This window comes from Triticum urartu, chromosome 2 (genome assembly GCF_003073215.2).
Source record: "Triticum urartu cultivar G1812 chromosome 2, Tu2.1, whole genome shotgun sequence".
Lineage (NCBI taxonomy): Eukaryota > Viridiplantae > Streptophyta > Magnoliopsida > Poales > Poaceae > Triticum > Triticum urartu.
The window spans coordinates 394,500,236-394,572,324 of NC_053023.1; the positions used below are offsets into that span (position 1 = coordinate 394,500,236).

At 45.7% G+C, this 72,089-nt stretch overlaps 2 protein-coding genes across 5 annotated transcripts; both read left to right on the top strand.

Annotated features, from left to right (window-relative positions):
• The first annotated feature begins 3,544 nt into the window (after positions 1-3,544).
• Positions 3,545-16,649, top strand: LOC125537484 (F-box protein At5g03100-like). 4 transcript variants are annotated; one of them, XR_007295942.1, is made up of 5 exons: positions 3,546-4,667; positions 5,134-5,298; positions 15,092-15,755; positions 15,828-16,011; positions 16,151-16,647. XR_007295942.1 is itself a non-coding variant. In XM_048700801.1 (4 exons), exons 1-3 carry the CDS (start codon positions 3,693-3,695, stop codon positions 16,008-16,010), a joined length of 1,188 nt encoding a protein of 395 aa, XP_048556758.1. In that variant the 5' UTR covers positions 3,545-3,692; the 3' UTR covers position 16,011; positions 16,151-16,649. The 4 variants fall into 4 exon arrangements, 2 of the variants coding, with proteins under 2 accessions (XP_048556758.1, XP_048556756.1); XR_007295943.1 differs by having other exon boundaries at positions 15,963-16,011; positions 16,151-16,644; XM_048700801.1 differs by lacking the exon at positions 15,092-15,755 and having other exon boundaries at positions 3,545-4,667; positions 15,963-16,011; positions 16,151-16,649.
• A 767-nt stretch (positions 16,650-17,416) lies between these two features.
• Positions 17,417-22,655, top strand: LOC125537485 (protein NRT1/ PTR FAMILY 4.5-like). The gene is made up of 5 exons (XM_048700802.1): positions 17,417-17,644; positions 18,044-18,261; positions 20,863-21,300; positions 21,407-21,528; positions 21,615-22,655. Exons 1-5 carry the CDS (start codon positions 17,554-17,556, stop codon positions 22,483-22,485), a joined length of 1,740 nt encoding a protein of 579 aa, XP_048556759.1. The 5' UTR covers positions 17,417-17,553; the 3' UTR covers positions 22,486-22,655.
• Positions 22,656-72,089: the final 49,434 nt, after the last annotated feature.

The following is a 72,089-nucleotide window of genomic DNA, read 5'->3' on the forward strand; positions in this document are numbered from 1 at the left end:
CATGTCGGGTTGCGAGAAGTTGTTATTTGCGTGCAGGTGATGTTTACGTTGTGTTGCTTGGTTCTCCTACTGGTTCGATAACCTTGGTTTCATATCTGAGGGGAATACCTACCGGCGTTGTGCTGCATCATCCCTTCCTCTTTGGGGAAATATCGACGTAGCTTCAAGCGACATCAAAAGGAATTTCTGGCGCCGTTGCCAGGGAGGATCTTCAACATATACGAGGTTCCTAATCACAAATATCATCTCCTTGCAATTTACATATTTGTCATTTGCCTCTCATTTTCCTCTCCCCCACTTCACAAAATTTTTTCGTTTTATTCGCCTCTCTTTTTCGTTCGCCGTTTTCTTGCCGGTCGTGGAGCTGGTCGCGGGGAAAAGAGAGGCCGACGCAGGGGCTCCTCCGTGCGGGGTCGAGCGAGAGGAGGGAGGAGCTCGGGGAGAATAGTGGCGGCTCCTGGCTCAGGCGGAGGAGGAGAAGGGGCGCGCCGGGGAGGCTTGGTCGTCGCCGGTGGCGTTGGGGAAACGGGCGCGGGGGCTCCTCCCCTGGCTCGAGGTGGAAGAGAAGAGGAGTGGAGATCGAGGGGAAGGGAGATGCGCGAGGGGATCGAGCGGGGCTCGTGCTATCGTAGGTGGTGGCGGCGCACTGGAGGGAACGAGCGAGAGGATGTCGGGCTAGGGTTAACAGGGGCGCCGGCTGGGCTTAGCAGATGGGCCGGCGGAGAGGGAAAAGGCCATAGGCCCGGTCGGCTGGGCAGCAGGCTGCAGGCTCTCTCTCACTCTCTGCACTCAACCATTAAGAGAAAAGATAAAAAATAGATAGAAGAAGAAAATATAAAGAGAGGGTTAGTGAACGAATTTGAGCAAGAGTTAAATTCCTTGGACTCACACAAAAATGTGTTGATCCAAGAAATTAGGAAAGACCAAGATTGAAAGAATAAATTCAAATTTCTTTGAATTTAATTCAAAAGGTTTGAACCAGGACAGATTTTTCGAAGTGCCCAAAAATGTTGAGAATTTAGGTGGAGCTCCGGAAAAAGACGAAAGGATATATGGCAAAGTTAGAGGCCAAGACTTGTGATAACAAAGGCATTGGGATTTTTGCAAGTGTGTTAAGGTGGATTCCAAAATAGTGGAATATTTAATATAACTCCCTAATATTGGGGTATATGTTGTAAAGAGAATCACCACGTGAATTCCCTCGGTTTAAATGGATCGAAGATCCATGCAACTTATTTAGTTGAGTTTTAGAACGGGTGGCATGATGACATGATGCAATGATGAATGCAACGAACCAAACAAATCACACGATGAAACCCGGAAACCACAGAAGGCATCTGAAGCTCCGGTCTTGGGGCGTCACACGCCCCTCCCCCTCTAGTCCAAATTGGACTAGGGAAGGGGGGGCGCCCCCCTTTCCTTCTCCCTCTCCTCCTTCCTTTCCCCCTCCTAGTAGGAGTAAGAAAGGGGAGTCCTACTCCTACTAGGAGGAGGACTCCTCCTCCTGGCGCGCCCTACAAGGGCCGGTCGGCCTCCCCCTTGCTCCTTTATATACGGGGGTAGGGGGCACCCTAGGACACACAATTTGATTGTTCCAAGCAGTGTGCGGTGCCCCCCTCCACCATAATCCACCTCGATCATATCATAGCGGTGCTTAGGTGAAGCCCTGCGTCGGTAGCAACATCATCACCGTCATCACGCCGTGGTGCTGACGAAACTCTTCTTTGAAGCTCTGTTGGATCAGAGTTCGTGGGATGTCATCGAGCTGAACATGTGCTGAACTCAGAGGTGCCGTACATTTGGTACTTGAATCGGTCGGATCGTGAAGACGTATGACTACATCAACCGCGTTCTCATAACGCTTCCGTTTACGGTCTACGAGGGTACGTGGACGATACTCTCCTCTCTCGTTGCTATGCATCACCATGATCTTGCGTGTGTGTAGGAAAATTTTGAAATCACTATGTTCCCCAACACCCACGAGCTCAGGGGGCGCGCCTGGTGAGCTTGTGGCTTTCCCATAGGTCTTCTGGCCTCCTATCGAACCTTGTAAGGTCCCTTCTAGTCCAGAAAAAATCACTGTAAAATTTCATCGTGTTTGGATTTTGTTTGGTATTGATTTTCTGAAAAGCCAGAAACAAGCAAAAAACAACAACTGACACTGGGCACTGAATTAATAGGTCAATCCCAAGAAATGATATAAAATTGCATATTAAAGCTTATAAAGCATTCAAGATTGATAATATAATAGCATGAAACATTGCAACATCCGTCATGGCCACCGATGCTGCATCTTAGCTTCCGCCGGCGTCACCATCCGTTGCATCGCAACTTCTGCCATGGTCGCCTAGCCGCGTCGTAGCACCCGTCGCTGTCGTTGGAGCTTTGTAGGAAGGTCGTCGATGGTGCGATGAAGCTCCGTCGAGGCCGACCAAGTGCTGCAATGGAGCTCTGGCGGTGCTGCAATGAAGCGCGCCGGATCTGCAGTGAAGCACCATGGGGGTCGTTGAAGCTTCGTCGAGGCTGCAAGGGAGCGCCGCCGGGCGCCGTCGGTCCTTCGCGCGACACGTCGTGCTGCCATGGAAGCTGCTGTGTTGAACCTTTTTTTGTGTGCAAACGCCATGGGGTGCACGATGGAAGAACAAAGAAAGAAAATGACAGCTCCGTTTGCTGCCATCGAAGGGCCATCATACGTGCATCGTACGGCTAGCTAGGCGGATGATTTCGCCAAATCCCAAAGGCTTGGGTAGCCTAGCGTACACAATTATGATCATTCTTTGAAGTTGTTATCGCAGAGAACATGATGATAACGGGTTTTTACCATCACAGTGATTCAAACGATTTAAACACGCTATTTTGAACGTTGTATTTTAAATGCCGACTGACCAAAATGAAAGGGTTTTTTATCATTTATGCCACTAGTTGTATCCCATTACTCACTTTTGCCATTAGAAGTTACAGCTACTCAAAAATGTCATCGATTCGTGAGATGCTTGCTCAAAAATACCATTAGATATCTCAAAAATGCCATCATTCCGTTAAATGTTTGCTCAAAAATGCCATTAGACATTGTTTTTTTTGCGGGTAGACATTGTTATTTTCACGTCAAACCCGTTGACCATGTTATATGACAAAAATAAGTCTAGACCCATATGTCAGTTCTGTTTATCTCACAATGATAAGTGTCGCCCCACTTGTCAGGAGTAATCAAGCGAATAATTTTATAGAAAAAAACGCTGATGGGAACAAGTGGGTCGCATATTTTGTTGTAGTGAGATAGAGGAAGAGCTCGCATGTTGGTTCATAGGTATTTATGTCATTATAACATGGCAAAAGAGATTTGAGATTACAATAATGATGTTCAGTAGCATTTTTGAGCATGGTTCTAACGAAGTGATGCCATTTTTGAGCATTCCTCATGGCAAAATTGAGTAATGGGACACAAAATGATAAAAACCCAAAATGAAAAGAAAAACTTAACGATGAGCTGCTGGGCTGAAATTGTTCCAACTGAGCTTCCTGGGCCTGGGCGTTCGCTTGACGTCCGTCGCTCGGCCGCAGTGGCAACGGCGCCGCCCTTCTCCCGCAACTCGACGCCGACCCATCCCCATCCTCCGCCGCCGGCTCTTTCCCATCCCCATCCCCAACTAGTGAGCGTGAACCCGATGTGAGGCGCGCGAAATCCCTCCGCCATGGAGCATAGTGACGGCGAGACCGCCGCCAAGCGAGCCAAGCTCTCCGCCAGCGGCAGCGAGGACCTCCTCAGCGCGCTATCCGACGACGTTCTCATTCACATCCTTCTCAAGCTCCGCAACACCGCCGTCGCCGCTCGGACCAGCGTCCTCTCCAGCCGCTGGCGCCGCCTCTGGGCCCTCCTCCCGGGCCTGGACTTTCTCCCCGACATCAACCCATACAGCGTACCCGCCGTCCTCGCCGCCCATCAAGCGCCGGCCCTCCGCTCTCTCCGCATCCTCGCCACGGACGCCTCTGCCGACTTCATGGCCGCGTGGCTCCCCATCGCCGCCCGCCGCCTCTCCGGCGATCTATTCTTCATCAACACCGTGTCGCCGGACGACGAGGCCGGGGACAGAGGCGCCTTTGAACTGCCATGCTTCGAGAACGCCACCTCGATCACGCTCCACTTAGGGTTTCTTGGCATTGCAGTGCCAGCCTCCGCCATATCCTCTCGGCTCACCGATCTTGGCCTGAATAGCTTCCAGGTACAGGGTCCGTGCTTGCTCGGTGACGTTGTATCCTCGGCGTGGTCCCCATGCTTGCAAAGGCTCACCATCAACGATGCCCGAGGCATCGACAAATTCACCATCCGCTCAGAGTCTCTCCTGCAATTGAAGCTCAAGGATCTAGATGGCCTGCAGCAGCTCACTGTCGTGGCGCCGAAGCTCAAAGAGCTAAGTGTGATCCTTTGCTTTGCTCCGAATCAACCTATTGCTAGCATCTCAGCTCCTGAGCTGGTGTCGCTCCACTGGAATGATGCCTATGATCCATGCTCTGTCCAACTTGGCGAGATGGCACATCTACAATGTCTGCACGTTGGCATTTTTCTCGTATATGGACCACTTGATTTTACACCCAATCGCGATTGCCTGAGGATCTTGCGGGACTTCAAGGTCATGCACAGTCTAACCCTCCTACTGCTCTATAATCCGGTGAGTTCAATTTTATATGTGAAGTTATGTCGTCATCGCAAGTTTGTGTCAAGCAGATAAGCCAATAGATAATGAGACAAACATGTAGTCTAACTGAAGGAATGTGTCATTGGGACAACGTGATCAATTGATAATGAGACAAACATGTAGTTTAACTGAAGGAATGTGTCAATGGGACAATATCACATTCTAAAATAGCCATACAAATTTCTCGCTTGTTCTATGCTTCTATTTGCTCAAATCTCTGTAATAGACATGTGTTGAGCCTGAGCGCGGCTGATGTTCATCTCTTATATTGTATTGTTTTTTTCTGGCTAGAATATTCGTTATCCAAGAGGATAATGAACTTTTCAACTGTGATACATTACTCTCCTTTGTGATTTACATACAAACCTTGATGGATGACATGCCAAGGCTCCCGGACATTACATATAATCCTTTTTTGTGACGTCATCTGAACCTGCAGGATATAGGTAACTATCGATACTTGATGCATGACATGACAAGGCTCCCTGACGTCACATGCTTGTCCCTGACTGTGATGTCAAACGGACATTGCTTTGGTGCCAGCTCATTCCACATTCTCGGACTGTGTACTGGTGTAAGAAAGTTGGCACTTAACTACTTTGAGGTAAAACTATCCTTAATTTCTTTATAACTTTTTAAAACATGTATAATACTCGAGTTATTAGGTTAGTCACATAAAACAATATGCATTTGCACTTTCGGGCATACCTAGACTCGATTGCCAGTTGGCCTACTCTAGGTGTTGGTTTGATACTAATACCTTGTCTCCAGACTTTAACTGTGGATTTTTTTTTGAGGAATCATGTTGGAAATATTAGCACTTTTCCGATTAGACTTATCCACGAGTTAACAGTAAGCATGGCATAAAAGGTATGCATCTCATAGCGATACCTAAGCATACTAGCACGTATAGAACATAGAATCGAACCTTCTATGAGCAGCACATATACGGCTAGCATAAGTACGAGTAAACGAGGGATGAACAGATCATACCCTCCGGTTGGCCAGGCCAACGCGGCGGCGGCAGCAGCAGCCTCGGCGTCGTCCGTGGCCTTCTTCTTAGCGGCGGCGTCGTCGGCCATGGTGTCGATGCAGAGGAAGTAGTGGAAGCAAAGGCGAACGGAGCTGGGGACGGATCGGGAGCAGTCGCGTCGAGACGCTCCCCAAAAACCTTATTGTCGTTCTCCCGGGCAGGATCTCGAACGACAGGATTCTGGAGGCACCTGCTCTCCCGACCAGCCGTGCACGCGGTCGTCGGGATGGGATCGCCGAAGGCAGCACAGAGTGAGGAACAGTAGATGACGGTTAGGTCACGCGAGAGGTGTGAGTGAACCGAGCTGGGTTACTTCACTGGCCAGAGCCTTCTTATATAGTCCGTAAGGAAGAAAGTCGTGGGCCTTGCCGAGGCCCACGACCGAGTCGGCCCACTCCCGACAAGGGAGTCGTTGTTCCCGGCAAGGGAGTCGACGAATACGCGGGTCCCGACAAGGGTCGCACCCCCGGCAAGGGAGCCCACAGTCCAACGTCTTGGACAGTGGCCCACATGTTAGCGACTCGTTAATTAATCCCTGATTAATTAATTCATTCCTGAGCGGCAAAAATAAGCTTCGGCTCAGCTCATTCCCGCAACCCGCGGCGCGTCCGCGCGCGCGCGTCGTGACGAGGCGAGGCGTGGTGAGGCGGGCGGCGGCGGAGGAGGAGCGCGCTTTTACCACTCCTCTTCCCAAGCTCCCAATGGCAAGTGGTAGAGCAGCCCTTATAGGGGTCTCAACTCTCCTCAACTAGCAAGGTGGGACTAAACTTCCCACCACCTGCCATCTCATACATGGGCCTCAAGATTAACCAGTGATTAGTGTCTTATATGGGCCTAAGCCCATCCATAATCCAACAATCCCCCACCAGATCTCGAGGCACATAAGTTTGTCAACTGTTCCAAACAATGTTTGATATACCAGAATTTTCAGTGAAGACTGTTAAGTTGAACTTCCACCTAGAGCAACAGGATTAGACTTCTTCACAACTAAACAATGGACTATGCCTTAAATTGTTAGTTTGGCATGCAGAAGTTTCGCCTATTGTCAGCTGATACATGGCTGCCGAAGGCTAAACCCCACGGGTGGAGCTTATTAGTCGTACTCCGTACCTTCTCATGAGCTTAATAGAGATTACCCAATCTCATAGACTATGACCAGCAGTCGGGCTCACATAGGTGTGTTCCTTCAAAGAATGCTTTGTAGGTTAGCATCTTGCTTACACAAGCTTTGGAACACATTAAGACAAAAGTCAGTCTGCCTTACAGAATTGAGAGTATTGTGCATCTCCAACGGAGTGGATTAATTAAGGATACTCTCCTCAGTTGACCGCTGGATTGTTTTCCCAGGTCCTAATTCACGGGATCTCCGATCACATAGGTTGGGTTACCCCCATGGCAACTTACGTGGGTCTCATACCCTCTCCCTCGATGCATTTTCTATCACAATCCGTGATAGCCCTTTCGTAAAAGGGTCTGCCAGATTCTTAGCCGTCTGTATATAATCCAATGCTATTACTCCGGAGTTTCTTGATTTTCTGACAGATTTCAATTTCCTTCTTATGTGCTTTGTGGATTTCATGTTGTTCTTTGAACTCTTAGCCTTGGCAATCACTGTTTGATTGTCACAGTTCATAAGGACAGCCGGCACTGGTTTATCAACCACCGGCAAATCCATCAAAAGCTCTCGAAGCCATTCTACTTCGACGCATGATGTGTCTAATGCTGTGAGTTCTGCTTCCATAGTCGATCTGGTTAAGATCGTCTGCTTGCAAGACTTCCAGGAAACAGCACCACCACTAAGTGTGAAGACATGTCCACTTGTGGCTTTCATCTCATCAGCATCACATATCCAATTCGAATCACTATACCCCTCAAGTACCGTCGGGTACCCAGAATAGTGAATTCCATAGTTCGCAGTACCTTGCAAATAACGCATCACTCGCTCAACAACATGCCAATGCACATCTCCCGGATTGAAAACAAACCGGCTCAGTTTGCACACAACAAATGAAATGTCAGGACGAGTAGCACATGCTAGGCACATCAGTGAACCAACCACTTGAGAATATCTCAATTGATCTATAGCCGTGCCTTCGAACTTTCGAATCCGCACGCTAGAATCATATGGTGTTGCAGAAGGTTTGCAGTCCGAATATCCAAAACGACTCAAAATCTTATCAACATAGTGGGATTGCAAAAGTGTAATTCCACCCTCAGAATTTCTCCGTAGCTTGATGTTCAGGATAACATCAGCCACACCCAGGTCCTTCATCTCAAAGTTGTGAGATAGAAAAGACTTGACCTCCTCAATGACCTTGAGGTGGGTCCCAAATATCAGTATGTCATCGACATACAGACACAGTATAACTCCTTCACCCCCACCATAGCGATAGTATACACATTTGTCAGCTTTGTTCACAACAAAGCCAGCAGATGTCAGAGTAGTGTTGAACTTCTCATGCCATTGCTTAGGCGCTTGTTTCAGGCCATACAGAGATTTCACTAGCTTACACATCTTCCTTTCCTGACCATTTACTACAAAGCCAACCGGCTGTTGCATGTAAATTTCCTCGTCTAGCTCTCCGTTAAGGAAAGCCGTCTTAACGTCCATCTGATAAACGAGAAGACCATTCGAGGCAGCCGAAGCGAGTAACACTCGAATGGTTGTCAGTCTAGCCATAGGTGAATAAGTGTCAAAGAAATCCTCTTCTTCTTTCTGGGTATAACCCTTGGCCACAAGCCTAGCCTTGTACTTCTCAACAGTACCATCGGGCCTAAGCTTCCTTTTGAACACCCACTTACATCCTAATGGTCGACAACCATAAGGACGATCAGTGATCTCCCATGTTCCGTTAGCCAAGATGGAATCCATCTCACTACGGACCGCATCCTTCCAGTAGTCAGCATCCGGAGATGCATAAGCTTCTGAAATGGAGCTGGGAGTATCATCATCCACGAGGTACACGAGGAAATCATCATCAAAGGACTTTGCAGTCCTCTGTCTCTTGCTCCTAACAGGAGCTTCCTCGTCATCCTCCGTGGAACTCTTATCACTTTTATGTTCATAATATTCCATCGGAATAGCAGGTTCAGGAGTCTCATCAGATTCCAGTCTAGAATTGCTTTGCATATCTCTCATGGGGAAAATATCCTCAAAGAATGTAGCATCCCTAAACTCTATAATTGTACCGACCTTCTGGTCAGGTACCTCAGATTTCACCACTAGAAATCTATAGCCAACGCTATGCTTGGCATAGCCAAGAAAAACACAGTCCACGGTCTTTGGTCCCAACTTGCGCTTTTTGATTATTGGCACATTGACTTTAGCCAAACAGCCCCAAGTGCGCAAGTAAGAGAGTGTAGTTCTTTTCTTTTCCCATTGCTCATAGGAAGTAGTCTCATTATCCTTTGTGGGAACTTTATTCAGGACATGACAAGATGTCAATAAAGCCTCCCCCCACCATGCCTTGGATAAACCCGATGTATCTAACATGGCGTTAACCAAATCAGTTAGAGTACGGTTTTTCCGTTTGGCAACCCCGTTTGACTGGGGTGAGTAGGGAGGCGTCCTCTCATGAATAATACCATGTTTCGCACAGAATAAATCAAACTCATTAGAAAAGTACTCTCCACCACGATCAGACCGGACTTGTTTTATTTTCTTCTCAAGTTGGTTCTCAACTTCAGCCTTATAGACTTTAAAGTAGTGTAGAGCCTCATCCTTAGTATTTAACAAGTATACATAGCAGAATCTAGTGGAATCATCAATCAGAGTCATGAAGTATTTCTTTCCACCTTTAGTCAACACACCATTCATCTCACAGAGATCTGAATGTATGAGCTCTAGAGGTGCCAGGTGTCTCTCCTTCGCAGGCTTGTGAGTCTTACGAGGTTGCTTAGCTTGCACACACGCATGGCACTTAGAGCCTTTGGCTAAAGTGAAACTCGGGATTAAATCCATCTTAGCTAGTCGCGTCATACAACCGAAATTTATGTGACAAAGACGTGACTGCCAAACCTCAGATTCGTTCACATTAGAATGAATTTGGTTCACGACTTTATTACAGAAATCCTCCAGGGAAAGGCGGAACAAACCACCACAATCATATCCTTTTCCAACAAATAGTCCATATCGAGATACGACTACTTTGTTAGACTCAAATACTAACTTAAACCCTTGTTTACATAGAAGGGAGCCACTAACGAGATTCTTCTTTATGGCGGGGACATGCTGCACGTTCTTCAGTTGCACGATCTTTCCCGAAGTAAACTTCAGATCTATCGTGCCAACACCATGAACAGAAGCATGCGAGCCATTCCCCATTAGGACGGAACAATCTTGTGCGACCTGGTAGGAAGAAAACAAAGACACATCAACACACACATGAATATTGGCCCCAGTGTCAATCCACCAATCGGTGGACTGACAGACTGAAAGTATGGTAAACAGATTACCATACCCAGATGCTGCATCATTGTTGCTCAGAGTGACATTCACAGACTTGGAGTCCTGTGCTGGCTTCTTGTACTTGTTTGGGCACTTGTTTGCCCAATGTTCATCTGAACCACAAGTAAAGCAGCCATCTCTCCTTTTGTCTTTCTTCTTACCCTTCTTCTTAAAGGTAGTATTCTGCTGGACAGAGTTCTTTCCCTTGAACTTGTGGAAGTTCTTCTGCACCACATTGGCGCTAGAAGAACCCTCTGCCCCTTTCACGTGTGAGTCCTTTGCTCTCGAGTTCTGCTCAACACTGAGATGACCAATGACATCCTCAACAGAGAATTCACGTCTCAAGTGCTTGAGGGAAGTAGCAAAGTTCCTCCAACTAGGAGGGAGTTTTGCAATAATGCAACCCGTGACAAACTTGTTCGGTAACTCACACTTCAGGAGCTCCAGCTCTTTAGCAATGCACTGTATCTCATGAGCCTGGTCCAATACAGAACGGTTATCAACCATCCTGCAACCATGGAACTGCTCCATGGCATACAGCTCACTGCCAGCATCAGTTGCGCCGAATTTGACTTCGAGCGCATCCCACAAGTTTTTGGCAACGCCCATATGAATATAGGCGTCAACCAACTTGTCTCCAATCACACTCAGAACTGCTCCTAGAAAGATTGTGGTTGCCTCCCTAAACGCCTTCTCCTGTTCGGGAGCAATCGTTTCTGTGAGGGACACACCACCAACCCAGAACACGTTCATCGCTGTGAGCCACAAGGTGGTCCTAGCCTGCCAACGCTTAAAATGCGTCCTGGTAAACTTTTTCGGTTTCAGAGTAGCATCAAAGCCTTGAATCGAAAAGTGCCTAGAATAAGGTTTTTGGATTGTTGGAAATATTAGCACTTTTCTGATTAGACTTATCCACGAGTTAGCATGGCATAAAAGGTATGCATCTCATAGCGATACCTAAGCATACTAGCACGTACAGAACATAGAATCGAACCTTCTATGAGCAGCACATATACGGCTAGCATAAGTATGAGTAAACGAGGGATGAACAGATCATACCCTCCGGTTGGCCAGGCCAACGCGGCGGCGGCAGCAGCAGCCTCGGCGTCGTCCGTGGCCTTCTTCTTAGCAGCGGTGTCGTCGGCCATGGTGTCGATGCAGAGGAAGTAGTGGAAGCAGAGGCGAACGGAGTTGGGGACGGATCGGGAGCAGTCGCGTCGAGACGCTCCCCAAAAACCTTATTGCCGTTCTCATTCCCTGATTAATTAATTCATTCATGAGCGGCAAAAATAAGCTTCGGCTCATTCCCGCAACCAGCGGCGCGCGCGTCGTGACGAGGCGTGGCGAGGCGGGCGGCGGAGGAGGAGGAGCGCGCGTGTACCACTCCTCTTCCCAAGCTCCCAATGGCAAGTGGTAGAGCAGCCCTTATAAAAGGGTCTCAACTCTCCTCAACTAGCAAGGTGGGACTAAACTTCCCACCACCTGCCATCTCATTCATGGGCCTCAAGATTAACCAGGGATTAGTGTCTTATATGGGCCTAAGCCCATCCATGATCCAACAAATCACCGGGGGGACACCTGTATATATTTCTCAATCGGCCAAAAGGGGCCCAGCAGTGACAGGTTACAGATTACAGACGCACGGCAAGCCGTGTGGTAAGATAGCTAAGCCAAGACCTGGCAGCTACCTTGTCAGCAGGATCTGTCAGGCGATGCAAAAAAAGCTCAAAGTCAGTTACAATGTTCTGAGCGGTAAAACGAGAAGAGTGATCTTCAGAACGGAAGACAGCAGCATTGCGGGGGTCCCAAATTCTCCATAGCACTACCAGGAGCACTTCCGGCCACACCCTGCAATCAAGCTCATGCGGGGGCTGAACCAGCCAGAGGTCCTGGAACCTGGGCGTCGTAGGGAGGCCTAGTTGTGCCCAAATCTGCACAGCTCGCGGGCAGTCGATGAACAGGTGAGAAGTATCTTCAGAGAGAGCAGCACATCGCGGGCAGTTGGCGGAATCAGACATGTGTTTGTAGGACAAATTTGCTCTAGTGTTTAGTCTGCCACGAAACAGGAGCCATGCAAACAGCTTAAGCTTGTGCGGCGCTCTTGATCTCCAGATTAGATCAACATGATCATCCTCCAAGTCTTCATGCGTCAGGATCTTATATGCGGCTTTGGAGGAGTAGCTTTGCCCATGCAGCAAGAACCGTTCTTCCTGGCCAACCGTCAACTGTACATCCTGCAACAACAAGCAAAGAGCATCTAGCTCGCGCGAGGCGGCCGAGGTTATCCTGTTCGAGAGGTTTGCCTGTAACCCGTCTCACATGTATGTACCACTGGGATGAAGAAATTTGTAGAGTGGGAATACAGGCTCGGGAAAGCAGTGGCTAGAGAGGTTGGCAGTAACCAGGTGTCAAGCCAGAAGAAAGTCTTCTGACCATTATTGGTGAGGACGAAGGTGATCGGGAGAAGTGTTTGTAGCTGAGCTTGGATAATTTTTGTTAGGAACGTGGGGTTTTGGCATGATGCCAAGTGGGAGAGGCTGCATAGGTGTTGCTTATCTACCCAGTCAATCCAAGGTAGGTGGGAGGTGTTTTCATAGGTGAGGTATTTGTGAGCAAACTTCATAAGGAGACAGTCATTCTGAACAGCTAGGTTCTTAATGCCTAGACCACCAAAAATTTTCGGTTTACAAACGTTTTTCCAAGCAAGCAAACATTTGGAACCCGTGCACGTCTCCTCAGCAGCCCAAAAGAAGGCTCGTCTAATGGCATCCAGCTCTTTTAGCGTTTTCTTTGGGATTTTGAAAACCGACATGAAATACGTAGCGAGAGAGTCTAAGACAGAAGAAATGAGCACAAGCCTTGCAGCACGATTAAGCAATTTTGCGCACCAGCCCGGGAGGAAAGATTGGTAGGAGGAGAGGAGGGGCTGGAAGGCCGAGGGGGGAAGCTTAGTGGGGGATAAGGGTAGGCCGAGGTAGGTCTGGGGGAAGCTAGAGATCGCACAGCCAAAGATCTGGGCAATTGTGGAGGCGGTTGTGTCGTCAACATTCATGGGGACAAAAGTAGTCTTTGCAAAATTTATACGGAGACCAGTTGCCAAGGCAAAATCGTCGAGCAGCTGCTTGAGTTTACGGGCAGCAGCAGTGGAGGCATGGGCAATGATAAGAGTGTCGTCGGCATATTGCAGAATGGAGGGCGGAAGATCATTGTAGACCGGGTGGTGAAGCTCGTTGGTTTGATCAGAGGCAGCAGACAAGATGGGCTGTTGGAGAACATCGGCAACGATGATGAACAGATACGATGAGATGGGATCGCCTTGCCGGAGACCGTTTTTGCACTGAATCCAGCTTCCAGGAACCCCGTTAAGAATGACAGCAGTTTTACCGGAAGAGAGCAAATCCTCAATCCAAGAGCAAAACCGATCTGGAAAGCCCCGATGGCGAAGAATTTTGAGCAGAGAAGGCCACAAAATGGAGTCGAACGCCTTCCTGAAGTCAAGCTTGAGGACCATTGAAGCAGCTTTGTGTTTATGACAACAGTTGAGAGAATCAGCAGCATAGATGAAATTCTCAGCAATACACCGTCCAGATGTAAATCCAGTTTGGTCACCGTGAACGAGTAGTGGGATGTAGGTTTTGAGGCGATTGGTGAGGAGCTTGGCGATGCCTTTGATTGGGCAGTTTTGCAGAGAGATCGGGCGAAAAGCATCCGCAGTGTTAGCACCATCTTTCTTTGGGACTGTGGAAATTATATGGCTCGTGTAATTGCTAATACTTTCATCTTCAAGTTTAGCAAAGCGGCGTACTATTTTCTAATGTATGCGACGATGTATTGGGAAATGCATTGGAGCTCCCAGGTGCCACACACCCCTATATGAATATAGTACTGATTTTTTCAGGAAATTTCAAAAAATTCTGAAATTTTTGGATATCAAACCTGGGTGCCCATTGTCCACCCGTGTTCAATTTCGTTTGGAATGGGTGCCCATGGTATCCGTGGCGAAGGAAATACGGTCCGATGGACGATCCATCCAAATAGTTTTTCTATACATAGGATTTTTTTTGACTCTTTTACCGAGATTACCATGGGTACCCTTGCCCCACGAAACCGAACACGGGTATACAATGGGCACCCAGGTTTGATATCCCAAAATTTCAGAATTTTTTGAAATTTCCTGGTATTTTTTTAATGCTATATTCATATAGGGGTGTGCGGCACCCGAGAGCCACAAATCCTCATCCACGATATATTGCACTTTATTGCCTGGCAGGCTCAGTCGCACGCTCAATCTTGATAACACACTTAGGCTGGTCGTAGTGGGGAGTATCGTACAGTAGTATCATTCATATGATACTAGTGTATGATAGTACCTCCATAGTGCATAGTATCATAGACTAGTATCTTAGGTGGTCTTATTTTTTGTCATGCATGACAACATTGAATTTATTATGATATGGTATCATAATATGATACTCAATTCTCCCTTTCCTCATTTAATTCTATGCCACCTCATCAAAATTGCCTAGTTGGCATGTATTATAGTAACTATGATACTCCCATTACAGCCAGCCTTAAAGCAAGTACTTGGAGATGATTTTATTTTCTTACGATATGCTTTTCTAAGATATTTCATTGACAATGAAGTTCAAAGGTCAAACTGAACATCATCATGCTTAAGAATTTGTGTAACTTCTATAATAGTGTTTGTCGTACCAGATTCTCTTTGTACACAGTAACACAGAACAAACACATTTTCTGCAGTATGCTGGCTTCAAACTATTTCCTGGTGTTGTTCATTTGTAAATGTGCTTATGCATCTCGAAGTACTCGGACAGTCTGATAAATTATAATTTCATCTCTTTTTCGTCATGAAACGTATCGGTTAATCTTACGAAGTTGATATGCTCCTCACTTCAGGCGCAGACTCCATGCCCATCGAGTTGCATTTGTGATCAGCCAACACACTGGAAAAGTGAGAAACTTGTGCTCGATCGCCTCCAAGAAGTAGAAATTAGTGAACTATCAGGAACTGAACATGAATGTAATTTTGTGCAACGGTTATTCAGTTGGGCAACGGCCTTAAAAAAGATGACAGTATCTTTTCATCACTCAATTACGGAAAGCAAGGCCAAGGGGTTGTGCCAGATGTTACGAAGCTTCTCCACATCGGAACTATATATGGAATTTTATGTGCACCGCTGTTTGGTGGGGAAAGTTCTGTATGTTCCTGAAGATTAACACACTGATTTGCCAATTCTCACAAGCTTCTGGTTTGCTTGGTCCTAATGTTGGCATGCTGACGAATTCATGTTGCCAGAATGTCAATGCTGTTGGGATTGTCTTTCTGGGATGTGTGTTTATCTTTGTAATATGTATGCAACTATGGATGCTAATTAATTTGCTAGGATATCAGCAGCTTACCCTGACTTCTATTCTATCGATGCTGAGAGCATTTGTTAAGTGGGGTGCTCTGCTATTTAGTAGTCTCATGGTGATTTCTGCTATGAATTTCTGTTATTGTAATGGTACCCGGGACTGGAAGGTCACCCTTTTGATATCTTTTGCTGGAATTTGTGTAAAGGTATGGTTCTTTCATGAATTATGAGACTGAAATTAAGTAACTTGGTCTCATATATGGATTCATGTCATGAAGCTACATGTCCAATGGTCTTTCATGTTGGGTGAATTACGATAAGCTGTTTAGATGGGAGATTAATATCCAGAGCATTAACTGCTAATGAAAGCTGGTGGTATTTATCATGTGACGTGCACTTATGATCTACTGCAGAGGGCAAGTGTTCCAAACAAGGTTGCCAGAACAGGACTCCTAGCCTGAGGTAATAGTCTTCCTGCTTATACCTTTATTCTTGTTGGTAGGTCACCCTTGGTTAATTATGTATGATTGATGGGTTGATGTTGTCAAGGCTGTGGATGAGTTTTGCTGAAATCTAACAAAAATGGGCGTCGACTCAATAGGTACGGTGGTTTGACACTTGAAGACTCCAGTGGACAGTAGTAAAATAAATATGGAAGCTGAAGATATCAGTAAAAGAAAGACCGTTATGTGGTATCTTCGCCGAGGAAGTTGTGCTGACAAAGGACAATCTTGCTCGCTGCAACTGGCAAGGAAGCAAAAGAAGCATTGTTTTTGTGCTCATGGCAAGACAATTAAACAACTCTTCTTTCAGTGCAAGTTTGCGCATTCTATGTAGTCAGTCATCTAAAATAATGTTCAATTTGTATCTGTCAACAAGTGTTGCCAATTTGTATGGTCATTGTTCGATGACATACCTAACAAGTTTTATATGCTAACAAGGGTGGATGCATCTGCCTTACTATGGGCGCTTAGACTATGTAGAAATGATATGATTTTCAATGTAAAAGTTCATCTCCGTTATCTACTGCTGGACGAATTGGCTTCATACGGGGTCTACATTACTCTGAATGAAGCACCAACCATTGTTGACAATGGTGTGTACGCAATTGGAGCATATTAAATTTTGTGTTAATAAAAGTGTCCTTCATCAATCAAAACGGACACACAGTATTCACGTGACGATGAATCCACAGCTAAAGTGGTAGTATCTTATTGGTAAACCAGCTGATATTGTTGATTGTGAAATGTATATAGTCTGGGTGGGGTGACTTGCTCCTGAAATAACAGGGCTCACTGGGAGGAATATGGACATGGTGGTTGATGTCACCGTGTCAAAAGTCTCCTTGTGGAGAGACAACATATGATTCCAGATTGTCTAGTTGTATCATCAAGGGAGTGATGCAGTATTTGTTTGGCTTGCACCATTGGTGGTGGTGGCGGCACGGCACCTCTGACATGACGTGAGAATATTTTGTTCCTAGACTGAGAATAGGTAAAGGAGCGTTAAGAAGGACATTGGTTTCTTCACCGAGTATCAGCGGTAGACATATTAGTCTCCTTTTGAAGTCTCAAACGTAGAAGAAAGAATATTTTTCTATTAAAAATTTGAACAAGTCGATGAAAAACCCGTGGAAGCGCACGCAACACCTTGAGCCTCACCACAAAGAAAACCATCCTTCCCAGCAATGGAAATGGGTCAGGGTAGCACTGGCGCAGCACGATGTGAAGCATTGGGAGCTGACCGCACTAGCACTGCAGCTGTTATTTGTAGCTGGTTGGTGGCGTTTCACTGTCCATTGGGACCTCCTTTCGCTGTGTCATTCATCCCGTTCCTTGGTGCTCACTTGGACAGTGCCACCACCAAGGCGTCTCGCTCCTTTATTAGCTACCATCATCAGAAAGACTGACACAAGTCGAGAGGCCCAGCAGCCATTCCACCGGCAGCAGCAACCTACAAGCAGTGCAGATCTGCTAGAGAGGGAAGGAGGGCGGGAGGGAGGGCATGGGCAGCTCATCAGGGCTCGTCGACTGGAGGGGAAGGCCGGTTAACCCCAAGAAGCATGGAGGAGTGAGAGCTTCCATCTTCATTCACGGTATGAAATTGGAATTGGAACAGAACGCCTGCATACATACTGCATCGTTCATGTCTTCCTAAGTTCCTTTGATTTGCTCGCTCCAGTAGTCTTGCCCATCCCATTTTTTGTCAACAATGATGACCTTCTTTTCTGGAGTTAGTATATCATATGTGTAAACAATCGATCCATTTGGATTTTTCTCCCTCTAGCTAGCAAGCAAGCAGGTTTCTTGCCCCCTGCCATGCTGCTGACTAGCTAGCAGTAGCAGGTCACTCTCGCTCCCACTTTTGCCATCGGTCGCGTGTTTCCACAAACCATACTCGGTAGTAGGAAGCTTAATCTTTTTGGCCAAGATTAGAGATGTTAATCGACGCTTCACATTTTTTCTTTCTAATCTGTTGTTGTGCATGCATGCAGCTCTGGTGCTGCTGAGCAACGCTGCCAACATCGCCAACATCATGAACCTGGTGACCTACCTTCGCGGCACCATGCACATGGGGGTGGCGGAGGCCTCAACGACGGCCAGCAACTTCTTCGCGGCGCTGCAGATGTTCTCCATCCCGGCGGCCTTCCTCGCCGACTCTTACATCAAGCGCTTCTACACCGTCCTCATCTTCGGCCCGATCGAGATTCTGGTATACTACTCGCTCTGTAAACAAATACGTATTAGTACTTCCATGGTTTAGATCACTATATATATACTTCCATGTCTTTAGGAGATGGATTTTGCTTTTGTTACTTTTTATCCATGGAAGTGGAATGAGCTTTTCTTTTATTTATCTACATCAAGCCTCTCATGCATGATTGCTCCATTATGCATTTCATTCAGTAACAGTCGGTAGTAGTATTTCCCAACTAAGGAATCTAGTCAACGACGTTTTAGCCTGATAATAGTACACCTTGAGTGATGCTACGTACGAATACGACTAGGTAGCTAGCAAAGGTGCTGGATTTTTCCATGAAGCGCTAGACAAAGGTGGCATGGGTGCCATCGGCGCGTCAACAGGAGCGGAAAAAGGAGGAGCGACGAGACGATCAAAGTGGCATACACAGCACAGATGGGGTCGACACAACGGGGGGGTAGTTGGTGCCTTGGTGGGACCGTGAGAGTTGGATGACCCGCTTTCTTTCTTGCGGGAACCAAAATAGAGTAATGCTACACATACAAACAAGTTACAAGGTTTCACAAAGAGGATTAATCTGATTGGTCAATAGATGGGGACGCGGTCCCTCCCCTCCCCTGAAAATCAAAGAGGGAAGAAGGAGTTTATGTTTGGTTAGTAGATGAAAAACGTCCTAGTCAATGTGTAATTACGTGTAACTCTTTATATGTTGAACATTATTAACCAAAATATCAATCAGCTTTCTAGAAGCCCTCGCTGGAGAAGGCAGTTTGGCAAAACGTCTCACCAAAGTGGGCCTTCTCGTGTGACATGGCAGCCGCCCTTTCAACACTTTCTTTTTTCAATTGGAGTTCGATTCACATCGTGAGCACCTTTTTTGCGCAGGTTAACAAAAAAGAATATTGGTAAATGGGCCGGGCCCGCGGAGGGTGTGTGTGCTGTGGTTTGCGGATATAACACAGCAAGGGGCGCAGAAGGCGTCAAATAGGATTGTCTCAAAAAAAAGTCAAATAGGAGTTGTGCAATTAATTATCGTGGTCCCAAAAATTGTCAACGCTTGTGTTATTTGATTTTTTGGAAGTTAGAGAAGTTAAAAAAATACAAAATTGAAATTCTTGTCTCGCATAAAAAATGCAGATATCCGCAGGAGCATGCAGGTGCGGAGCATACATGTATGCGACCAAACATCCGCTTTGAGTTTGACGAACTTGTTTGCACATAAACCCCTTAATTACTTCTTTTGTGTGTGTGTGTGGGTGGGGGGGGGGGGGTTGGGGGTTCCATGCATGCATGCTTCACCCATCCCACCCCCATGCATTTTCATTTGATCCACAAATTACAATCTATTATATATTTTGAACCGAAAGTCCAAATTGAGTTTCATTTGTATATGTGTGTTTGTTGCAACATTTGTTTTTGAACAAGACCATTCTTGAATACATTTTGAGAACTTTAAATTTTAAGAAGTGTCAAATATTTAAAACCTAATAGTCGTAACATTAGATTCTTACCAACTTTTACCAAGTTTCATTTGGTTTCGAATTTAGGGTTTAGGGTCTTGGGCTTAGGGTTTAAGTTTTAGTTTTGAAACTTGGTGAACTTATCATTCGTCCCTATCAAGTTTAGTTGTTGAAACTTGCTAGAGCTATTAAACTTGTCAAAACGTATTGACAAATGGTCTTGTTCCAAAGCCCTCGTCCCAACGAACACGAATATGCAAACCAAACATAAATTAAACTTTTGATTCAAAAAATATAATGGATTCAAATTTGAAAGTCAAAGAAAAAAATGGAAAGTGGGACGGGTGGAGCTGTCAAAAGTTGGATGTATGGACCCCACCTAAGGTAATTAATGACTAAAGCACATGTAAAGATCAAACCAATTTCCGAATCGCAAGACAATCGGGCGGCCAGGAGTCTGTGTGCTCCCACACCTACGCGCCACAAATCCTCTTCCATTAAAAATGTTCAAATAACATTAACATCAGCCAACAATGCTGACAACCATAAGGCAACAGGAGAGATCCTCTGACAATGGCGCTTCCAGAAAAGGAACAAAGCAGGAGCACCGTTGTCGTCGGATCCAAGCGCTGATGATAGATTATGGGTTTCAACCTAAATAGAAGCCTGAGCAAACTCCAAACAATGGTTTTAACAAGGGAATACCATTATTGTCAAGTTCAATGAAAGAAGGTCGGACCTAAATTTTCACCCTAGAACTCAAGATCTATGGCTCAAAGAGCACCACCTAACGAGAGTCGCCATATGCTGCCTTCACCTTTTTTGCTCTTCAGCTCTAAAAGTCTTAACAAATGCGATATTTGCGTGCCACATATACACTAGCCTATGCAACTTCACGTGTTTGTTACTAATTTAAATAGTTTGTGATTGTGTTAAAAATAGTTTTTGATGTTGCAGAAAAGCATGTGAATTCCATAAAACAGTAATGTGATGGGATTTTATGATCCCAAATAATCATTCACATTTAACTCTACATTGCTCTGGTCTCTTGACGCGCCAAACACATGCCACCAGGTCATTGCAATTTGTGAGTACCACTAATCTAGTCGCTGTGCAAGCCTAATCTCACATTCAGAGCACTTTGCATTTGCAGGGCTACATCCTACTAGCAGTGCAAGCGCACGTCCCGTCTCTGCACCCGCCGCCCTGCAGTCCCACTGGCGCGCAGACATGCGAGACGGTCCGTGGCTCCAACCTGAGCCTGCTCCTCCTGGGCCTCTACCTGATCCCCATCGGCGACGGCGCGGCGCGTGCGTGCCTGCCGGCGCTGGGAGGAGACCAGTTCGACACGGCCGACCCCGTGGAGCAGCGGCAGGAGACGAGCTTCTTCAACTGGTACACCTTCGCCGTGTCCTCCGGCGGCTTCGTCGGCCTGGTGCTCGTCGTGTGGGTGGAGAACAGGAGAGGATGGGACATCGGCTTCACCCTGTGCGCTCTCTGCGTGCTGCTGGGGATGCTCATATGGATGGCCGGCTTCCCTTTCTACAGGAACCAGCTGCCCGGTGGAAGCGCCATCACAAGAATCTTGCAGGTATATATTTATCCGCCGCGTGTTTGTTTTTTCAGATTCATTCAAGATTACAATCCGTTCCTAGTAGTAGTAATGGCAATTCGACCAAACACTTGGCATCAAACAGGTTCTTGTGGTGGCATTCAAGAAAAGAAATGTTCAGTTGCCTGACAACGCAAGTGAACTGAAGCAACTGAACCAAGATGATCACAATGTCCTTGAAGAGCTGCAGCGGACAGATGGCTTTCGGTAAGTACCAAGTACTCTAGCTCCTGCCAAATCTGAAGAACAGCCCTGAAATATACGTACTTGGCTGAAGCTAAAGCTTCCTACAGGTGCCTGGAGAAATCGGTGGTAGAGACCGGAGAGACAGGGCCATGGTCGCTGTGCACCGTGACCCAGGTGGAGGAGACCAAGATCGTCCTCCGGATGGTGCCCATCTTCCTCAGCTCCGTCCTCGGATACATCCCGGTGCCGCTCATCCTCAACTTCACCGTGCAGCAGGGGAACACCATGGACACCAAGCTCGGCGGCGTCCACATCTCCCCGGCCACGCTCTTCGTCATCCCCACCGTCTTCCAGATGGTGATCCTCGTCCTCTACGACCGGTTCATCGTCCCCTTCCTGCGCAGGATCACCGGATACGTGGGCGGCGTCACGCATCTGCAGCGCATCGGGATCGGGTTCCTCTCGGCCACCGTGGCCACCGGCGTCGCCGCCCTGGTGGAGGCCAAGAGGAAGAGGGTCGCGGAGGAGAACGGCCTCATGGAAGCCACCACCGGGATCCCCATGTCCGTCTTCTGGCTGACGGTGCAGTTCTTCCTCCTCGGGGTGGTGGACGTCACCTCCTTCGTGGGGCTCCTCGAGTTCTTCTACAGCGAGGCGTCCACGGGGATGAAGTCCGTCGGCAGCTCCATCTTCTACTGCATCCTCGGGGTGTCGGCTTGGCTGGGGAGCCTGCTCATCCAGGTGGCCAACCGGGTCACCAGGCGCGCCGACGGGACGGGAGGCTGGCTGGACGGCACCAACTTGAACATGGGCAAGCTCGACAACTTCTACTGGCTGCTTGCTGTGCTTGAGCTGGTGTCGCTCTTCGTCTACACCTTCTTCGCCAGGAGGTATGTGTATAGGAATGAGCAAAGGGTTGTGGATGTGGACACCAAGGTTCCAATGGAAGGTGCCACCTTTGGTGATGTGATGATCTAGACTAGACTAGATGATGATACACGACCAAACTAGACAATGCCAACTTCAATTGTGACGTACAACTACCAACTACCACTCAGTGTTTTGACTGGACCAATGTGGATGGGCCGGGATGTTATATGACTCTTTTTGAGCGTTTAACTACAGTGCAAAATTTCGGAAAGAAATAACATTCGATGTGCTCAAGGTGAAAGAAAAAGCAGACACACGAAAATGAATGCACCGGGATGTATATGAATTTTTTGAGTGTTTCACTACCGTGTAAATTATATGAAAAAAAGAAACATTTGGTGTGCTCAAGGTAAAAGAAAAAGCAGACATAAGAGAACAAAATTGGTACTCAAAGAAGGCAATTTTTGAAGCGTTTTGGGGTGCATGTTTGTTTCTTTACCCATATAAGTATCACGAATGTCGCCTGTTCACAAAAAAGTATACTTAGGGAGCACTCGATAATACTTGAAGGAAAAACTCATTGCTAGAAACTACCAACCAAGACATGATCCGGGGAATGATTATATGAGGCATGCCTTACGGCCTTACGGCCCTTACCTTTGTGTAGCGCAATGCAGAGAGGCCACGTATAATTCAGGCCTTTTGGCACAAGTGGAAAATACTTCACCAGCACGCCAGGCCTATTCTTCACACTCACCAATGTTTATCTCCAAAAAAATTGATTTTTTCTTGCAAATTTTCAGAATTTACTGTTCATCTAGCATAATGCACCTGGGAACAGAATGACACTTTCCAATGATGGGTTGTTTTGGGATGTTCGTTACAACTAGTTCGTGAATCTTAAAATAATATTCAAGAATCTAAAAAAATCTTCATTGTAGTTTTAAACACAGATTTAGAATAAACATTTGTCATTTTTAAACAAATGTTTCAAAATTTATTTAAAAAATTATGGATTTTTAAAATGTTCATGAATTTATAAAATACGCTTGAATTTAAAAAATAATGAATTTTCAAAAATTATCACGGATTTTAAAAGTGTTCATATAATATAAAATGAATAATAGAAGAAAGAAGAATTAAATGCCAAAAAAGAATAAAAAACAGTAGAAAAGCAACACATTTTCTTTTACAACAAGAATGAGAAAAAGAAAAAAAATAGATAGAAAACCAGTGCAAAAGCTAGCAGAACGGACGAGAAAAACGTCACAAAAAACTAGTGAACGGGAAAAAAAGCAACTGAAATGTGCCAGCCCAAGTTGCTCACTGGGTCCGTATTTTATACGCACTATTCCACGCAACGAGCATGGATAGGAAATTTCAATTTATTCATCAATCATGGTAGTACGGAGAACACAATAGATAATAAAAATTATAACCAGCTGCATGAATCATCTAGCGACGACTACAAGCACTGGAGTGAGCCGAAGACGCGCTGTCGTCATCGTCTCTCCCTCACCGGAACCGGACAAATCTTGTAGTAGACAGTCGGGACTACCTAGCAGGTTACTTTTCTTACAAACAGGAACAAGACGGGAACACTCTGGTGCTACCACTTGTCACACCTTAAGCGTACTGTCCAAAACTTTATTTATTTATTACATTTCTTTTGGATTTTTTATGTTTATTCCTCGCGGGAATTGTTCAATCCGCTTGGAGCACACGAATCTGAGACCACCTTAAACTCTAACATGGTTATGAGCTCATGTTGTATAAACAAGATTTCTTTTAAAAGGGATGAGTCCCCATTCCTTTGGCGTCGACGAATCGCCGAACGGGAGAGTGGAGCGGGACCAAGGACGTGGAGGAGACTTGGTGGCGATAGGGTTAGGAAAAGATTGTTGCAAGCACATGTTTCTGTCTTGGTGAAATTTTTTTGAAACATATTAAGTTGTATTGTATGCTGGTATGAGAGAATCTTGGTGTTCTTGTTCACGTTTAGTATGTACTCCCTCTGTTCACAAATATAGATCCCCTAACTTTTTTAGTGTATATATAAATATGTTTTAGTGTGTTTGTTCACTCATTTACGTCCGCATATACTTTATATTAAAATATCCAAAACATCTTATATTTGTGAACTGTGGAAGTACTAATTGAGATGGAGATACACTTGGTACTTTGGGAGGGTCCATTGGATGAATGTTGTTACATGCATTTTGAAGGCATATATGTGACAGATGTTGTGTGCGTGAATTCTTAAAGTCATATATGTGCGTGATTGTAAGGTCCATCTGACAGCAGGACATGGTTACATAAATCTAATGGCTATCTTTTATCCGATTAAGATGAGACCAGAAAAAGAAATGTTGGGTGTTTCTAATTTCTGTGGGAATTTTCAGGATATTTCTCTATTTTTAACATGTATTAGGCTTTTTCCTATATAATAAAATAGTCGGAGTCACAATTTGTTATGTAGGTTCTGAAAACAAGTTAACTAGATGTGACTCGTCTCACCTTATGGCGCTCTTTTTTACACTTATTGCATTGTTTTTACACTTCAATTCATATATTGTTGATAGCTATTTTATTCTTTGATCTTGGAACATTTGCTCAATTGCTATATTAATTGATACCTTGCACATACTCGAGGAAAAGGAGGTGTGTTTTTGCTGCAACCCTCCACTAACAGAGGTTTAGCTGTACTCTAATCCCAAATAAAATGGAATGGAAGTTTTCTCTAATCTCAAATAAAACGGGATGAAAGATTTGTTTGATTGTAGGTATGTAGACAAGTGCATTCACTACCTTATAAAATACATGAATTCCATCTACTATCATTGTAAAAGCACAAAGAGCGAAGAACCAAATCAATCTTACTTGTACATATCTCTAATCCTGCGGTGCTCACGTGGTTTTGATGTTTAGCACCAAATACATTTAGCACTAAACTCTCCATCTAAGTATGTTGATCCAAAGACCCAGACTGCCTTATTAACGTCTAACATGGAAATAGTTACTCTTAATAGGTGTCTATAATGAAAAGTGGCGTTTTGACTCTTGAGTAAACAGTAAAATTGCTTAAAATAGCAAAACAATTCAAAAAAAAATCTGATTTTTTTTGTGATGAGATACTCATGTGCGTGAAGTCCATGCCAAATTTCGTGGAGTTTGGACATTTCAGTAGCTCTCAGCAAAAAACACGAGCAAAAAACACAAATTTAGGGTCTGTGAGAAAGTTTACAGTTCACGCACTGTTTGAACCGATTTTTTTTCTTTTTGCCATGAGCTCTTCGGATGTCCGAACAAGCTAAAATTTGGCACGGACATCACGCGCTTGAACATCTTGTATGCAGAAAAAGAATCATTTTTTATTTTTTGTTTTTTGTTTAAATTTACTGTTTACCAGGAGCAGATAAGCCCTGACCTAGAAATGAATAGTCGTCGATAATTAGGCCCCATAATTCCCCCCCCCCCTCCCCAAGACTACACCAAAAATACTGAAAATATAGAACAATAATCACCTGGATCCTAGGAAAAGTTTTTATTGAATACTTTCTCTGTTTTAAAATAAATGTTTCAACTTTGTATTAACTTTAGTACAAAGTTGTACTAAATTTGAGACACTTATTTTGAGACAAAGGAAATATAAGTTGAATTCTCAAAAATTGACCTGAATCTTGTGATTTTAAACTAGGGTGTGTCTAGGGCACATTTACGTGTGCTCTAGTTATTGCACATCTAAATGAGTGAATCAAACATAAAGAGAAAAAGAAAAAAGAAAAAAAATATCTACAGGAATCTCGACGTAAGATCAATGACATAGATGTGCTTTAGCAAAACTGTTTAAACTAGGGTCCCTATAACTGCCACATGTGTGGTGTATCGGGTAGTTGTGCCACACGCCTCGTGTGGCATGGACAGCAACCAGCCCACACACCTATGTGTGGGCAAAACAACTAATGCCCACACACATCTTCTTTTCCCTCCTGAACCCTCTCACACGCGTGCGTGTGGGCGAAGTTGATAACGCCCACACGCCCGTATGTTAGGCCTCGTACCCTTCTGGTCCCGCACGTGACGCGTGACGCCCACCGCGCGCCCGCAGTTGCCATGGTCCAGACCCTCGTCCATATTCGTTTATCTGCAGTTGCCATGTCGCTGAATTACGGTTGCCATGTCGGACAACTGCAGTTGCCATGGTTGCTCAACTGCAGTTGCCATGTATGGTCTGATCTAATGTAGTTGCCATGATTTCATAACTTTAGGAGTTGCCACATACTAACACTAGGCAGTTGAGAGAGTTGGCATGTGCTCACAAGCATGCTAGGGCAGTTGCCATGTAAAAAGAAAGAGTTGCCATCTGCTTACGTGCACGTTAGGGCAGTTGCCATGTACGTGCACGTTGGGGCAGTTGTCATGTATCATGCAAAAACACATGGCAACTCGATAAAAGACAGTTGCCATCTACTTACGTGCACACTAGGCAGTTGCCGTGTACCCTGCAAAAACACATGACAACTCGGGTAAAAAAAAGAGTTGCCACCTGCTTATAAAGCACACTAGAGACAGTTACTATGTGCGCTGCAAAAATATATGGCAACTAGCAGTTTACGTGTGGGAGAGGAGACGGCGTGTGGGCGAGATGGCAAATACCCATACACCAGCCCTTGTGCATGATTGAAAACCGGTGTGTGGGTGAACTGCTAAACGCCCACACACCGACCCCTCCGTGTGATAAAACGGATGTGTGGACGAACTATATCACACACCACACACACGCCTTATCCTACGTGACACAAAAAATCAGCCGTAGACGCACACGGCCCCGCCGCCGGCCTGCTGCTTCGCGTCCATGTTTCTGTCGTCGAGCAAGAGGTCGATCGATTTACGATCAGGCCTCCTTCTCGGTCTGTTGGAGATTTCGTCCAGCAGCGAAGCCGGGATTGGCTCTTGGATTACAGGCAGGCGTGTATCTATCGGTGGCCTTTTATGCTACCGAGCGAGCCCATCGACGATGATGCTTGGGATCGGGCAGACCTTCTCACTCTCGTGTTCGCTGCCCGCGGAATCCGACGAGTGCGAGGAAGCTGTTACTAGACGACAGAGCCACCCAGGCAATCCGGTTTCACCACGGGCCGTGTTCTTTCTCAAGGCCAAGAAACACCGGCTGGTCCTTCCATGTTCTTTGTAATGCTATATGATGTTTGATGGATAGATATAAAATTCCTGCAAAAACAAAAATGCATGCGGCATTTTTAATGGAAACACCATGTTAGAGCAAGTACAATAGGATGAACGATACCTCTCTTTGTCCCTCCTCCAATGGAAGGCAGCAAGGGTTTTTTCTCCCGTCGGCGGCGCCGCCGATCTCTCACGTCTCCTGTGGCCTTAGGACCATGGGTGCCAATCTCTCACGTCTCCTGTGGCCTTAGGGCCATGGGTGCGTGGTGGATCCCGGTCCTCGTCGGCAGGAGGGCTTCGTTTTTAGATGCTTCTTCAAGTTTTGCTAGAATTTGTGTCCTGCTCAAGAAGATGAGACGGCGGCAGCTTCTTGAAGATGAAATAAGGTTCTCTCCACCTAGCCCCCGTCCTGATGTTGTGTCTAGCATCGTCAGAGGACGTGTGGAGGTGTGTCTCCGGCGGATCTCGCAGGATTCGGTCGGTGTTTGTCTTTGGTGGATCCGCTCGGATCTGGTCCTTGTTCGTCTTTGTTCATGTGTTTTCGGGTTGGATCCTTTCAATCTAAACTTCTCTTTATCGGCGGCGGTTGTTGTTCTGACACATTGGTCCTATGGGTCTTAGCACGACGACTTCCCGACCGTCTACTACAACAAGTTGTGCCCGGCTTCGGCGAGGGAGGGGCGATGACGGCGGCGCGCTTTCGGCTCGCTTCAGTGTGTGTAGTTGTCGCTAGATGGTTTACGAATCTAGATGTAATTTCATTATTTCTGGTGTTTCTTGTACTGCCATGATTGAAGATGAATAGATCGACAGTTTCCCGCAAAAAAATACAAAAGGATGACATAGGCTGGTTGTGAGACTTTAAATATTATATTTTGATGAGTTGGCGGAGAGAGAAGAGAAGGGAGAAGAAAAGTGGGCTACTAACTAACAGCCGGCTGTAGCACGCGCTCCTAGACATTTTGTGTGTGAGAGAGGTGGGCCCTGTATCAGTAAAGTAGTACATATTTCTATGCAACTATTGTACTTGCTGGCTATAAGATTAGCTATAAATGATGTGGCAAGATCATATAGCCAGCAGCTGGCTATATTGTTAACCATGCTCTTAATGTATCTTGCGGTGTCCGCGGACATAGACCGGCCACACCTTAAAATTCATGCCCCGTATTCAAGTACCTCAAGCTTGATACCTCAAGGCCATACAAATCATGCAGAATAAAAAGCAACGTAGTACGTAAATATCATATCTACCCAAACTACTCATCATCGGAAATGTTCATGATCTCCGTGTTGGGTTCCGGGTAGATGGGCGCCTGCGGAAACTCCGGCTCATCGTTGGACTCACTAGAGGCGAACATTTCGTCAATCTCCGGACTTTGCTAGCGGATGAAGCGCCAGTTGGCCTTCACCGCGGCCTTATCCAGGATGGACTTCAGAATGACGGTCTGCTCCGCCATCTCCTCTGTTTGGGTGACCTCAAACTCCGCCATGGCGTCCTCCATGGCGAAGCCCGCAGCCGGCTCTGCCTTCTCCTACAGACCAGCCCCCTCCATGGGCTGGGGGTCCTTGTCCGCCTCTAGTTGCTGCTCCCTGCCCTCCTCATCCGGCTCCGGCGAGTCCAAAGGCAGGTCATTTCGATCCGGGCGACGCGCCTAGCCCGAATCTCCTCGAGCAGCTGGAGGCGCCGCTCTAGTATCAGCACAGCCACTACACCACAACACTTAATTAGCGGCAATTAACTGTCAGGAGAAAAACGGGATTAAAGGCAAATCATCTGCTGGGGATGATTGAACTGGCGTTAGAAGTACTGAGTGGCCACCCTCTACCGGGCCATGGTTGTCGCGGCGGCGAGCAAAGAGAGAGGCCGGGAGGGAGAAAAGTGGATGCGGCTCGGGCTAGCGGCATGGGAAGGGAGGAAGCGAATGTGGCTAGGGCTGGCGGTCACTGCCCGACTTAAATAGCCGAATTTTGGCCTTTGGGAGGTGATGAAGCTATGTACCTAGGGTAGGGTCATAGGCCTGACCTAAACACCCTCCCCTAGGACACCATCCTAAAACCAGAAGCATTCGAGGGATATCATCATCCACTCGACTACGAGACATTCCACACGGAAGACTCAAATTCACTTGACCACTGTAAACACTCGACGGACAGAAGATCTCAAGTCACTCTGCACGACAACGGTCGGACGTTTACTTCATAGAGTTAATAAGCATTTATGTCACTTTATTGCTAGCGTTACCAGTAATGCCCCCCTCTTGATGTACCTTAAAACCCTTGTAACGTGGGCTGGCTGGGTTCTGGGCGCACTCTATATAAGCCACCCCCTCCACTGGCACAAGGGTTCGCATCCCCTGTAAACACACGCATACATAATCCAGTCGACCGCCTCCGGGCAATGAGACGTAGGGCTGTTACTTCCTCCGTGAAGGGTCTGAACTCGTAAAACTCGCGTGTACAACTTCGCCATAGCTAGGATCTTGCCTCCTCATACCTACCCCCATTCTACTGTCAGTCTTAAATCCACGACAGTTGGCGCCTGATACGTCTCCAACGTATCTATAATTTTTGATTGCTCCATGCTATATTATCTACTGTTTTGGACATTATTGTCTTTATTATCCACTTTTATATTATTTTTGGGACTAACCTATTAACCGGAAGCCCATCCCAGAACTGTTGTTTTTTTGCCTATTTTAGGGTTTCGAAGAAAAGGAATATCAAACAGAGTCCAAACGGAATGAAACCTTCGGGAACGTGATTTTCTCAACGAACAAGACCCAGGAGACTTGGACCCTACGTCAAGACACAAAAGAGGAAGCCACAAGGTAGGGGGGCGCGCCTACCCCCCAGGCGCGCCCTCCACCCTCGTGGGCCCCCTGTTGCTCCACCGATGTACTCCTTCCTCCTATATATACCTACGTACCCCCAAACGATCAGATACGGAGCCAAAACCCCAATTCCACCGCCGCAACTTTCTGTATCCATGAGATTCCATCTTGGGGCCTGTTCCGGAGCTCCGCCGGAGGGGGCATCGATCACGGAGGGCTTCTACATCAACACCATAGCCCCTCCGATGAAGTGTGAGTAGTTTACTTCAGACCTTCGGGTCCATAGTTAGTAGCTAGATGGCTTCTTCTCTCTTTTTGGATCTCAATACAATGTTCTCCCCCTCTCTTGTGGAGATCTATTCGATGTAATCTTCTTTTTGTGGTGTGTTTGTTGAGACCGATGAATTGTGGGTTTATGATCAAGTCTATCTATGAACAATATTTGAATCTTCTCTGAATTCTTTTATGTATGATTGGTTATCTTTGCAAGTCTCTTTGAATTATCAGTTTGGTTTGGCCTACTAGATTGATCTTTCTTGCAATGGGAGAAGTGCTTAGCTTTGGGTTCAATCTTGCGGTGTTCTTTCCCAATGACAGTAGGGGCAGCAAGGCACGTATTGTATTGTTGCCATCGAGGATAACAAGATGGGGTTTTCATCATATTGCATGAGTTTATCCCTCTACATCATGTCATCTTGCTTAAGGCATTACTCTGTTTTCATTAACTTAATACTCTAGATGCATGCTGGATAGCGGTCGATGAGTGGAGTAATAGTAGTAGATGCAGGAAGGAGTCGGTCTACTTGTCTCGGACGTGATGCCTATATACAAGATCATACCTAGATATTCTCATAACTATGCTCAATTCTGTCAATTGCTCAACAGTAATTTGTTCACCCACCGTAGAATAGTTATGCTCTCGAGAGAAGCCACTAGTGAAACCTATGGCCCCCGAGTGTATCTTCATCATATTAATCTATCAATACTTAGTTATTTCCTTTTGCTTTTACTTTGCTTTTATTTTACTTTGCATCTTTATCATAAAAATACCAAAAATATTATCTTATCATATCTATGAGATCTCACTCTGGTAAGTGGCCGTGTAGGGATTGACAACCCCTTATCACGTTGGTTGCGAGGATTTATTTGTTTTGTGCAGGTACGAGGGACTCGCGCGTAGCCTCCTACTGGATTGATACCCTGGTTCTCAAAAACTGAGGGAAATACTTACGCTACTTTGCTGCATCATCCCTTCCTCTTCGGGGAAAACCAACGCAGTGTTCAAGAGGTAGCAAGAAGGATTTCTGGCGCCGTTGCCGGGGAGGTCTACGCGAAAGTCAATATAACAAGTACCCATCACATACCCTTATCTCCCGCATTACATTATTTGCCATTTGCCTCTCGTTTTCCTCTCCCCCACTTCACCCTTGCCGTTTTATTCACCCTCTCTCTCTATCCTCCCTCTCTTTCTCTATTTGCCTCTTTTTGCCCGCTTGCTTTTTGTTTGCTTGTGTGTTGGATTGCTTGCTTGTCACGATGGCTCAAGATAACACTAAATTGTGTGGCTTTACCAATACCAACAACAATGATTTTATTAGCACTCTGATTGCTCCTCTTACCGATGCTGAATCTTGTGAAATTAATACTGCTTTGCTGAATCTTGTCATGAAAGATCCGTTTTCCGGCCTTCCTAGTGAAGATGCCGCTACCCATCTTAATAGCTTCGTTGATTTATGTGATATGCAAAAGAAGAAAGATGTGGACAATGATATTGTTAAATTGAACCTATTTCCTTTCTCGCTTAGAGATCGTGCTAAAGCTTGGTTTTCGTCTTTGCCTAAAAATAGTATTGATTCATGGAATAAGTGCAAAGATGCTTTTATCTCTAAGTATTTTCCTCCCGCTAAGATCATCTCTCTTAGAAACGATATTATGAATTTTAAGCAACTTGATCATGAACATGTTGCACAAGCTTGGGAGAGAATGAAATTAATGATACGTAATTGCCCTACTCATGGTTTGAATTTGTGGATGATTATTTAAAAAATTTATGCCGGATTGAATTTTGCTTCTAGAAATCTTTTAGATTCGGCCGCGGGAGGCACTTTTATGGAAATCACTTTAGGAGAAGCTACTAAACTCCTAGATAATATTATGGTTAATTATTCTCAATGGCATACTGAAAGATCTACTAATAAAAAGGTGCATGCGATAGAAGAAATTAATGTTTTGAGTGGAAAGATGGATGAACTTATGAAATTATTTGCTAGTAAAAGTGTTTCTTCTGATCCCAATGATATGCCCTTGTCTACTTTGATTGAGAATAATAATGAATCTATGGATGTGAATTTTGTTGGTAGGAACAATTTTGGTAACAACGCGTATAGAGGAAATTTCAATCCTAGGCCTTATCCTAGTAATCCCTCTAATAATTATGGTAATTCCTACAACAATTCTTTATGGAAATTATAATAAGATGCCCTCTGATTTTGAATCTAATATTAAAGAATTTATTACTTTGCAAAAGAATTTCAATGCTATGATTGAAGAAAAATTGCTTAAGATTGATGAGTTGGCTAGGGACGTTGATCGAATTTCTCTTGATGTTGATTCTTTGAAACTTAGGTCTATTTCACCTAAGCATGATATCAATGAGTCTCTCAAAGCCATGAGAATTTCCATTGATGAGTGTAAAGAAAGAACTGCTAGGATGCGCGCTAAGAAAGATGCCTTTGTAAGAGCGTGTTCTTCTAGTTCCTATGAAAATAAAGATGAAGATCTAAAAGTTATTGATGTGTCCCCTATTAAATCTTTGTTTTGCAATATGAATCTTGATAATGATGGGCCTGAATATGATCCACCTTTACCTAGAAGGCGTTCTAAGAATTCGGAGCATTTAGATCTTGATTCTAAAATTGATAAAAGTGGGATTGAAGAAATTAAAACCCTAGATGTTGCTAAACCCACTATTTTGGATTTCAAGGAATTTAATTATGAAAATTGCTCTTTGATTGATTTTATTTTCTTGTTGCAATCCGTGCTAAATTCTCCTCACGCTTATAGTCAAAATAAAGCGTTTACTAAACATATCGTTGATACCTTGATGCAATCTTATGAAGAAAAACTTGAATTGGAAGTTTCTATTCCTAGAAAACTTTATGATGAGTGGGAACCAACTATTAAAATTAAAACTAAAGATCATGAATGCTTTGCTTTATGTGATTTGGGTGCTAGTGTTTCCATGATTCCAAAGACTTTGTGTGATTTGTTAGGTTTCCGTGATTTTGATGATTGCTTTCTAAATTTGCACCTTGCGGATTTCACTATTAAGAAACATATGGGAAGAATTAATGATGTTCTTATTTTTGCAAATAGGAATTATGTTCCCGTAGATTTTATTGTTCTTAACGTAGATTGCAATCCTTCATGTCCTATTATTCTTGGTAGACCTTTCCTTAGAACGATTGGTGCAATTATTGATATGAAGGAAGGAAATATTAGATTCCAATTTCCGTTAAGGAAAGGCATGGAACACTTCCCTAGAAAGAAAATTAAACTACCTTATGAATCTATTATGAGAGCCACTTATGGATTGCCTACCAAAGATGGCAATACCTAGATCTATCCTTGCTTGTTACGCCTAGCTAGGGGCGTTAAAGGATAGCGCTTGTTGGGATGCAACCCAATTTTATTTTTATTCCTTGCTTTTTGCTCCTGTTTAGTAATAAATAATTTATCTAGCCTCTGTTTTGGTTGTGTTTTTTGTGTTTAATTAGTATTTGTGCCAAGTAGAACCGTTGGGAAGACTTGGGGAAAGTCTTGAACTTGCTGTAAAAAATAGAAACTTTAGCGCTCACGAGAACTGCTGTCATTTTTATTGGACGCTGATAACTGCCACACGTGTGGGCGTTAAGGAATCTGCCCACACGTTCTGTGTGGTGCCTAAGAGGACCAGCCCACACGTCTGTGTGTGGGCAAAACAATTAGCGCCCACACGCCTCTTTTTCTCCCTCCCGGTCCCTCTTACACGCGTGCGTGTGGGCGAAATAGATAACGCCCACACACCCGGTACGTCAGGTCTCGTACCTCGTGGTCCCGCACGCCCCACGTGACACTTTACCGCACGCCCCGCAGTTGCCATGGGCCGGACCCTCGTCCATGTTCGTTTAAGTGCAGTTGCCATGTCGCTGAACTACGGTTGCCATGTCGGACAACTACAGTTGCCATGTTTGCTCAGCTGCAGTTGCCATCTCAGGTCAAAGTTCCAGATTGCCATTTTTTGGACAACTACAACTGTTGCCATGTGTGGTCTGGTCTACTGCAGTTGCCATGATTTCAAAACTTTAGGAGTTGCCACCTACTAACACTAGGCAGTTGCCATGTAGCGCTACAAAAAAAGGCATGGCAAAAAACATGTTCGGGTAAAAGAGAGAGTTGCCATGTGCTCACAAGCACGCTAGGGCAGTTACCATTTAAAAAGAAAGAGTTGCCATCTGCTTACGTGCACGCTAGGGCAGTTTGCCATGTACCATGCAAAACATATGGCAACTGACATGTTCGGGTAAAAAAAAGAGAGTTGTCATCTGCTTGCAATCATACTAGGGCAGTTGCCATGTACACTGCAAAACGCATGGCAACTGGCAGCTTGGGTGTGGGAGAGGAGGCGGGTGTGTGGGTGAGATGGCAAACGCCCACACACCAGCCCTTGTGCGTGACTGAAAAACTGGTGTGTGGGCGAACTGCTAAACGCCCACACACCGGCCCCTCCGTGTGGTAAAATGGATGTGTGGACGACCTCTCTCACACACCACACACGCGAGTTGTCCTACGTGGCATACAAAATCAGCTAATTCGTGCCAAGATTCGTGCAGAAGTTACTGAACGGTGATGAAGGCGTGTGGACGAGTTGGCTAACGCCCACAGGTGTGGGCGTTAACATTTTCATTTTTATTTGGAAAATGCTATGTAGTTAATTCTTTTTGTCGATGTTTAATAGATAAATTCCTCACGTCCAACAATTTATTTTATAATTTTGGGGGTTCCAGATCTTGCGCTAGCTATAGATTACTACAGACTGTTCTGTTTTTGACAGATTCTGTTTTTCGTGTGTTGTTTGCTTATTTTGATGAATCTATGGCTAGTAAAATAATTTATGAACCATAGAGAAGTTGGAATACAGTAGGTTTAACACCAAGACAAATAAAAAATGAGTTCATTATAGTACCTTGAAGTGGTCTTTTGTTTTCTTTCGCTAACGGATCTCATGAGATTTTCTACTTTGAGTTTTGTGTTGTGAAGTTTTCAAGTTTTGGGTAAAGATTTGATGGATTATGAAACAAGGAGTGGCAAGAGCCTAAGCTTGGGGATGCCCATGGCACCCCCCCAGATAATCTAAGGACACCTAAAAGGCAAAGCTTGGGGATGCCCCGGAAGGCATCCCCTCTTTCGTCTACTTCTATCGGTAACTTTACTTGGAGCTATATTTTTATTCACCACATAATATGTGTTTTTCTTGGAGCGTCTTGTATGTTTTGAGTCTTTGCTTTTTAGTTTGCTACAATCATCCTTGCTGTACACACCTTTTGAGAGAGCCATACATGATTTGGAATTTGTTAGAATACTCTATGTGCTTCGCTTATATCTTTTGAGTTATATAGTTTTGCTCTAGTACTTCACTTATATCTTTTAGAGCATGGTGGTGGATTTGTTTTATAGAAACTATTGATCTCTCATGCTTCACTTAGATTTTTTTGAGAGTCTTAATAGCATGGTAATTTTCTTAAAATCCTAATATGCTAGGTATTCAAGATTAGTAAAATCTTCTTATGAGTGTTTTGAATACTAAGAGAAGTTTGATGCTTGATGATTGTTTTTGAGATATGGAGGTAATAATATCAAAGTCGTGCTAGTTGAATAGTTGTAAAATTGAGAAATACTTGTGTTGAAGTTTTCAAGTCCCGTAGCATGCATGTATGGTAAACGTTATGTAACAAATTTGAAACATGAGGTGTTATTTGATTGTCTTCCTTATGAGTGGCGGTCGGGGACGAGCGATGGTCTTTTCCTACCAATCTATCCCCCTAGGAGCATGCGCGTAGTGCCGAGGTTTTTGATGACTTGTAGATTTTTGCAATAAGTATGTGAGTTCTTTATGACTAATGTTGAGTCCATGGATTATACGCACTCTCACACTTCCATCCTTGCTAGCCTATTCGGTACCGTGCATTGCCCTTTCTCACATTGAGAGTTGGCGCAAGCTTTGCCGGTGCATCCAAACCCCATGATATGATACGCTCTTTCACACATAAACTTCCTTATATCTTCCTCAAAACAGCCACCATACCTACCTATTATGGCATTTCCATAGCCATTCCGAGATATAATGCCATGCAACTTTCCACCATTCCGTTTATCATGACACATTCATCATCGTCATATTGCTTAGCATGATCATGTAGTTGACATAGTATTTGTGGCAAAGCCACCGTTCATAATTCTTTCATACATGTCACTCTTGGTCCATTGCATATCCCGGTACACCGCCGGAGGCATTCATATAGAGTCATCTTTTGTTCTAGTATCGAGTTGTAATCATTGAGTTGTAAATAAATAGAAGTGTAATGATCATCATTTTCTAGAGCATTGTCCCAAGTGAGGAATTAAAAAAAAGAGAAAGTCCATAAAAAGAGAGAAAGGCCCAAACAAAAAAAATAAGAGAAAAAGAGAGAAGGGACAATGTTACTACCCTTTGACACACTTGTGCTTCAAAGTAGCACCGTAATCTTCATGATAGAGAGTCTCTTGTTTTGTCACTTTCATATACTAGTGGGAATTTTTCATTATAGAACTTGGCTTGTATATTCCAACAATGGGCCTCCTCAAGTGCCCTAGGTCTTCATGAGCAAGCAAGTTGGATACACACCCACTTAGTTTCTTTTGTTGAGCTTTCATACATTTATAGCTCTATTGCATCCGTTGCATGGCAATCCCTACTCCTTGCATTAACATCAATCGATGGGCATCTCCATAGCCCATTGATTAGCCTCGTTGATGTGAGACTTTCTCCTTTTTGTCTTCTCCACATAACCCCCTCATTATACTCTATTCCACCCATAGTGCTATGTCCATGGCTCGCACTCATATATTGCGTGAAAGTTTATAGGTTTGAGATTACTAGAGTATGAAACAATTGCTTGGCTTGTGATCGGGGTTGTGCATGATGAGAGCATTCTTGTGTGACGAAAATGGAGCATGACTAAACCATATGATTTTGTAGGGATGAACTTTCTTTAGCCATGTTATTTTGAGAAGACAGAATTGCTTAGTTAGTATGCTTGAAGTATTATTATTTTTATGTCAATATGAACTTTTGTCTTGAATCTTTCGGATCTGAATATTCATGCCACAATTAAGAAGAGTTACATTAAAATTATGCCAAGTAGCACTCCGCATCAAAATTTCTGTTTTTATCATTTAGCTACTCGAGGACGAGCAGGAATTAAGCTTGGGGATGCTTGATACGTCTCCAACGTATCTATAATTTTTGATTGCTCCATGCTATATTATCTACTGTTTTGGACATTATTGGGCTTTATTATCCACTTTTTTATTATTTTTGGGACTAACCTATTAACCGGAGGCCCAGCCCAGAATTGCTGTTTTTTTTGCCTATTTTAGGGTTTCGAAGAAAAGGAATATCAAACGGAATGAAACCTTCGGGAACGTGATTTTCTCAACGAACAAGACCCAGGAGACTTGGACCCTACGTCAAGACACAAAAGAGGAAGCCACGAGGTAGGGGGCGCGCCTACCCCCCAGGCGCGCCCTCCACCCTCGTGGGCCCCCTGTTGATCCACCGACGTACTCCTTCCTCCTATATATACCTACGTACCCCCAAACGATCAGATACGGGGCCAAAACCCTAATTCCACCGCCGCAACTTTCTGTATCCACGAGATCCCATCTTGGGGCCTGTTCTGGAGCTCCGCCGGAGGGGGCATTGATCACGGAGGGCTTCTACATCAACACCATTGCCCCTCCGATGAAGTGTGAGTAGTTTACTTCAGACCTTCGGGTTCATAGTTAGTAGCTTGATGGCTTCTTCTCTATTTTTGGATCTCAATACAATGTTCTCCCCTCTCTTGTGGAGATCTATTCGATGTAATCTTCTTTTTGCGGTGTGTTTGTTGAGACCGATGAATTGTGGGTTTATGATCAAGTCTATCTATGAACAATATTTGAATCTTCTCTGAATTCTTTTATGTATGATTGGTTATCTTTGCAAGTCTCTTTGAATTATCAGTTTGGTTTGGCCTACTAGATTGATCTTTCTTGCAATGGGAGAAGTGCTTAGCTTTGGGTTCAATCTTGCGGTGTCCTTTCCCAGTGACAGTAGGGGAAGCAAGGCACGTATTGTATTGTTGCCATCGAGGATAACAAGATGGGGTTTTCATCATATTGCATGAGTTTATCCCTCTACATCATGTCATCTTGCTTAAGGCATTACTCTGTTTTCATTAACTTAATACTCTAGATGCATGCTGGATAGCAGTCGATGAGTGGAGTAATAGTAGTAGATGCAGGAAGGAGTCGGTCTACTTGTCTCGGACGTGATGCCTATATACAAGATCATACCTAGATATTCTCATAACTATGCTCAATTCTGTCAATTGCTCAACAGTAATTTGTTCACCCACCGTAGAATAGTTATGCTCTCGAGAGAAGCCACTAGTGAATCCTATGGCCCCCGGGTGTATCTTCATCATATTAATCTATCAATACTTAGTTATTTCCTTTTGCTTTTACTTTGCTTTTATTTTACTTTGCATCTTTATCATAAAAATACCAAAAATATTATCTTATCATATCTATCAGATCTCACTCTCGTAAGTAGCCGTGTAGGGATTGACAATCCCTTATCGTGTTGGTTGCGAGGATTTATTTGTTTTGTGGAGGTACGAGGGACTCGCGCGTAGCCTCCTACTGGATTGATACCTTGGTTCTCAAAAACTGAGAGAAATACTTACGCTACTTTGCTGCGTCATCACTTCCTCTTCGGGGAAAACCAATGCAGTGCTCAAGAGGTAGCAGCGCCCACCTTGGGGCAGGTGTCTTAGCGACTTTTTTGGTGGAGTTGCGATTTTTCTAATTCTCATCATCATGGTTTCCGCCGGCGGACTGGTTGAGGGCCGCGAGATCCGTCTCGGCGCGCTCGTGTTCATCGCCGACGACTCCGCCTGGCTCCAGGAAGCTCCACTCGACGTCGATGCGCTCCCCGTCCATGGGGCGACGCACTTTCGCGCATGCGTCCACAGCGTCCTTCTCCAGCAACTGTCGACCCAGTATCGGTTGGTTCCTATGGTGTCCTCGTCCCCCTTGATACCTATCCAACGTATCTATAATTTTTGATTGCTCCATGCTATGTAATCTACTGTTTTGGGCAATATTGGGCTTTATTATCCACTTCTATATTATTTTTTGGGACTAACCTATTAACCGGAGGCCCATCCCAGAATTACTGTTTTTTTGCCTATTTCAGTGTTTCGAAGAAAAGGAATACCAAACGGAGTCGAAACAGAACGAAATCAACCGGAGAAGTTATTTTTGAAAGGAAAGCTACCGGATGGACTTGGACCCCACGTCAGGAGCCAAGGGAGGTGCTCACGAGGGTGGGGGCGCGCCCCCTGCCTCGTGGGGCCCCCGAAGCTCCACCGGCGTACTTCCTGCACCCATATATACTCACGTACCCTAAAACTTCCAGAAGAGACAATAGATCGGGAGTTCCACCGCCAGAAGCCTCTGTAGCCACCGAAAACCAATCTAGACCCGTTCCGGCACCCTGCCGGAGGGGGCAATCCCTCTCCGGTGGCCATCTTCATCATCCAGGTGCTCTCCATGACGAGGAGGGAGTAGTTCTCCCTCAGGGCTGAGGGTATGTACCAGTAGCTATGTGTTTGATCTCTCTCTCTCTCTCTCTCGTGTTCTTGATTTGGCACGATCTTGATGTATCGCGAGATTTGCTATTATATTTGGATCCTATGATGTTCCTTCCCCCCTCTACTCTCTTGTAATGAATTGAGTTTCCCCTTTGAAGTTATCTTATCGGATTGAGTCTTTAAAGATTTGAGAACACTTGATGTATGCCTTGCCGTGCGTATCTGTGGTGACAATGGGATACCACGTGATTCACTTGATGTATGTTTTGGTGATCAACTTGCGGGTTCCGCCCATGAACCTATGCATAGGGGTTGGCACACGTTTTCGTCGTGATTCTCCGGTAGGAACTTTGGGGCACTCTTCTGTGTTGGTTGAATAGATGAACCTGAGATTGTGTGACGCATATCGTATAATCATACCCACGGATACTTGAGGTGACGTTGGAGTATGTAGGTGACATTAGGGTTTTGGTTGATTTGTGTCTTAAGGTGTTATTCTAGTACGAACTCTAGGGCTGTTTGTGACACTTATAGGAATAGCCCAACGGATTGATTGGAAAGAATAACTTTGAGGTGGTTTCGTACCCTACCATAGTCTCTTTGTTCGTTCTCCGCTATTAGTGACTTTGGAGGGACTCTTTGTTGCATGTTGAGGGATAGTTATGTGATCCAATTATGTTATTATTGTTGAGAGGACTTGCATTAGTGAAAGTATGAACCATAGGCCTTGTTTCAACACATTGCAATACCGTTTATGCTCAATTTTATCATTCATTACCTTGCTGTTTTTATATTTTCAGATTACAAAAACCATTATCTACTATCCATATACCACTTGTATCACCATCTCTTCGCCGAACTAGTGCACCTATACAATTTACCATTGTATTGGGTGTGTTGGGGACACAAGAGACTCTTTGTTATTTGGTTGCAGGGTTTCTTGAGAGAGACCATCTTCATCCTACGCCTCCTACGGATTGATAAACCTTAGGCCATCCCCTTGAGGGAAATTTGCTACTGTCCTACAAACCTCTGCACTTGGAGGCCCAACAACGTCTACAAGAAGAAGGTTGTGTAGTAGACATCAAGTTCTTTTCTGGCGCCATTGCCGGGGAGGTGAGTGCTTCAAGGTATATCTTTTGATCTTGCAATCGAGTCTTTTAGTTTCTTGTTTTATCACTAGTTTAGTTTATAAAACAAAACTATAAATAAATGGAATTAAGTTTGCCTCATACGCTTCACCTTTTTAATATCTTTCGTGAGTGTGATGGAAAGGATAATTGTGCTCAAGTGCTAGAAGAAGAAATCTATAAAATGTTTGGCACTAAATATTTGAATGATGAGCATGATTGCAATGTTGTTAGTATGAATTCCTTGAATATCCATGATGCTAATGATATGCAAAGCCACAAGCTTGGGGAAGCTATGTTTGATGAAGATGATATTTTTTGTCCCCCAAGTTTTGATGAGCAAATTTATTATGATAAAAGCATGCCTCCTATCTATGATGATTATTGTGATGACACGTATGCTTTAACGAATAATGATAACCATGAAACTTGTCATCTTGATCTTAATTTTCAATCACATGATAGTTATTTTGTTGAGTTTGCTCCCACTATTATTCATGAGAAGAATTTTTCTTGTGTGGAGAGTAGTAAATTTTCTATGCTTGTAGATCATGAAAAGAACGATTTAGGTGCTGGTTATATTGTTTAATTCATTCATTATGCTACTGAAAATTATTATGAGGGAGGAATATATACTTGTAGGAATTGCAATAATATCAAGTTTCCTCTCTATGTGCTTAAAGTTTTGAAGTTATGCTTGTTTTACCTTCCTATGCAAGTTGATTCTTGTTCCCACAAGTTGTTTATGCATAGGAAGTATGTTAGACTTAAATGTGCTAGTCATATTCTTCATGATGCTCTTTTTATGTTACAATTCTTATCTTTTATGTGAGCATCATTGAAATCATCATGCCTAGCTAGGGGCGTTAAACGATAGCGCTTGTTGGGAGGCAACCCAACTTTGTTTTTGTTCCTTACTTTTTGTTCCTGTTTAGTAATAAATAATTCATCTTGCCTCTTTTTAGATGTGGTTTTATGCTTTTAATTAGTGTTTGGGCCAAGTAGAACCTTTGGGAAGACTTTGGGGAAGTCTTGTTGATCATGCTGTAAAAAACAGAAACTTTAGCGCTCACGAGAATTTCTGCCATTTTTATTTGGAGAGTGATATTTAGTTAATTATTTCTGCAGATTATTAATAGATAAATTACTCAGGTCCAGCAATTTATTTGCGAATTTTATGAGTTCCAGAAGTATACGTTTGATTCAGATTACTACAGACTGTTCTGTTTTTGACAGATTCTGTTTTTCATGTGTTGTTTACTTATTTTGATGAATCTATGGCTAGTAAAATAGTTTATAAACCATAGAGAAGTTGGAATACAGTAGTTTTAACACCAATATAAATAAAGAATGAGTTTATTACAGTACCTTGAAGTGGTGATTTACTTTCTTATACTAACGGAGCTTACGAGTTTTCTGTTAAGTTTTGTGTTGTGAAGTTTTCAAGTTTTGGGTAAAGATTCGATGGACTATGGAATAAGGAGTGGCAAGAGCCTAAGATTGGGGATGACCAAGGCACCCAAGGTAATATTCAAGGACAACCAAAATCCTAAACTTGGGGATGCCCCGGAAGGCATCCCCTCTTTCGTCTTCATTCATCGGTAACTTTACTTGGAGCTATATTTTTATTCGCCACATGATATGTGTTTTGCTTGGAGCGTCATTTTATTTCATTATGTTTGGCTTGCTGTTTGAATAAAATACCAAGATCTGAAAATCTTAAATGTTAGAGAGTCTTCACATAGTTGCATAATTATTCGACTACTCATTGATCTTCACTTATATCCTTCGGAGTAGTTTGTTGTTGCTCTAGTGCTTCACTTATATATTTTTAGAGCACGGTGGTGGATTTGTTTTATAAAAACTATTGATCTCTCATGCTTCACTTAGATTATTTTGAGAGTCTTAAATAGCATGGTAGTTTGCTTAAAATCCTAATATGCTAGGTATTCAAGATTAGTAAAATTTTCTTATGAGTGTTTTGAATACTAAGAGAAGTTTGATGCTTGATGATTGTTTTGAGATATGGAGGTAATAATATCAAAGTCGTGCTAGTTGAGTAGTTGTGAAATTGAGAAATGCTTGTGTTGAAGTTTGCAAGTCCCGTAGCATGCACGCATGGTAAACATTATGTAACAAATTTGAAACATGAGGTGTTATTTGATTGTCCTCCTTATGAGTGGCGGTCGGGGACGAGCGATGGTCTTTTCCTACCAATCTATCCCCCTAGGAGCATACACGTAGTGCCGAGGTTTTTGATGACTTGTAGATTTTTGCAATAAGTATGTGAGTTCTTTATGACTAATGTTGAGTCCATGGATTATACGCACTCTCACCGTTCCATCCTTGCTAGCCTCTTCGATACCGTGCATTGCCCTTTCTCACATTGAGAGTTGGCGCAAACTTCGCCGGTGCATCCAAACCCCGTGATATGATACACTCTTTCACACATAAACCTCCTTATATCTTCCTCAAAACTGCCACCATACCTACCTATTATGGCATTTCCATAGCCATTCCGAGATATATTGCCATGCAACTTTCCATCATTCCGTTCATCATGACACATTCATCATTGTCATATTGCTTAGCATGGTCATGTAGTTGACATAGTATTTGTGGCAAAGCCACCGTTCATAGTTCTTTCATACATGTCACTCTTGGTCCATTGCATATCCCAGTACACCACCGGAGGCATTCATATAGAGTCATCTTTTGTTCTAGTATCGAGTTGTAATCACTGAGTTGCAAATAAATAGAAGTGTGATGATCATCATTATTAGAGCATTGTCCCAAGTGAGGAATAAAAAAAAGAGAAAGGCCATAAAAAAAGAGAAGGCCCCCAAAAAAGAGAAAGGCCATAAAAAAAAGAGAAGGCCCAGAAAACGATAGAAAAAGAGAGAAGGGACAATGTTACTATCCTTTTACCACACTTGTGCTTCAAAGTAGCACCGTGATCTTCATAGTAGAGAGTCTCTTGTTTTGTCACTTTCATATACTACTGGGAATTTTTCATTATAGAACTTGGCTTGTATATTCCAACAATGGGCCTCCTCAAGTGCCCTAGGTCTTCGTGAGTAAGCAAGTTGGATGCACACCCACTTAGTTTCTTTTGATTGAGCTTTCATACATTTATAGCTCTAGTGCATCCGTTGCATGGCAATCCCTACTCCTTGCATTAACATCAATCGATGGGCATCTCCATAGCCCATTGATTAGCCTCGTTGATGTGAGACTTTCTCCTTTTTGTCTTCTCCACATAACCCCCCTCATTATATTCTATTCCACCCATAGTGCTATATCCATGGCTCGCGCTCATGTATTGCGTGAAAGTTTATGAGTTTGAGATTACTAAAGTATGAAACAATTGCTTGGCTTGTCATCGGGGTTGTGCATGATGAGAGCATTCTTGTGTGACGAAAATGAAACATTACTAAACTATATGATTTTGTAGGGATGAACTTTCTTTGGCCATGTTAGTTTGAGAAGACATAATTGCTTAGTTAGTATGCTTGAAGTATTATCATTTTATGCCAATATGAACTTTTGTCTTGAATATTTCGGATCTGAATATTCATATCACAATTAAGAAGAATTACATTGAAATAATGCCAAGTAGCACTCCGCATCAAAAATTCTGTTTTTATCATTTACCTACTCGAGGACGAGCAGGAATTAAGCTTCGGAATGCTTAATACGTCTCCAACGTATCTATAATTTTTGACTGCTCCATGCTATGTTATCTACTGTTTTGGGCAATATTGGGCTTTATTATCCACTTTTGTATTATTTTTTGGGACTAACCTATTAACCGGAGGCCCAACCCAGAATTGTTGTTTTTTTTGCCTATTTCAGTGTTTCGAAGAAAAGGAATACCAAACGGAACGAAATCAACTGGAGAAGTTATTTTTGGAAGGAAAGCTACCGGATGGACTTGGACCCCACGTCAGGAGCCAAGGGAGGTGCTCACGAGGGTGGGGGGCGCGCCCCCCTAGGGCGTGCCCCTGCCTCGTGGGCCCTTGAAGCTCCACCGACGTACTTCCTGCACCCATATATACTCACGTACCCTAAAACTTCCAGAAGAGACAATAGATCGGGAGTTCCACCGCCAGAAGCCTCCGTAGCCACCGAAAACCAATCTAGACCCGTTCCGGCACCCTGCCGGAGGGGGCAATCCCTCTCCGGTGGCCATCTTCATCATCCCGGTGCTCTCCATGACGAGGAGGGAGTAGTTCTCCCTCGGGGCTGAGGGTATGTACCAGTAGCTATGTGTTTGATCTCTCTCTCTCTCTCGTGTTCTTGATTTGGCACGATCTTGATGTATCGCGAGCTTTGCTATTATATTTGTATCTATGATGTTTCTTCCCCCCTCTACTCTCTTGTAATGAATCGAGTTTCCCCTTTGAAGTTATCTTATCGGATTGAGTCTTTAAAGATTTGAGAACACTTGATGTATGCCTTGCCGTGCGTATCTGTGGTGACAATGGGATACCACGTGATTCACTTGATGTATGTTTTGGTTATCAACTTGCGGGTTCCTCCCATGAACCTATGCATAGGGGTTGGCACACGTTTTCGTCGTGATTCTCCGGTAGGAACTTTGGGGCACTCTTCGAGTTCTATGTGTTGGTTGAATAGATGAATCTAAGATTGTGTGACGCATATCGTATAATCATAGCAACGGATACTTGAGGTGACATTGGAGTATCTAGGTGACATTAGGGTTTTGGTTGATTTGTGTCTTAAGGTGTTATTCTAGTACGAACTCTAGGGCTGTTTGTGACACTTATAGGAATAGCCCAACGGATTGATTGGAAAGAATAACTTTGAGGTGGTTTCGTACCCTACCATAATCTCTTTGTTCGTTCTCCGCTATTAGTGACTTTGGAGTGACTCTTTGTTGCATGTTGAGGGATAGTTGTGTGATCCAATTATGTTATTATTGTTGAGAGGACTTGCACTAGTGAAAGTATGAACCCTAAGCCTTGTTTCAACACATTGCAATACCGTTTACGCTCACTTTTATCATTCGTTACCTTACTGTTTTTATATTTTCAGATTACAAAAACAATTATCTACTATCCATATACCACTTGTATCACCATCTCTTCGCCGAACTAGTGCACCTATACAATTTACCATTGTATTGGGTGTGTTGGGGACACAAGAGACTCTTTGTTATTTGGTTGCAGGGTTGCTTGAGAGAGACCATCTTCATCCTACGCCTCCTATGGATTGATAAACCTTAGGTCATCCACTTGAGGGAAATTTGCTACTATCCTACAAACCTCTGTACTTGGAGGCCCAACAACGTCTACAAGAAGAAGGTTGTGTAGTAGATATCACCCCGCTGCTCGCCGGCACAAGCGTTCCGGTCGGTCACGGCTCCAGCGATGGATGAGACACGCGGTGGCCCGCCAGTCGGCCACCTCACAGGTCGTGGCAATCGAGCCCGACGAAACTCTCTACGGCTTGTTCGACTGGCTCCGTCAAGACCGCATCCGAGTGTGACAGCAGTGATCCCACGGCAGAAGTCTTGATGGTCAACAGACCACCCAGTCCTCCTGGCTTCCCCCACAACGACGGTGGTGATGGCGGTGACGATCCGTCGCGCATTCACGAGGAGTACCGCCCCGAACCCCTTTGTTCACAGCGGAGGGAAGAGCTTCGCCGCCGCAATATGGATGCACTTCACACTCCTATCGTTGGAGAAACCCCCGAGGCCCGGGCCTTGGAGGAAGCGCGCCTAGCCAACTTGGCTGAGCGCACTCGACTGGAGAACCTGCAGCATGCACTCGACGAGCATGCTCGGCAGCGGATCCCTGAATCCAGTCGACGGTAGCTTTTTCCGCCTCAAACTCAGGTATACCGCACTGCAATTCAAAATCTCACAACTGCATCCCGAATAGCAGAGTCAATCCAACCACCCCAGTCGGAGGTAGGCAGAGGTTTGATGCAGATGCGGGCCTTGCTCCGAGCAGCTGGGGAGCAGAAGACATCAGTGTCCCAGTCGCGGAATAGGATTCATAGAAGGTCTGTGGTGGCGGATATAGTGTAGTCGGCCCATAGCCCAAGATCGCCCCCGCGGCGTGAAGGACGTGGGCACAGGCAAGATCAGTACAGAAACCATGAGTAATATGATCACCGCCTTGACCACGACGACCGACGTCGAGTCCCCACGCATCCTCCAAGGAGTGGGTCATATGTGCCTCGGCGGCATGATGACAGAATCCCTCAGAGCGGCGAGCGAAGAATACCAGTCGACCCAAGGGAGCCAGGCTTTGATGCGAGATCTATTCTCGTTCAAGGTCTGGTTGATAGGAACAGAGCACACAGAGAAGGCCATGACAGAGATTATCCGACTGGCGGCAGAGTGCACGTTTCAGGTCCCAAGTGTTTCAGCAGAGCCATCAGGGCTGCAGTGATTCCTCCCAATTTCAGGTTGGCGACTGGAGTCAGCAAGTTTACGGGTGAGTCTAAGCCTGGCACTTGGCTTGAGGACTACCGAGTAGCTATACAAATTGGTGGTGTCAATGATGAAGTCGCCATGAAGCACCTTCCTCTGATGTTGGAAGGCTCGGCCAGAGCATGGCTGAACCAGTTGGCACCCGGCAGTATATTCAGTTGGGAGGAACTCGCCCGAGTGTTTGTTAGGATTTTTGAAGGTACTTGCAAGCGACCAGCGGGGTTGACCGAATTGCAGAGTTGTGTGCAAAAACCGAATGAAACCCTGACAGACTATATCCAGAGATGGATCACGTTACACCATATAGTGGAGAATGTGTCAGATCACCAAGCAGTTTGTGCCTTCAAGGAAGGCGTTAAGTATCGGGAGTTGAATCTGAAATTCGTTCGGACAGGAGATATGTCTCTGACTCGGATGATGGAGATTGCCACCAAATACGCTAACGGCAAAGAAGAAGACCGACTCCGGAGTGGCAAGCACAAAACAGTCTCCCAGGACACTGGTGGGGGTACTTCCAATCAGAAACAAAAGCGTAAGGCCGAGCCAGTTGCTCCTGGTGAGGCTTTAGTTGTGGCTCAAGGAAAGTTCAAGGGGAAGCCCAAAAGGCCCTGGAACCTCAAGAAAGTGAAAGATCAAGACGAAAATGATGTGTTGGACTTGCCATGTCACATTCACACTAAGAAAGATGAAGAGGGTAATATGATTTATCCTAAGAACACCACTCGGCAGTGTCGACTCCTGATCCAGCAGTTTCGAGAGAAACAACCCAAGGAGAAGGAAAAAGAGTCGGACAAGGATGAGGATAAGGAAGAGGATGATGGTGGTTTTCACAACGTCAACTCCACTCTGATGATTTTTGCTGATGTTGAGAGCAAAAGTCGATTGAAAGTTATCAACAGAGAAGTGAACATGGTTGCTCCGGCAACACCGAGTTATTTGAAGTGGTCCCAGACTGCCATCACATTCGACCAGTCTGACCATCCAGCACGTATAGCCACCCCTGGAAGGCAAGCGTTGGTGGTCGACCCAGTTGTTGAAGGCACTCGACTGACTAAAGTGCTGATGGACGGTAGTAGCGGCCTGAATATCCTTTATGCTGAAACCTTGAAGGGAATGGGGATTCCGATGTCCAAGCTCAGTGAAAGTAATATGAGTTTCCATGGCGTTATACCTAGCAAGAAGGCTGAATCACTCGGTCAGATTGCCCTTGATGTGGCTTTCGGTGATTCCAAGAATTACCGCAAGGAAAAGTTGACATTTGAAGTAGTGGATTTCCAGAGTGCTTATCATGCCATTCTGGGTAGGCCTTCCTATGTACGTTTCATGGCTCGACCGTGTTACGTGTACCTCAAATTGAAAATGTCTGGTCCCAGAGGAGTGATCACTATCACTGGAAATAGGCAGAAGGCAGAAGAGTGCTTCTAGAAGGGCTCAAAAATCGCCGATGCATAAATGGCAGCAGTCGAAATGCAAGAATACCAGAAAAATGCAAATCCGAGTGATTTGCTGTGCTCCAAGAAGCCTGCCACAGATTCTGCATTCAGTCATCCGGTGAAACCAAGCCTATTCATATTCACCCGACCGATCCTAATGCTGTTCCTACTCATATCTCAACCTCACTCGACAGCAAATAGGAAGAAGCGCTCATCCAGTTCCTCCGTGAGAACTGGGACATCTTTGCATGGAAGCCTTCTGACATGCCGGGTGTTCCCAGGGGACTGGCTGAGCATCGTTTGCGAGTCGACCCGAAAGTAAAACCAGTCAAGGAACATCTTCGACGGCCCACCGTACAGAAGAGAAAAGCAATTGGTGAGGAAGTAGCTCGGCTCCTGGCAGCTGAGTTCATCCGAGAGATTTACCACTCCGAGTGGCTCGCCAATGTTGTTATGGTCCCCAAGAAGGACGACTCACTTCGCATGTGCATTGACTTCAAGCATATCAATCGGGCCTACCCGAAAGATCATTTTCCTCTCCCCCGCATCGACCAGATTGTCGACTCGACTACGGGGTGTGAGCGTTTGTCTTTTCTAGACGCCTATTCCGGGTACCATCAGATCCGACTGTATGGACCCGATGAGATAAAAATAGCTTTCATCACACCATTCGGGTGTTTTTGTTATGTCACCATGCCATCCGGTCTCAAGAATGCTGGAGCTACATTCATGAGGATGATTCAGAAGTGTCTGCTCACTCAAATCAGTCGGAATGTGGAAGCATACATGGATGACATTGTGGTCAAGTCGCGTAAAGGTTCCGACCTGCTGAATGACCTTGCAGAAACCTTTGCCAACCTGAGAAGATATGATATCAAGCTTAATCCATCAAAGTGCACATTCGGAGTTCCTGGCAGAAAGCTACTCGGCTTCCTCGTTTCCGAACGAGGGATCGACGCGAACCCATAGAAAGTTGGTGCCATACTCCGGATGAAGCGCCCCGTGCGTGTGCATGATGTCCAGAATCTTACCGGTTGTTTGGCCGCCTTGAGTCGATTCATTTCTCGCCTCGGTGAAAAGGCATTGCCTCTTTACCGACTGATGAAGAAATATGACAAGTTCGAGTGGACCCCTGAAGCTGATGCAGCGTTTGCAGAACTCAAAGCCCTGCTTTCCACCCAGTCGGTGCTTGCTGCCCCAATCAGCAAAGAGCCTTTACTGCTTTATATTGCAGCCACTGGACAAGTTGTCAGTACAGTACTCACGGTCGAGCGGGAAGAATAAGGAAAAGCCTATAAAGTTCAGCGTCCAGTATACTATGTTTCTGAAGTTCTGGCTCCATCCAAGCAAAGATATCCACATTATCAGAAGCTTGTTTATGGGATTTACATGACCACAAAGAAGGTTACACATTATTTCTCTGATCACTCCATTACAGTCGTCAGCGACGCTCATTGTCAGAAATTCTAAACAACAGAGATGCAACTGGTCGAGTGGCAAAGTGGGCGATTGAACTCCTTCCCTTAGATATCAAGTTTGAGGCAAAGAAAGCTATCAAGTCCCAGGCAATAGCAGATTTCCTCGCCAAGTGGATCAAACATCAACTGCCAACTCAGATTCACTCGGACCATTGAACCATGTTCTTTGATGGATCTAAGATGCTGAATGGTTCTGGTGCTGGGGTAGTATTGGTATCCCCCCGAGGCGACAAGCTCCGCTATGTTCTCCAGATTCATTTTGATTCCTCCAACAATGAAGCTGAATATGAGGCACTTTTGTACGGGTTGCGTATGGCCATTTCACTCGGCGTCCGTCGCCTCATGGTCTACGACGACTCAGATTTGGTGGTTAATCAAGTAATGAAGGAGTGGGATGTTAGAAGCCCGGCTATGACTGGCTACTGCAATGCAGTGAGAAAGTTAGAGAAGAAGTTTGAAGGTTTAGAGCTCCATCACATACCCCGACTGAAAAGTCAAGCAGCGGATGATTTGGCGAAGATAGGTTCCAAGAGGGAAGCCATTCCCAGTAACGTGTTTTTGGAACATATTCATACACCTTTAGTACATGAAGATCCTTTCACTGAAGAGCCCCCGCAACCAAAGAGCGCCACTGATCCGACTGAAGTCGAAGTCCTGGCCGTGGTCGACTTGATCATGGAGGTTTTAGTCATCACTCCCGACTGGACAGTGCCGTACATAGCATACATTCTCAGGAAAGAACTCCTAGAAGACAAAGAAGAGACCCGACAGATCGTCCGCCGATCTAAGGCTTTTACTGTGATAGGAGGGCAGCTGTTCAGAGAAAGTGTAACTGGAGTCAGCTAGAAATGCATAACACCTGAAGAAGGTCGAGTGATCCTCAACGACATCCACTCGGGGACCTGTGGTCACCATGCGTCCTCTCAGACCATTGTGGCCAAAGCATACCGAGCGGGATTTTATTGGCCACGGGCAAATGAGATGGCACAAGAAATAGTCGACATATGTGAAGGTTGTCGGTTTTATTCCAACATGTCTCACAAGCCTGCGTCAGCCCTGAAGACCATTCCACTCGTCTAGCCCTTCGCTGTTTGGGGTTTGGACATGGTTGGACCCCTGAGAATGGGTAGGGAGCGGCTTCACTCATGTACTCGTGGCAGTCGACAAGTTCACCAAATGGATTGAAGCCAAACCTATCAAAAGTCTTGAAGCCAGTACTGCAGTCAGTTTCATCAGAGAGTTAACATTCAGATATGGTGTTCCACATAGCATCATCACTGACAGTGGGTCGAACTTCGATTCTGATGAGTTCAGTGCCTTCTGCGCTTCCCAAGGCACTCGAGTCGACTATGCTTCAGTCGCCCATCCCCAGTCGAATGGACAAGCTGAAAGAGCAAACGAATTGATCCTCAAAGGACTAAAACCCCGACTGATGCATGATCTCAAGCACGTGGCAGGCGCCTGGGTCGATGAACTTCCATCAGTGCTTTGGGGCTTGAGGACAACTCCTAATCGGTCGACTGGCCGAACTCCGTTCTTCTTGCTCTATGGAACTGAAGTTGTTCTTCCGAGTGACTTGCTTCACAATGCACCCAGAGTCGAGCTTTTCTCGGAAGATGAAGCAGAACAGGCTCAGCAAGACACAGTTGATCTCCTGCGTCGATTCCACGCCAGAAACGTGAGGGGTTGAGCATTTCAAGAAGGGGACTTGGTTCTTCGAGTGGATCAGCAGAAACCACACAAGCTCGCCCCTACTTGGGAAGGCCCTTTCATTGTCACCAGAGTGCCCCACAATGGAACATACCACTTATACAATGTCAAGCACAAGAAAGACGAGCCACACGCTTGGAATGCGGAGCTGCTCCGCCCCTTTTACACTTAAGCATTCAGACTGTTGAGATGTAATAAGAAATACCCTTTAGTTTGATTATCAAAGACACAATTTTACAGTCTCTTAAATGAATGTTGTTCCTTTTTTTCATATGTTCTAAATCCCCCAGTGGGTGCCTTAGATGCGAATCCGTTTCGCCTAAGTTGTAAAAATCCTACCGAGTGGTGAGCAAGGCTCCCACTCGGAGGCTTAGCTGCGAATCTGTTTCGCCTAAGTTTGAAAAAATCCTACCGAGTGATGAGCAAGCCTCTCACTCGGGGGCTTAGCTGCAGTCCAGTACTCGCCTAAGTTTGAAAAATCCTACCGAGTGGTGAGCAAGCCTCTCACTCGGGGGCTTAGCTGCAGTCCAGTACTCGCCTAAGTTTGAAAAATCCTACCGAGTGGTGAGCAAGCCTCTCACTCGGGGGCTTAGCTGCAGTCCAGTACTCGCCTAAGTTTAAAAAATCCTACCGAGTGGTGAGCAATCCTCTCACTCGGGGGCTTAGCTGCAGTCGAGTACTCGCCTAAGTTTAAAAAATCCTACCGAGTGGTGAGCAAGCCTCTCACTCGGGGGCTTAGCTGCAGTCCAGTACTCGCCTAAGTTTGAAAAATCCTACCGAGTGGTGAGCAATCCTCTCACTCGGGGGCTTAGCTGCAGTCGAGTACTCGCCTAAGTTTAAAAAATCCTACCGAGTGGTGAGCAAGCCTCTCACTCGGGGGCTTAGCTGCAGTCCAGTACTCACCTAAGTTTGAAAAATCCTACCGAGTGGTGAGCAAGCCTCTCACTCAGGGACTTAGCTACAGTCCAGTACTCGCCTAAGTTTAAAAAATCCTACCGAGTGGTGAGCAATCCTCTCACTCGGGGGCTTAGCTGCAGTCCAGTACTCGCCTAAGTTAAAAAATCCTACCGAGTGGTGAGCAATCCTCTCACTCGGGGGCTTAGCTGCAGTCCAGTACTCGCCTAAGTTAAAAAATCCTACCGAGTGGTGAGCAATCCTCACACTCGGAGGCTTAGCTGTAGTCCAGTACTCGCCTAAGTTTAAAAAATCCTACCGAGTGGTGAGCAATCCTCTCACTCGGGGGCTTAGCTGTGGTCCAGTACTCGCCTAAGTTTTAAAAATCCTATCGAGTGGCGAGCAATCCTCTCACTCGGGGGCTTAGCTGCAGTCCGGTACTCGCCTAAGTTTAAAAAATCCTACCGAGTGGTGAGCAATCCTCTCACTCGGGGGCTTAGCTGCAGTCCGGTACTCGCCTAAGTTTAAAAAATCCTACCGAGTGGTGAGCAATCCTCACACTCGGAGGCTTAGCTGCAGTCCAGCACTCGCCTAAGTCTGAAACACATCCCTATCCGCAAGGACGACGAGGTGTAGTCGACTGCAACCTTCTCTTCGGAGCTGCGCCACAAATACAATGTGCGCTCCATCCCCATCCACAAGGACGATGAGGTGCAGGTCGACTGCAACCTTCTCTTCGGAGCTGCGCCACAAATACAATGTGCGCTCCATCCTCATCCGCAAGGACGATGAGGTGCAGGTCGACTGCAACCTTCTCTTCGGAGCTACGCCACAAATACAACGTGCGCTCCACCCTCATCCGCAAGGACGACGAAGTTCATGTCGACCGGGACATCCTCCTCAGAACTGCATTTCAAGTATAAAGACTATCCCGAGTGAAGAACAAGTTCCACTCGAAGGCAAACACAAGCACATTCAGAAGATAAACCAAGTTCAGATAAATCCTAAAGTTCCGGAACGCGAATAAAAGTACTTGGGCATCAAGCCCGAAGGAGTTTAACGGTTACAAAATCACTCGGCATTCTGAGGCAAATTTAAGGCGAGGTATAAAGTTTGTTCACTCTGCAAGAGGAGGGCTTGCAGGCTCGACGAACTCGTCCAGATCAATTCCATCAGCGATCCGAGTGGCAGCAGCAATGAAGGTTTCGATGAAGGATTGGAAGTCATGCCTTTTTGTGTTGGCAACTTTGATCGCTGCCAGCTTCTCTTCTCGAGCTTCTTTGCAGTGGACCCGAACCAGTGACAGAGCCACGTCAGCACCGCATCGGGCAGAAGACTTCTTCCATTCCTGCACTCGACCAGGAACCTCATTGAGTCGAGTCATCAGGGACTCGAGGTCATTTTGAAGCGTTGCCCTTGGCCAAAGTGAGGTATCAATGCGCGACACCGCCACCTTCAGGCGATCAAGATAGCTCGTAACAGTGGCAACATGAGATTCCAGTTGGAGCACGTTCATGGCAGCCTCATCGCCGGCAGGAGAAAGAATGGGGTCCAAGCCTTTTTCGATCCGTCCAGTTTCTTTTTCAAAGTTTTGGCAAAATTCTACAGATTCAAAGAATTAATGAGTTGACCAATTCACGGTGACTTGCAAATAGTAAATCAGTTAGATAAAGAAAAGCACCTTTGAGCATAAGGAAGAGCTTCTTGGCGAGTGCTTTCAGATAAGCTTCCAGGTCGTTTCTCCTATGAGACATGCTTTCCAGCTGCTCGTCCAGAGTCACTTTATCTTTCTTCAAACGAGTCGCCTCTCGGTTGGACTCGGTAAGAGACGTCTTCAGCTTGGTGATTTCCTCCTCTAACGCACCGACCGAAGCCAGCTTTTTGTCAGCAAGTGCAGTCTTCTCCTGAGCCTCCTTTTACGCAGCTGCAAGATCGAGGTCCTTCTTCGCCAGAGCCAGCCTCCTTTTCTCTGCAAGATATTGTTGGGGAACGTAGTAATTTCAAAAAAATTCCTACGCACACACAGGATGATGGTGATGCATAGCAACGAGAGGGAAGAGTGTTGTCCACGTACCCTCATAGACCGAAAGTGGAAGCATTAGCACAACGCGGTTGATGTAGTCGTACGTCTTCACGATCCAACCGATCAAGTACCGATCGTACGGCACCTCCGAGTTATGCACACGTTCAGCTCGATGACGTCCCTCGAACTCCGATCCAGCCGAGCTTTGAGGGAGAGTTTCGTCAGCACGACGACGTGGTGACGATGATGATGTTCTACCGATGCAGGGCTTCACCTAAGCACCATGCTACGTCTTGAGCTTGCGTTGGTTTTCCCCGAAGAGGAAGGGATGATGCAGCAGAGTAGCGTAAGTATTTCCCTTAGTTTTTGAGAACCAAGGTATCAATCCAGTAGGAGCCTACGCTCAAGTCCCTCGTACCTGCACAAAACGATAGCTACTCGCAACCAACGCGATTAGGGGTTGTCAATCCCTTCACGGTCACTTACGAGAGTGATATCTGATAGATATAATATTTTTGGTATAAAGATGCAAAGTAAAAAAGTAAAAGCAAAGTAAAAAAGCAAACCAAGATTAAAGTGATGGAGATTGATATGATGAGAATAGACCCGGGGGCCATAGGTTTCACTAGTGGCTTCTCTCAAGAGCATAAGTATTCTACGGCAGGTGAACAAATTACTGTTGAGCAATTGATAGAATTGAGCATAGTTATGAGAATATCTAGGCATGATCATGTATATAGGCATCACGTCCGTGACAAGTAGATCGAGACGATTCTGCATCTACTACTATTACTCCACTCATCGACCGCTATCCAGCATGCATCTAGAGTATTAAGTTAAAAACAGAGTAACACCTTAAGCAAGATGACATGATGTAGAGAGATAAATTCATGCAATATGAAATAAACCCCATCTTGTTATCCTCGATGGCAACGATGCAATACGTGCCTTGCTGCCCCTTCTGTCATTGGGTAAGGACACCGCAAGATCGAACCCAAAGCTAAGCACTTCTCCCATGGCAAGAACTACCAATCTAGTTGGCCAAACCAAACGGATAATTCGAAGAGACTTGCAAAGATAACCAATCATACATAAAAGAATTCAGAGAAGATTCAAATATTATTCATAGATAGACTTGATCATAAACCCACAATTCATCGGTCTCAACAAACACACCGCAAAAAGAGGATTACATCGAATAGATCTCCACAAGAGAGGGGGAGAACTTTGTATTGAGATTCAAAGAGAGAGAAGAAGCCATCTAGCTACTAACTATGGACCCGAAGGTCTGAGGTAAACTACTCACACTTCATCGGAGGGGCTAGGATGATGTAGAAGCCCTCCGTGATGACGGCCCTCTTCCGGCGGAGCTCCGAAATAGGCCCCAAGATGGGATCTCATTGATACAGAAAGTTGCGACGGTGGAATTAGGTTTTTGGCTCCTGTTCTGATCGTTTGGGGATACATGTGTATATATAGGAGGAAGAAGTGCGCCGGAGGAGCAACGAGGGGCCCACGAGGCAGGGGGGCGCGCCCTAGGGGGGCCCACCCTCGTGACCGCCTCTTTTGTTCCTTGGAGCAGGGTCCAAGTCTCCTGGATCACGTTCGGTGAGAAAATCACATTCCCGAAGATTTTATTCTGTTTGGACTCCGTTTGATATTTCGTTTATCTGAAACACTCAAATAGGCAAAAAAACAGCAATTCTGGGCTGGGCCTCCGGTTAATAGGTTAGTCCCAAAAATAATATAAAAGTGGAAAGCAAAGCCCAATATAGTCGAAAACAGTAGATAATATAGCATGGAGCAATCAAAAATTATAGATACGTTGGAGATGTATCACACCGCTACGATATTATCGAGGTGGGCTATGGTGGAGGTGGGCACCACACACGGCTAAGAGATCCAAGAGATCAATTGTTGTGTCTAGAGGTGCCCCCCTGCCCCCGTATATAAAGGAGCAAGGGGGGAGAGGCGGCTGGCCAGGAGGAGGCGCGCCAGGGAGGAGTCCTACTCCCACCGGGAGTAGGACTCCCTCCTTTCCTAGTTGGAGTAGGAGAAGGGGGAAGGAGGAGGGAGAGAGGAAGGAAAGGGGGGACGCCCCCCTGTCCAATTCGGACTAGAGGGGGAGGGGGCGCGTGGCCTGCCCTAGCCGCCCCTCCTCTTCTCCACTAAGGCCCATCTTGGCCCATTAAACCCCGGGGGGGGGGGGTTCCGGTAACCCTCGGTACTCTGGTAAAATCGCGATTTCACCCGGAACACTTCCGATATCCAAATATAGGCTTCCAATATATCAATCTTTATGTCTCGACCATTTCGAGACTCCTCGTCATGTCCGTAATCACGTCCGGGAGCCCGAACTACTCATATTGGCTCCTACATATTCTACTAAGATCTTTATCGGTCAAACCGCATAACAACATACGTTGTTCCCTTTTTCATCGGTATGTTACTTGCCCGAGATTCGACCATTGGTATCTTAATACTTAGTTCAATCTCGTTACCGGCAAGTCTCTTTACTCGTTTTGTAATACATCATCCCACAATTAACTCATTAGTTGCAATGCTTGCAAGGCTTATAGTGATGTGCATTACCGAGTGGGCCCAGAGATACCTCTTCGACAATCAGAGTGACAAATCCTAATCTCGAAATACGCCAACCCAACAAGTACCTTTGGAGACACCTGTAGAGCACCTTTATAATCACCCAGTTACGTTGTGACGTTTGGTAGCACACAAAGTGTTCCTCCAGTAAATGGGAGTTGCATAATCTCATAGTCATAGGAACATGTATAAGTCCTGAAGAAAGCAATAGCAGAATACTAAACGATCGAGTGCTAAGCTAACGGAATGGGTCAAGTCAATCACATCATTCTCCTAATGATGTGATCCCGTTAATCAAATGAGAACTCATGTCAATGGTTAGGAAACATAACCATCTTTGATCAACGAGCTAGTCAAGTAGAGGCATACTAGTGACACTCTGTTTGTTTATGTATTCACACAAGTATTATGTTTTTGGTTAATACAGTTCTAGCATGAATAATAAACATTTATCATGATATAAGGAAATAAATAATAACTTTATTATTGCCTCTAGGGCATATTTCCTTCAGTCTCCCACTTGCACTAGAGTCAATAATCTAGATTACACAGTAATGATTCTAACACCCATGGAGCCTTGGTGCTGATCATGTTTTGCTCATGGAAGAGGCTTAGTCAACGGGTCTGCAACATTCAGATCCGTATGTTGCAAATTTCTATGTCTCCCACCTGGACTTGATCCCGGATGGAGTTGAAGCGTCTCTTGATGTGCTTGGTTCTCTAGTGAAATCTGGATTCCTTTGCTAAGGCAATTGCACCAGTATTGTCACAAAAGATTTTCATTGGACCCGATGCACTAGGTATGACACCTAGATCGGATATGAACTCCTTCATCTAGACTCCTTCATTTGCTGCTTCCGAAGCAGCTATGTACTCCGCTTCACACATAGTTCCCGCCACAACGCTTTGTTTAGAAGTGCACCAACTAACAGCTCCACCGTTCAATGTAAATATGTATCCGGTTTGCGATTTAGAATCGTCCGGATCAGTGTCAAAGCTTGCATCGACGTAACCATTTACGACGAGCTCTTTGTCACCTCCATAAACGAAAAACATATCCTTAGTCCTTTTCAGGTATTTTAGGATGTTCTTGACCGCTGTCTAGTGATCCACTCCTGGATTACTTTGGTACCTCCCTGCTAAACTAATAGCAAGGCACACATCAGGTCTGGTACACAGCATTGCATACATGATAGAGCCTATGGCTGAAGCATAGGGAAAATATTTCATTTTATCTCTATCTTCTGCAGTGGTCAGGCATTGAGTCTTACTCAACTTCACACCTTGTAACACAGGAACGAACCGTTTCTTTGCCTGATCCATTTTGAACTTCTTGAAAACTTTGTCAAGGTATGTGCTTTGTGAAAGTCCAATTAAGCGTCTTGATCTATCTCTATAGATTTTGATGCCCAATATATAAGCAGCTTCACCGAGGTCCTTCATTGAAAAACTCTTATTCAAGTATCCCTTTATGCTATCCAGAAATTCTATATCATTTCCAATCAGCAATATGTCATCCACATATAATATCAGAAATGCTATAGAGCTCCCACTCACTTTCTTGTAAATACAGGCTTCTCCAAAAGTCTGTATAAAACCATATGCTTTGATCACACTATCAAAGCGTTTATTCCAACTCCAAGAGGCTTGCACCAGTCCATAAATGGATCGCTGGAGCTTGCCCACTTTGTTAGCTCCCTTTGGATCGACAAAACCTTCCGGTTGCATCATATACAACTCTTCTTCCAGAAATCCATTCAGGAATGCAGTTTTGACATCCATTTGCCAAATTTCATAATCATAAAATGCAGCAATTGCTAACATGATTCGGACAGACTTAAGCATCACTACGGGTGAGAAAGTCTCACCGTAGTCAATCCCTTGAACTTATCGAAAAACTTTTGCAACAAGTCGAGCTTTATAGACAGTAACATTATCGTCAGCGTCAGTCTTCTTCTTGAAGATCCATTTATTTTCAATGGCTTGCCGATCATCGGGCAAGTCAAACAAAGTCCACACTTTGTTCTCATACATGGATCCATCTCAGATTTCATGGCCTCAAGCCATTTTGCGGAATCAGGGCTCACCATCGCTTCTTCATAGTTCGTAGGTTCGTCATGGTCTAGAAACATAACCTCCAGAACAGGATTACATACCACTCTGCTACAGATCTTACTCTGGTTGACCTATGAGGTTCAGTAGTAACTTGATCTGAAGTTTCATGATCAATATCATTAGCTTCCTCACTAATTTGTGTAGGTGTCATAGGAATCGGTTTCTGTGATGAACTACTTTCCAACAAGGGAGCAGGTACAGTTACCTCATCAAGTTCTACTTTCCTCCCACTCACTTCTTTCGAGAGAAACTCCTTCTCTAGAAAGGATCCAAATTTAGCAACAAAAGTCTTGCCTTCAGATCTGTGATAGAAGGTGTACCCAACAGTTTCCTTTGGGTATCCTATGAAGATACATTTCTCCGATTTGAGTTCAAGCTTATCAGGTTGAATCTTTTTCACATAAGCATCACAGCCCCAAACTTTAAGAAACGACAACTTTGGTTTCTTGCCAAACCACAGTTCATAAGGCGTCGTCTCAACGGATTTCGATGGTGCCCTATTTAACGTGAATGCGACCATCTCTAAAGCATAACCCCAAAATGATAGCGGTAAATCAGTAAGAGACATCATAGATCGCACCATATCTAGTAAAGTACGATTACGACGTTCGAACACACCATTACGCTGTGGTGTTCTGGGTGCCGTGAGTTGCGAAACTATTCCGCATTGTTTCGAATGTAGGCCAAACTCGCAACTCAAATATTCTCCTCCATGATCAGATCATAGAAACTTTATTTTCTTGTTACGATGATTTTCCACTTCACTCTGAAATTCCTTGAACTTTTCAAATGTTTTAGACTTATGTTTCATTAAGTAGATATACCCATATCACTACAAAAAAAGACACATTCGTGACATTTTGGGCCGAAGAAATTTTTTTTGTCATACATATGACACTTCTATGACGACAATTGTGACAAAACCCGGTATCATCATAGATGTGGTGGGCTCCTACTTCTATGACAAAAACCATGATAGAAAATGGGCTTTTTGTCCTGGGCGGGCCGGAGACACAGCTGCATGACATTCTTTGGGCGGAAAAAACCATGGTAGAAGCGAGGGCGAGGAAAATTTCGGGGAGTTCCCGGTTATAGTGGGAGGTCGGGGGCCGAGCGATGCACGTTTCTCTTGTACACGTACTCGCGTGTGTGCGGGGCGTTGGCTCTAACTGAACCCGAGCGAGGCATTGGGCTCTAACTGAACCCGAGCGATTGCACTGCAGGCTACGTGTTACTGAACCCGAGCGATCGATCGATGGTTGTTAACTGAACCCAATCGAGCGATTCCTTCGCTACTACTGCTAACTAAAGCCGATCGATGCTGCCTCTGGGATGAACAGTGAGCGTTGCGGGGTTTTTTGGATGAACAATGAGCGGTGGCGTTGCCTCTGGATGAACAGGACTCCGTGGTGTGGAGGGCTGGATGAACAGTAGACGGTGGAGGGGTGCCCGTGGAGGGGTGGTTGAATAGGACCCCGTGGTGTGGAGGGCTGGATGAACAGTAGACGGTGGAGGGGTGGTTGAACAGTAGCCGGTGGAGTAGCGCACGGTAGCGGCTGGATGAACAGGAGCCCGTGGAGGCTGGAGGAGGTCGACGGTAGCCCGTGGAGGCTGGAGGAGGTCGACGATGGAGATGAACAGTATCCCAAGGAGTCCCGTTTTGCGGTACGCCACACCCCTCCCAATGAACAAGACCCCCGTTTCGACCGTAGGAGGTCCGTTTCATCCGTTTTGCGGTACGCCACACCTCTCCCGATCAATAGGACTCCCGTTTCGACCGTAGGAGGTCCGTTTCCTCCGTTTTGCGGTACGCCACACCCCTCCCGATCAACAGGACCCCCGTTTCGACCGTAGGAGGTCCGTTTCCTCCATTCTGCGGTACAACAGGCCTCGTTTCCATCGCATGTTCCGTCCAAGCCCTCCCGATGAACACGACCACGCATTCCGTTCCAACCTAGCCGGTTGGCTCCCACGTGTTCCGTTGCCTCCCGATGAACACGGCGCATTCCGTTGCCTCCCCATGAACACGACGCATTCCGTTGCCTTCCCATGAACACGACGCATTCCGTTGGCTCCCCATGAACACGACGACGACGCTGTTTCTCCGTTCCGACCCAGCCATGTACACGAGCCCTGGCCGTACGTATGCGCGAGTAGGCATTCGAGACCCCGCCCGTATGTACACATACGTGGCCGTATTTTCTTTCTTGCACCCTGGCCGCTGTAGGTACGTGTACATGCTACGTGCGCGCCTCTACTACGACACGTGCGCGCCTCTACTACGACATGTGCGCGCCTCTACATCGACCAGTATGTACGTACACGTTCGCGACCAGAATGACAATGCTACATACGCTTCGACCAGGTGGGTCCCGACTGTCAGGCACTTCCTTGCATGCGAAGATGTAGCTGGTGGGTCCCAGCACTCAGGGGGGCGAATCGTTTTGTTTTTTTGCCCGGACGCACTTCCTTGCGTGCGAAGGTGTAGCCGGAGGGTCCTAGCAGTCAGGGGGGAAACATTTTTTTCGCGAAATATGGTGGCCCGTCTGGTGGGTCCCCGCTGTCAGGTGGAGGAATAATTATTTTGCACGTAATAGGGAGGCACTCCTTGCTGCGGCCGTGGACCCAGCTGTCAGCCTCTCCATGTACAGTCCACGTCTGATGGAAGCCGTTCCTTGACCACGTTTACCACGCCGCGCCGAGAGCACCAGGGCGGTGGACGACGGCGAGGCCTAGGAAGGGGACGACGCGGAGCCGGGGAAGACGCGGCAGTGGATGCCCACGCATAGAGGAGTACGAGGGTTCACTGGTTCACTGCGGCGTGAGGCTGCCGGCGCCGCAGAATAACTGGGGGTGTGGGTGAGTAGAGGGATGGCCTGGCCAGCGGTGGGAGTAGTAGGGGGCGGTGAGGCCTCCGCCACATCGCAGCCGACCACGGGAGGCAGGAGCACGAAGCACGACTGGCGCTGGTTTGGGCAGCTGGAGCAAGAAGACCAGAGGTTGAAGAAGCACTACGGCCGTTGGATGGACATCGTACGGTCACTGGAGCTAGAATCGTGCATATTGACTAAGTTGACAAAGCCCTCCGTCCCTATCAACTTAGTAGGCCCACAAGTCAGCCTGCCACTGTACTAGGTCCTAGCTAATAGGGGGAGTATTCATTTTTTTGCGTAATAAGGAGGCACTTCCTTGCGTGCGAAGATATAGCTGGTGGGTCCGAACTGTCAGTGGCGGTAACATTTTTTTCGCGAAATACAGAGGCCCTTTCGGTGGGTCCCTGATGTCAAGTGGAGGAATCATTATTTTGCGCGTAATAAGGAGGCATTTCCTTGCGTGCGGCCGTGGACCCAGCTGTCGGCCTCTCCACGTACAGTCCACTTCAGATGCATGTCCGTCATTGACCATGTTGACCAGGCCGCGCCGAGAGCACCAGGGCGGTGGACGACGGCGAGTCCTAGGAAGGGAATGACACAGAGGCAGGGAAGACTCGACAGTTGTTTCCCACGCGGAGGGGAGTACGACTGTACGAGGGTTTACTGGTTCGTCTACCGTCGCCGGAGAATAACAGCAGGTGTGGGTGAGTAGAGGGATGGCTAGGCCAACGATGGGAGTACGGTGGGGCGGTGAGGCCTGTGCGGCAGCAGAGCCGGCCGCGGGGAGGAGGGAGCAGGCAGTCCCACCGGCGCTTGTTTGAGCGGCTGGAGCAGGAAGAGCAGAGATTGAAGAAGCACGACGGCCGTTGGATGGACATCATACGATCACTAGAGCTAGAATCGGTCATATTGACTAAGTTGACAAAGCCCTCCATCCCCGTCAACTTAGTAGGCCCACAAGTCAGCCTCCCACCATGGTGGGTCCCAGCTAGCAGGGGGAGTATTCATTTTTTCTATGCGTAATAAGGAGGCACTTCCGGTGGGTCCGAGCTGAAAACAGGGGGAACGTTTTTTTTGCGAAATACGGTGGTCCGTCCGGTGGGTCCCAGCAGTCAGGGGCAAACGTTTTTTCGCGAAATACGGTGGCCCGTCCGGTGGGTCCCAGCAGTCAGGGGGGAACATTTTTTCCATGAAATACTGGTGGCCCGTCCGGTGGGTCCCTACTGTCAGGTGGAGGAATAATTATTTTGTGCATAATAAGGAGGCACTTCCTTGCGGTTGCCGTGGACCCAGCTGTCAGCCTCTCCACGTACAGTACTCTTTCGATGGAAGTTGATCGTCGACCACATTGACCACACCGCGCCGAGAGCACCACGGCGGTGGATGACGGCGAGGCCTAGTAAGGGGACGACGCGGAGCCGGGGAAGACGCGGCAGTGGATGCCCACGCGGAGAGGAGTACGAGGGTTCACTGGTTCGGCTGCGGTGTGAGGCTGCCATCGCCGCATAATAACAGGGGGAGTGGGTGAGTGGAGGGATGGCCTAGCAGCGGTGGGAGTAGTATGGGGACGGTGAGGCCTCCGCGGCAGCACAGCCGGCCATAGGAGGCAGGAGCATGCGGCAGGACCGGCGCTGCTTTGGGCGGCTGGGGCAAGAAGACCAGAGGTTGAAGAAGCACTACGGCCGTTGGATGGACATCATTGACCACGCCGCACCGAGAGCACCAGGGCGGTGGACGACGACGAGGCCTACGAAGGGAACGACACGGAGCTAGGGAAGACACGGCAGTGGCTGCCCACGCGGTAGAGAGTACGAGGGTTGACTGGTTTGGCTATCGTTGCCGGAAAATAACAGGAGGTGTGGGTGAGTAGAGGGATAGACAGGCCAGGGATGCGAGTATGATGGGGCCGTGAGGCCTGCCCCGCGGCACTGCCGGCCACGGGAGGCGGGAGCAGGCGGTTCCGACGGCGCTGGTTTGGGCGGCTGGGGCAGGAAGATCACAGACTAAAGAAGCACGATTGCCGTTAGATTGACATCTAACGGTGTGACGCTGGTAGAGTTGATTGTTGATTAAGTTTCTTTTTTGAGAAACCTTGTATACGCATGAACTTAGTAGGCCCACAAGTCAGCCTCCAAATCTGTGGCAGACAACATAAAGCCCATTTGCTATTTTTTATAATTTGCAGCCCATTTGCTAATTCTTAAGTAATTTATTACAACCCATTTTCTGCCCAGGACCACGGTCAAAAAGTTCAACCTTATTTTGCATATTTCGGTTGAGTTCGAACTGTTGTAATCCCGAAATGATAAACATTTTTTAAGAACTTATTGATTTGCCAAAAAACGTTTTGTTTTTGTAAGCAAATAAGACATGGGCCAATTGAGTTGTTTTAAGGGAAAACCAGTGGTAAAAAAATCAGCGTTGGGTGGGAAAAAACAACAAAAATAAGGATGTAAATATGAAAAGGGAATTTTATGTGTTTTCAATATAATGATACGTGTATATGAACTAGTAAAACTATAGGTAGAGATTAGAAAACAGATGTAGGACATGCGTTTCAAGAGGAAAATAGAACTGGGCTGTGTGTTTGATTCAGTAAAAAAACTGCCTACGGATGTTGTAAGACAAAATATAACTAACGCTGGCGGGCCAGAGGCCAGTAGATACCTGCTGGATCTTTGTGCCCCATTGTCGTCATGGGCTGGGCCTGTTAAAAACTAAACCAACCCTGGCCAGTCTACAGCCCAGTTGAAACTTGCTCGACCTGAAAAAACAATATACATGCTCAATAAACGAGAGAATTCTACAAGTACAGACTGATAACTGGGATGCAGCATGGATATTGTTTTTTATCGTGATAATAAGTGCATGCACTTGTTTCGAAAAAATTGGAGAACTGGGAATTCGAACGGCGGGTGCTTGCTACCCATCAAATAAAAATCAGGTGCCTGAAAATTCGTTTCGAAACAAATGATTCATCTTTATATCCACGTCGACCCTCGGCATGATGGTTGGAAGCAAATGCAAGTTCATACCAAAAGATCGTTAACAACAATACCAACTTGCGGACGACGAGGTAGTACAACTACCAATACCAAACTAACTTATAATATTTTTACTCCTGGCCCTAGTGTTCGTCTGGTAGAAAATCTTGCATAGGACCAGCTCCCGCTCCTTCTCTTGCTCCAGGTCCCCGAGGTGGTACTGGTGCATCACCCAGTTGGTCCTCTGCTGGTCGCAGTTCTTGTTGGTGTGCAGCACCAGAACCTTTTTTGCTGCCCGTCTGCCGGCCGTTGACCATCACCGGCAAGGTATTGCCGGTCTTGTGCCACATCGCGTGCATGCCGCACTCTGACTGTATCTTGCGATGCGTCCACGTGCCCCTTTTGAACGCCCTGGAATTGCGCTAGAAGAAATGCTTCCTTAGGCCACTCAGTGTGATACCTGCAATATTGTGGAATACAGGTTTTAGTGTACCTAGTTGGCATTTTCATAACATCTTTGGCATGTTGCAGTCACTTGTTTCACTTTTTATTAACTATCAAATTGTAATTGCTTCACCAGGTCTGCGTCTAAAAAGAAAAATAGAGCTATAAACAAAGGAATATGTTTGTGCAAGTAGACGGCCGATCGGTGTCTTACCTGGAAGTTTCTCAGGTTGGGTGTAGCATATGTCGTGCTCGCTGTTGATGGTTGGTATGAACAAATCAATGAGAGACTGAAATCTCGCGCTGTTAGCACTCACTTTGGCCTCAAGGTGCTCGATCAGCTCCTGATCCATGGGATCGAACTTGACGCCAGCCGGCAACACCGGCCAATCCTTCTTCGAATTGCATCGGTAATTCCAGTTATATGGTACTCAATGTATGATCAATCGACTGTTTTAAGTGAATGATGAAAGATTTCGACAGATAAGTGGTACTCCAAATCTGAAGTCCAGAATACCCGAACACGCCGCCGGGATTCTTGTGTCACCTCACGCGCAGCGTGTTGTCACGTCAATTCAATGTGTGTACATGATGAATAATTTGACCGACGTATACTAGTACTGCTACTCTACTACTTACTAGTCGTATTTAGTGTCACAATTTATACATAGGTTTAACTAACAAGTACAGACTTGAAGCCTAATTGATTGATATATATATATATGGCTTCTGCATAGCATCTCCATCATCATTATCAGCACATCCTACGCAGGTGAGTTAGGATGCACTTGATCCCAGGAAGGTATCTATCCTTCAAACCAGAGGAGTGCTTCAAACTAACAACAGTACATAATATCCAACAAAAGAGGGTCGTGCTACAGCAGCAGAATACATGGCTCAGTCTAGATATCAGCACGAATCAAGTTGTGCATATTTGCTGTTGGCATGAACCACATCGTTGCATGTCGGGTTTGCAAAAGCCATCCATCGCATGGAAGCTTGATGCCTTTCAAACACTGAAGATTATCTGGCAACAAGCTGTGTCGACGAATCTCTGGATATGGTGATTCATGAAACCCATGGTATGATGTGTAAACATAGCCCCCCCTCACGAATGGAAGTTGCATAGCATAGTAATCATCGCTGGTGATATGATTGATTATTGGTTGGATGATCGAATAATTGAGCCCGAGGAACAAGGAGTGGTTGCCGAGGCTGTAAACCCACCTCCAGTTGAATACGCCTGGCCCAACGGAGCTGGGATCTTTCTCGAACACGAAGCAGCCATAGCCATCAATGTCACGAACGTCCCACGCATTGTACTACATGTGGTTTGATGTAAAGGTTTGGTCAATTTGGTACGTGAGAATGAGCATCAAATGACCGCCGTCAGCTGAACGAGCGATAAACCACCACCCATCGGCTGGTATGATTCCACGTCCTGGAATCATGAAGGCCAACGCATTTGCGTCTGCTGCAACAATTCAAATTGGAGACCAAAAGGACAAAAATAAACAATCATGTTCAGAGTATGTGTGGAATTAAGATTATTATAACAGTGACACATATCATAGATAGACAATTGCAATGCCGTGGTCATAATCATACCCCAAGTTAAAAAATAAGCCAATGGCTTTCATATTCTAGCAATATTTCATGGTTCAAACATCATGTAACAATGAGAGGAAAACAACTATGACAGCGCCTACTCATATTCTACCATAGCACTTACTACTACTGTTCTCATATCAACTCTAAGCAATAACATGCGTTGTTATAAAAATCTTGTAAACGAGAGTAACATATAGCAATCATGATGTTATGCTCATAATATGTATTCTAACAATCATTAGATGCCAATTTTTCTCATATCAACTCTAACAATAACATGTGTGGTCATAAAAATCTAGGAAATGAGAGGAACATATAGCAATGATGTGGTTATTGACATGCTATGCATTCTAAATTTGTAACAAATGAATAGGCAGTCGTATTCATAAGGTAAAGATGAGATGAGATAGAACAATTACACGACGATAGATTCCACCAGTATAGGCAGCCAATCTGTGCGTCGACCGCGTAAACGATGCCATCGTGCACTATAGCATCAGACAGAAATGTTGCCTCAACAGGATTGATGATGAGCCATAACCATGTATGGCGACCAGATTCCAGATAGACTAATCACATGTTGAACAAGGCAATGAGCTTGTAATCCATGTAGTCTTCTGATGGTGTGGGCACTTCGCAGATTACAACTTTCTGCAAACAGAGGTCAAGCCAAAAGCTTGACGCGTCTCGTGCGTAGTAGGCAGGAGTGTCCGGCGGGCCGCGAGGCTCGATGGCGGTGGTATCCAACGATGGAAGGGTGATCTCTCGCTGGGTGTAGATATCCACGAGACGCCATGGACTACCGGTGTGGTGGATGAGGACGATCCAGTTGGCCTTCATGCCCGCCCAGTAGTGGCCGTGCATGAAGGACATGTGGATGGGTAGTGGTAGCATGTCGAGGGGCACCATGGCAACCTCCGTAGGATCGTCAAGTCGGTGTTTGGGCCACCTGCGAGGATCGGGCATCAACAAGCAGGGTGTCTTGAAAAGAGCCGGCCGGTTGCAGACGAGTAGATGGTACAAAGACACCAAGCATACGGCCAAACGGACGGTGCTGAGTAGGTCCATACGACTACAGATATGCTCCAAGAGAACATCAGGGAGGGAATTCCAATCGCGGCTCTGCGTGTCAGTCGGTTCTGCCATTGGGGTTTTTGGTGCCTGTGAGCCATCGGGGAAGTGGATTCGGGCGGGCGAGCGAAGAAGCTTCTCCTCGTGTGGCCGAGCAGTGAGCGGGGGGATATGGTACGCGCAAGCTACCAAGGAAGATGGCGCGGGCGGGCGAGCAGTGAGCGGGGGTAAATGTTGTGCGGCTGACAGTGGGGAAGAGAGGAGGAAGAAGAAGAGAGGAGGAAGAAGAGTGGAAGACGGGGAAGAAAGTGCATTCAATCTCAATTCTACTAGTACTACTACCAAGATATACCGTCCTTCGGAGTGTAAATAGTTACACCGATGACATGTGGGTCTACCACAACAGGGCCCATATGTCAGTTAATGGAGGACAGAGGTGCGTAGGCGTATTTGCGGAAGCGTGCTCTACTGGCAAACATGATGGCAGTACTGGGTAAGGCTGATTTAGTACTCCCTCCGGTTCTTTTTAGTTCGCATATAAGATTTGACTGAAGTCAGGCCTCGTAAAGTTTGACCAACTTTATAGAAAAAAGTGTCAACATTCACAACTTGAAATCAATACCACTAGATGTGTCATGACTTAAAGTTTCATATTATATAACTTTAGAATGGCAGATGTTAATATTTTTTCATATAAATACGGTCAAACTTTGTGAAGTTTGACTTTAGAGAATTCTAATATGCAGAGTAAAAGGGACCGGAGGGAGTAACACCAACACGCTGGTTCAGCTTATTAATTACGTGCCCCATCTGCTGCAGCGTGTATTGTCACTTCACTTCGAAGACTAGTTGAATAGTTCTCTCTGACCAAGATGGGGAATAATGTATCGCGAGGACTTCCTTTCTACAGTATCCCTATGCCTCTACGCTCACTTCACTCATTTTGCTCCGTACCTAATCACTTGTTGAAATCTGTAGAAAGACAAATACTCCGTATTTGGGAACAGAGGGAGGCTTTTACTCCGTACTATTTGGGAACAGAGGGAGTATCACCATATGGAGGGAACAGAGGAATCTTGAAATATGAACATGTCAATGGGAGGGAGTAAGCCCCATGCATGCATGCATGCAACATGCAACACTCACACGTACACATGGACGCACGCAACACTCACGCACCCATGCGGCACATAGCACACGACTTAACACACACGCTCACGCTCAAGTGCTCAACCTACTCCCTACGTCCGTGAAAGACTGTACATTTAGAGATTTACACGTTGACCAGGGCATAATTAACGCCCAAAAGTAGCAGACTTATGTGTGCATGCGACCATTGAGATAAGAAGATTAAATGAAGGCTGTTGCATGCTGTAATTAAGGATAGACATGTAGCCTATACCTACAGCACAAGTTGGTGCATTAGTCAATCAATATCGATTTAGATTAAAGGCTGAATGCATTGGAAGTGTAGATGTACATCATGTACTACACTCTTTGTTTTATAGCCGATGTACACTCTTTGTTGGAAGACCGAGGAAGGACACGTGCATGCACTCACATACACAGCCAAGGCGGTTCGTGCGCAAGGGTTGGACTCGTGTCGCGCCTGCGTAAAGTTTTGTTTAACTGATTTCTTTGCTCTGCCAACTGACAGGTGGGACCCAGAAACCAGGTGACAATTTAACCAGTCAACAAAGTGCCACGTCGACTATGTGGCCGGTCAGTAGGGTGCATTACGGTGCTCTACGATGAGCTAGTGATCGTATAATCGCCGCAAAACTATATATAGTGACCGTAAAGAGCGTATTGTTACATATGTTGACCGCCAGTGTATTTTTCTCGTTTCAAATTAAGCCATATTAATCGGAAAGGATGCAGTATGGACTACTACTACTAGTACTAGTACTGCTTTGATGTGTCCCATCAACTCGCCTAACGAGGAGAAGCTTGCTTACTACGCCTCTCCCTCGCCCACGCGCGCGGTGGTTCGCAGGACGAGGGGAGGGTTTTGAGTACAGAGCCCTCTCCCTCTCCCTCTCCCTCGCCCTCGCAGTGGACGTGCAATAGTTCAATCGGTGTCAGATTGCCAGAAGCATATTGTACTGTAGTATCATCATTGTTGGACCTTCCGAAGAGGCGAAGAGCCAAGTGCAAGGTTCACACGAGTACGAACTGTTGAACCTCCCGAAGAGGCAAAGAGCCAAGCGCAAGGTTTTATAGGAGTTGTCGTCCTAGTAGGAGTGTACTACAACTATAGAGAACGATGCTACTGTATGATGTCGTCACGTCACGTATATCCAAAGTTGTACCACCTTTTTTTCTCAAAGAGCATGCTGGAGCCCGTGCAACAACCACACAAGTTGCACGTACACATAACACATTTACTAGTAATAAATTCTAAAGGACAAATGCCAGTATGCCACACAAGTTCATCTCCAATTCATGTGATAAATTTGTGCATGACTAGTCTACATATATTCACAGCGCTACCGTTAACAATTACCGTACTCCACTTACACATTATAGATGGGCTACATGTCCTCCTCCAGGTTCCAGTCCCAGGTGTTCTTCATGGATGACACGATCCATAGCGGTGGGCAACGGGAATCATTATCGCAGCTTTCTAGTCCAGTTCCACACGATGGAGACTCATCCAAGCTGAAGCGGCATAAATCAGGGATAGCGTGTCCCAGCATGTCGTTCATTCGGCGGTGCGCACTGAAGACACAACCATGCTTCATGAACGGCAGGCCTTCCGTGTCGTGCACGGAAGGTGGCATCCGCTTCACAATGGGGTAGCTGTCCCCGATGAAAAGCGAGTACTCTCCAAGAGTGTTCCTCGGCACCCACGTAGCATCACGGGGGTCGAACTCGGCGCCGTTCATCTGGTACACGCGGCATCCCAGATCTGGACACATGGTGACGT

What these genes read in the sequence shown, in the direction of transcription:
- LOC125537484 (XM_048700799.1), top strand. Translation starts at nt 3,693, where the DNA reads ATGGAGCATAGTGACGGCGAGACCGCCGCCAAGCGAGCCAAGCTCTCC. An exon ending in TCCTACTGCTCTATAATCCG is followed by an intron (nt 4,668 to 5,133) that starts GTGAGTTCAATT and finishes CTGAACCTGCAG; the next exon opens with GATATAGGTAACTATCGATA. An exon ending in TGGCACTTAACTACTTTGAG is followed by an intron (nt 5,299 to 15,091) that starts GTAAAACTATCC and finishes TCCTCACTTCAG; the next exon opens with GCGCAGACTCCATGCCCATC.
- LOC125537485 (XM_048700802.1), top strand. Translation starts at nt 17,554, where the DNA reads ATGGGCAGCTCATCAGGGCTCGTCGACTGGAGGGGAAGGCCGGTTAAC. An exon ending in AGCTTCCATCTTCATTCACG is followed by an intron (nt 17,645 to 18,043) that starts GTATGAAATTGG and finishes GCATGCATGCAG; the next exon opens with CTCTGGTGCTGCTGAGCAAC. An exon ending in TCGGCCCGATCGAGATTCTG is followed by an intron (nt 18,262 to 20,862) that starts GTATACTACTCG and finishes TTGCATTTGCAG; the next exon opens with GGCTACATCCTACTAGCAGT.